Source organism: Carcharodon carcharias, chromosome 3 (genome assembly GCF_017639515.1).
Source record: "Carcharodon carcharias isolate sCarCar2 chromosome 3, sCarCar2.pri, whole genome shotgun sequence".
Classification (NCBI taxonomy): domain Eukaryota; kingdom Metazoa; phylum Chordata; class Chondrichthyes; order Lamniformes; family Lamnidae; genus Carcharodon; species Carcharodon carcharias.
In genome coordinates, this window is record NC_054469.1 from 86,239,854 (window position 1) to 86,311,942 (window position 72,089).

Below are 72,089 nucleotides of genomic sequence, written 5' to 3' on the forward strand. Positions count from 1 at the left end.
TCTCCATAAATGCTGCCAGAGCTGCTGAATATTTCCGGCATCTTCTGTTTTTACTAAGGTGAGAGATAGTGTTTCCAATGAGGTGAAGTACAAAAACAAATTAGATGTAATGCTATGCCATTTCTGGCAAAGGATGGCCTTGAAGATACTTGAATTTCTTGTTCCACTTTTGCTGTGTTATACCTCTGAAGGCTTATTGCTATCCCATTTTTATGTGAATTTACTCAAAAATGTGTTATTTATCTGTTTTCACGTGTCTAGCATGGCAGGAGGGATGAAAACAACACTAAATAAAAATATTAAACTAAAAAATTTTGGCTTGTTGCAAAGTATGTTTTTTTCCCCCACTGTTCCTTCCAAATCTACACAGAAAGTGATCAGCATTGTTTACTGTGCATTCAAGATGTTGATACACAAAGGGCAGAATTTTCCCGTTGGGTTGCGGGGGCAAGCCCCACACACAGATGCGTAAATGACGCATGGTGATGTCTGGCTAGCGTCCTGACCTCACCACACACCATCGTGATATTTCGCTGAGCGGGTGCGCAATGATGTCCGATGCACCCCCCCATCCACACACCCCCCACCCCCACCACCCCGCCCCCCCAACCCCCCACACCCACCCCCCACCCCCACCACCCCCCCCCCAGGCCACTTAAGCCCCTTTACTCACCAATCGATGACGATTTTTCGCTGCCCATGCAAGACATTTGTATAAACCTCATCCATGGGTGTGATAAGAAGGCTCACTGGGGTTGCGAATGTGCACAGTCAAGCATTTATTTTTGAAAGTTTTTCATACTTGCCTGTGGGTTCTGCAATATTTCAGAACACATCCCAGCTGCTTTTTCTGGACACTTAACCTTCAGGACCTGCAGGATTCAGGAAGCCTTCCCTTAGCCTGGGTTTGGGAGCTGATCTGTCCACTGGAGGCAGCTCCTCTGAGGAAGAAGGGAGGGCTAGAAGAGGGAGGAGGCCAGGAGTGCACATTCAGCCTCCAGGAGAGCCACCTTTGGGAGCACAGGCGCAGTCACAAGGGGCACAGGGCCAAGAGGTAGTCCAAGATGGAAGGGGCCGCAGAAGATGCCCCTATCCTGCTGCCAGGGTATACAGGCGGCGAAGCAGCTACCTCAATATGCCTGAGGTGCAGTGCCGAAGGAGGCTCCGTCTCTCAAGGGAGACAGTCAACTATATTTGTCAGATGATAGGGCCTGGGATCTCCGAAAACTGTGTGGGTGGACACCCCATATCAGTGGCTCTGAAGGTCACAGTTGCCCTCAACTCCTATGCCTCTGGCTCCTTGCAGGCTCGATGGGTAATCTTTGCGGTGTCTCCCAATCAGCTGTCCACACTTGTGTCAAGCAGGTTACAGACACTCTGTTCAGACATGCATTGATCTTCATCCACTTCCGCTGCAACCAGGCAAGTCAGGCACAGCGAGCTAGAGGCTTCACGGCCATTGCTGGCTTCCCCCGTGTCCAGAATGCAATAGACTGTACACATGTGGCCATCAAGGCGCCAGCAGGTGAGCCCGGTGCCTTCGTCAACAGGAAGGGCTTCCACTCCATGAACGTGCAGATAGTGTGTGATCACAGGATGCAGATTCTTCAAGTCTGTGCAAGATATCCAAGCAGCTCCCACAATGCCTATATCTTCAGACACTCCCAGGTGCCGGGTCTCTTCAGTGCTCCGGCCCAGCTTGATGGATGGCTGCTGGGTGACAAGGGCTATCCCCTCAGAAGGTGGCTCATGACGCCTCTCCGCCATCCAAGAACAGAAGCTGAGCAGCGGTACAATAGGAGCCACGCCTCCACAAGGGCTGTGGTGGAGAGAACCATCGGTCTTCTCAAGATGCGCTTCCGTCGCCTGGACTGCTCAGCGGTGCACTCCAGTACCCCCCCAGATCATTTTTTGGTGATAGTGGTTGCATGCTGCACTCTCCACAATCTTGCACTGGAAAGGGGCGACTCTGTGGACGAAGGTGTATACGCGGTTCCTACAGCTGTACATGATGAGTCCAGCAGTGAGTCCCAGGATGAGCACGCACAGGGGAATGCTGAGGGGATAGACGCTGACCCGGGTATAATCCAGGGAGGCAGGGACACCCGGGAGGCTTTAATCCAATGAACCTTCAGCTAGCACACCACAGATGGACCTCCAGGACAAGCCTGGGCTGTAGGCTCCACACTCGACACATAAGTGCAAAACCTGCCAGGTTAGGAACAGTCACTAAAGGCCTTGTTAATAAAGCTGAAAGTCCCACAAAACACTCCTAATATTTTTGGAAACCATATACATGCAGAAGAAAAGAGGCACCCTCAGCCATGGTCACGGACCTGAATTTAATATGTCAAGCAAACCAACTTATTCCAAAAAAAAGAGAATAGTGTTACAAATTCAAAACAAATAATAAGGATCTCATCTCGAGCCAGCACAAAAGCACCAGTGAAAAATCTGTCCTGTGCCTAAGGTGCCTTATGTTACGTTTCTGGATGCTACATCTTGGAGCTGCTTCATCTCTCACAGTGGCATCTGAGACAGCCTGCTGACTCTGCTGTCCTGTTGGCCTCGATGATTTTGGCGGTCGTCCTCTGGCCTGTAGAGCCAGTGCTGGCCCCGCCTGGGAGGGAGCTGCTAGTTCCACAGCGGGCATCTCCACAGTTGCCGCAGCCTCATCAGATGCTACAGTCATTGGGAGAGGGGCGGAGGAGCTTCCCCCCTCATCCGGAGTGCCCTGAGAGTTGCACGCAGAGAAGCTAGGCAGCTGCTGCGCCGACATGATGTCGATTCAGACCTCCCTGCTCACTGTCAATGGATGGGCACCAAGCTGGGAAAGTTGATGTCCAAATCATCTCCCACACTGGCACTGACTAGCTGAGGTCAATGCCAGTGTAAGGACTTACTGGTCAGAGTGCATCCCCAAGAAGCCCTGAGAGGTCTCCTGTAGTAAGGTCTCCACGAGAGTCGCCACTCTCTCCATGGAAGACGCTTGGTGCTTGAACATATGGCTCATTGCTTTGGCAATTGTCTGCGTAGACTGCTTCACCATGGAAACCAAGCCAAGCATAGCCTCATGTATCTCCCCCAGATGCTCCTGCACAACCGGCCGCATTTCCTGCCCCTGCTGTGTCACGGACAACTCCAAAGGCATATCATCAGGTACCAACTGAGCATGTGCCTGGTCCCCTGCAGTCCTCCGACTGCTGGCACCATCGGCGCTCTCCATCTCTGCCAGCTCCTCCAGCGACTGTGAAGAGCCCTCACCACCGTACCCCGGGACACTAGCCGCTGTTTGAATTACCACCAGGTGCTAATATCTGCGCTGGTGCCTGCCTGGTGTGATGCTGGTGAGTCATCAGGCCCCTCAGGTGTGAGAGGGGGCCTCTGCTGCTCCTCCTCCTGGACCTGCTCCAATGATGCTGAAAGGAAGAACAAGGGCAGTGGATCAGCTAATGTGGAGACAATGTCAAAGTGCATCCCTGTCCCCCAGATCATTATGAGCACATCATTCCATAACCAATGGTCAAGCTATGTTGCAAAATTAAATCAATTAACATACAGCAGTGCTGTGGCTGTTGGGAGAACAATGCTGACCTCACTGCTGGGCATAAATACCTGGTCATGGCACCCCAGCCTCACCGACACCAGTGGACCTTGGCGCATGGCGCCCCTCCAGATCCAGGGCCTCCTGCTCGAAGCGGCTAAGAATAGCAATCTGCCCCTGGCCACCGCCAATCCTCGCACACTCTGCCATGGTATGAGCATTCTTCTCCTGAAAATGAGAGAAGAGCATTGATTTGTGTAAATTGTACATGGATTCTCTTCGCGCACGGCCCACTCCAACCAGAGTGAGACATATCAGAGCTCCAGTGCCTCCTCACCCCGCTGCTGCCGAACACTCACACAAAGAAGCTAGCCTGCTCCACATCCCCCCCCTCGTTCCCCCTGCCCCTTTGGCCAAATGCTGCCTAAATCACATTAGACACCACACAGTATATCCTTCTATAGCAAGGAGGCGCAAGCACGTGGAGCACAGAGGGCAGCAAATGGTTCATTGTCTTGCCATCCTGAAGCTCCCCTCCCAGTATGTCACCACTCTGACTTGGACATGTCCTGGAGTTCCAGCACTGTGCCGAGGTGCAGCTCCTCCAGGTTGCCCCCAAACCAGTCATGTGGGACTCAGTGTAACACATGCTGCAGGGGCAGAACTCATCTCATCACCCTCTCAGGCTGACATTGTTATGGGCAATTTCTGCTGGCCACCCAGTAAAGGACAAATGCTGTCAATGGTTCAATGCAGTCACTACACTCAGACTTGGAGGGTGGGGGCAGCAGGAGGGGTAAACCGACCTACTTGGTTACATGGCCAATGCCGACATGGCAATGCCAAAGCGCAACAAGTCGTTGAAGCGCTTGGAACACTGGATTCAGGTGCGCTGCACCACATCGCGGGAGCTCACCACCTCCCCCACCTCCTCCCAGGCACGTTTCATCATGTGGAGGGGGCCCCCTCCACCCATCCTGGGGAACCAGCACCTCCCGCCGTGCTGCCACCTCCACGAGGAGGGCAGCAAGGCAGTCATCGGAAAAATGAGGGGCACACTGGCACCCGCCCTACCCTCCGGCCTGGCCTGTTCTGCTGTCCTACCCTCCAGCTTCGCCTGCTCCACTAGCCTACCCTCCAGACTGGCCTGCTCACCAGAAGCCCTCTGCTGAGCCCTTCCACTTGACATTGTGAGCAGCCTTTCAAAGGCTGCCAGCTCTTCATATAAATAGGCAGCCAGGTCGCCGTTTGACCTGGCAGGCAATGCATCCCTGCCGCTGCCCGCTCCCGCTATCCTCGTTGGCCCGCCTGTGTAAAATGGTGGTGCGGACATGGTCATGAGCGACGATCAGGTCCACACCGGCTTATGCCCACTCCTGCTGCCACCACCAACCACCAGCCCCCCCCCCCCCCCCCCCCCCCCCCCCCCACCCACGCCGACCAGAAAATTCAGCCCAAAATCTACCAGGTCCAGAAGTTAAAGAGAAATACAGAACTGAGTATTCTTTTTAAATCAGACACATGCCTTTTAGGCTGCTGCAGATAAAGGATTCTTTCCAACGATTCTAAGGTTAATACAGAATTCATGGGTGCTATAGGTTCTCTAAATAACATTGTGAATTACAGTTACAAGGAAGACAAAATATGTTCTTATGGATTCCTACAAAAAATGTTAGGAGCAGGATTCACAAACAGAACTTCAACTTTTTCTTCAAAAATAATAAAATAAACTGTTTTGAGAAGGAAAAACTATCATAAAAACATAACCCCAGAATGTGATTTTCCACTGAAGACAGAAATAGAACAAATTTCCTGCATAGTTTGAATAGATTGGATGGAGAAACTCAATCAATTACTTATTCCTACAGCCAAGAGTCTGGCAAATAGCTTCACTTAGAACACTAACTGTTCTTGGTGCATTAAGTCTGTCACACACCATTTTAAAATAATAATTCTTCATAAATACGCACAATTCCTACTCAAGATGATTTCTGGTATCCTTTCAATGTCAGGATAGCCACTTCATTAGTTCTCAAAAAGAACTGAAAATCTGGAAGCCTAGATATCTGATGGTTCTCCAGAGATTGCACTATTAGTCTGCTGGTGTCTTCATCTCTATCTTCCATCATAAATCTTAGAATCAATCACTGACAACTAAAAGCATTGGATCCCATTGAAGCAAATCAAAGCAGGGACTGTCTGAAAAACAAATATTGCTCAGAAAATATGAATTGTGATAATGAGGAAGAAATCTGTAGACTGTGGGAACATATCAATAGACTGGTCAGGTGGCAGAGAAGTGGTAAATAGTGTTCAATCTGGAAAAGGGTGAGGTGATGCATTTGGGGAAGGCAATGGTATACACAAAAAATAGTAGCATACTGAGAAGCGAACAGGGACAGAATGATTGTGAAGTGCGTGCCCACAAATTCCTGAAGTTAGCATAACATATGGATAAAGTGGAGTTAGGCTACAGTTACAGTACTGTGCACGGTCTGGTCACTGCAGTATAGCAGGGAGGTGATCGCACTAGAGAGGATACAGAGGAGAATTATGAGGATGTTCTCAGACCTGGAGAATTTTAGCTAACAGCTAACATTGGATCGGCTGGGGTTGTTTTCCTTCGAATAGGGCCAAGAAATAAGAAGGGTGCAATTACATTGCTTGGTGTAATATATAGACCACAAACTAGTGGGAAGGATATAGAGGAACAAATCTGCAAGGAAATTACAAATAGTTGTAAACATCAGAGAGTAGTTACAATGGGGGCTTTAATTACCTGTATATAGACTGGGATAGTGGTAGTGGCAGTGTGGGACGTGTGTTCCTAGATTGTGATCAGGAGAATTTCCTACAGCAGCATGTGTCCAGTCCAACAAGAAAGGAGGCACTGCCAGACCTGATTCTTGGGAATGAGGTGCGCCAAGTAAATCAAGTTGCAGTGGGGGAACATTTAGGAAACAGTGACCATTATATCATAAGGCTTAGGATGACAGTGGAAAAGGATATTGGTCAATTCAGAGTAAGAATAATCAACAAAGAAGGGACTTCAATGGGGCAAGGACTGAGCTGGGCTGGATAGACTGGAACCAAAGGTTGGTGGGAAAATGGTAGCTGAACAATGGGCTACTTTCAAAGAGGAGATGGTTTGGGCACAGTCAAGGTATATTCCCTCAAAAGGGAAGGGAAAGACAAACAAAGCCAGAGTTCCCTGGATGACAAAGGAGATAAAAATTAAGTTAAAGAAGAAGTGTGCTTATGAAAGGTGTCAAGTAGCAAATACAATTGAGAACCAAGTTGAATACAGAAGGTTCAGAAGGGATGTGAAAAAACAAATATGAGAAGCAAAGAGGAATTATGAAAAAAGACTGGCAGCTAGCATAAAAGCAAATCCTAAAGTATTCTATCAATACATCAATAGTAAAAGGATGGTAAAAGGAGGAAAAAAGCAAAATACTGCGGATGCTGGAAATCTGAAACAAAAACAAAAATACCTGGAAAAACTCAGCAGGTCTGAAAGCATCTCCGGAGGGGAACACAGTTAACATTTCAAGTCCGTATGACTCTTCATCAGAACTAAGAAATATAGAAATAAGGTGGAATATAAGCTGATTGAAGGGGGGTGGGGCAGGTAAAGCTGGATAGCGGTCCAGTGATAGGTGGAGGCACAGAAGAGATTGCCAAAGCTGTCATAGACAAAGGACAAAGGGGTGTTGTCAATGGTGATACTAGCTGAGGAATGTGCTAATGATGACATTAAGGGTAGAAAGCAGGCCGAGCAAGTGACAAATAGCCCTAGTGGGGGTGGGGTAGGGGGGAGGGATCAAAATAGGCTAAAAGGTAGAGATAAAACAATGGATGGAAATACAGTTAAAAATAATGGAAATAGGTGGGAAAAGAAAAATATATACATTATATATATGTATATATATATATATATATATATAAAATTATAAGTAATTGGAAAAAGGGGGATGGGAATGGGGTGGGGATGGAGGAGAGAGTTCATGATCTAAAGTTGCTGAACTCAATATTAAGTCCAGAAGGCTGTAAAGTGCCTAGTTGGAAGATGAGGTGCTGTTCCTTCAGTTTGTGTTGAGCTTCACTGGAACATTGCAGCAGACAAAGGATGGACATGTAGGCATGTGAGCAGGGCGGTGTGTTGAAATGGCAAGCGACAGGGAGGTCTGGGTCATAAAAACAAAAAAACTGCGGATGCTGGAAATCCAAAACAAAAACAAAAACAGAATTACCTGGAAAAACTCAGCAGGGCTGGCAGCATCGGCGGAGAAGAAAAGAGTTGACGTTTCGAGTCCTCATGACCCTTTGACAGAACTTGAGTTCAAGTCCAAGAAAGAGTTGAACTATAAGCTGGTTTAAGGTGTGTGTGTGGGGGCGGAGAGAGAGAGAGAGAGAGAGAGGTGGAGTGGGGGTGTGGTTGTAGGGACAAACAAGTAGTGATAGAAGCAGATCATCAAAAGGTGTCAACAACAATAGTACAAAAGAACACATAGGTGTTAAAGTTAAAGTTGGTGATATTATCTAAACGAATGTGCTAATTAAGAATGGATGACAGGGCACTCAAGGTATAGCGCTAGTGGGGGTGGGGAGAGCATAAAAGATGTAAAAAAAAAAAAAATTTTTTTTTATAATGGAAATAGGTGGGAAAAGGAAAATCTATATAATTTATTGGGAAAAAAAAGAAAAGGAAGGGGGAAACAGAAAGGGGGTGGGGATGGGGGAGGGACTCTCCGCCCCCCACACACACACCCACCAGCTTATACCCACACACCACCCACACACCAGCTTATATTTCAACTCTTTCTTGGACTCAAACTCAAGTTCTGTCGAAGGGTCATGAGGACTCGAAACGTCAACTCTTTTCTTCTCCGCCGATGCTGCCAGGTCTGGGTCATACTTGCGGACAGACCGAAGGTGTTCCATAAAACAATCACCCAGTCTGCATTTGGTCTCTCCAATTAGAGGAGACCTCATTGGGAGCAGCGAATGCAGTAGACTAAATTGAGGGAGGTGCAAGTGAAATGCTGCTTCACCTGAAAGGAGTGTTTGGGCCCTTGGACGGTGAGGAGGGAGGAAGTAAAAGGCCAGGTGTTGCACCTTCTGTGGTTGCATGGGAAGGTGCCGTGGGAGGGGGTTGACGTGTAGGGGGTGATGGAGGAGTGGACCAGTGTGTCCTGGAGGGAACAATCCCTGCGGAATGCCGCCAGGGGAGGTGAGGGGAAGATGTGGCATCATGCTGGAGTTGGTGGAGGATGATCCTTTGAATGCGGAGGCTAGTGGGGTGATAAGTGAGGACAAGGGGGACCCTATCATGGTCCGGGGGGTGGGGTTGGGGGGTGGGGGGAGGAAGGTGTGAGGGCGGATGGGCCGAACACAGAGGAGTAGGGCCAATTAGGGACCAAAAAGGGGATTTACACATAGAGGCAAGAGGCATGGCTGAGGTGTTAAATGAATACTTTGCATCTGTCTTTACCTATGAGGTAGATGCTGCCCAGGCCACGGTAACAAAGGAGGAAACTCAGTCACTAGTAGGATTTAAAGTTGATAATGAGGAGGTATTGGATAAGCCATTGGTACTTAAAGTTGTTAAGGCACCTGGACCAGATGAGATGCATCCAAGAATATTGAAAGAAGTGAGAGTGGAAATTGCAGAGGCACTGGCAATAATTTTTCAATGTTCCCTGGATTCAGGGGAGGTGCCAGAGGAGAATTGCAAACATTATACCCTTGCTCAAAAAACGTTGTAAAGATTTGCCCTGCAATTACAGACCAGTCAGTTTAACTTCAGTGGTGGGGAAACTTCTAGAAACAATTGTTCGCGATAGAATTAAAAGTCACATGGATAAATGTGGATTGGTTCAGCAGAGTCAGCATGGATTTGTTAAGGAAAAATCATGTCTAATTAACTTGCTGGAGTTTTTTGAAAAGGTAACAGAGATGGTTGATGAGGGCAAGGCCTTTGACGTGGTGTATATGGGTTTCCAAAAGGTGTTAGATACAATGCCACACCACAGACTTGTGAGAAAAATTGTAGGTCATGGAATAAAAGGGACAGTAGCAACCCTGGATGCAAAATTGGCTGAGGGATAGGAAACAGAGAGTAATGGTTAATGGGTATTTTTCGGGCTGAAAGGAGGTTTGTAGTGGAGTTCCCCAGGCATTTGTATTGAGACCCTTGCTTTTCCTGATATATATAAATGATCTAGATCGTGGTGTGCAGGGGGAAATTTCAAAATTTTCGAATGACACAAAACTTGGGAGAGTTGTAAACTGAGAGGAGGACCAGTGTAAATCTTCAAAAGGACATTGAAACATTGGTAAAGTGGGCAGGCAATTGGCAGATGAAGTTCAATGTGGAGAAGTGTGAGGTGATACACTTTAGTACAAAGAACAAGGAGACACAGTATAAAATAAAGGATACTATTCTAAAGTGTGTGCGGGAGTAGAGAGACCTGGGTGTATATATAGATAAGTCATTAAAGATGGCAGGACAGGTAGACAGAGATGTTTCTAAAGCCTCCAGTACTCTCGGCTTCATTAATAGGGCCATAGAGTATAAGAACAGGGAGGTTTTGATGAACTTATATAAGACACTGGTTAGACTTAGCTAGAGTATTATGTACAGTTCTGGGTGCCACACTATGGGAAGGATGTGAGCGCATTGGAGATAGCGCAGAGGAGGTTTATGAGAATGGTTCCGCGAATGACATTTCAATGCGAAAACATGGAAGATTTTTTTATTTTGGAAAAATTGAGTTCAAAGATGTGCTTTGAACAATGGAGTCTAAGATCAAAGGGGAAAGGATATTGAAGGAAATATGTTTAGTTGAGTTGCATTGGTTGTGTGAGGGAGATGTCCTGAGAAATGTCCTAACAACCTTTAGGGATGGAAAACTGCCATCCTCAACTGGTTTGGCCTACATGTGACTCCAGATCAGAAATAATGTGGTTGACTCTTAAATGCCCTCTGAAATGGCCTAGCAAGCCATTCAGTTATATCAAACTGCTAAAGTCAATAAAAAATAATTAAACTGGGTGGACCACCCGGCATTGACCTTGTTACCAGAAACGACAACAGCAAACCCAGCTCCATCGACCCTGCATAGTCCTCCTTACTAACATCTCGGAGCTTGTGTCAAAATTGGGAGAGCTGTCTCACAGACTAGTCAAGCAACAGCCTGGCATAGTCATTCTCATAGAATCATGCCTTACAGATAATGTCCCAGACACCAACAGCATCATCCCTGAGTATGCCCTGTCCCACCGGCAGAGCAGACCCACTAGATGTGATGGCACTGTGGTATATAGTCGGGAGGGAGTTGCCCTGGGAATCCTCAACATCGACTCCAGCCCCCATGAAGTGTCATGACCTCAGGTCAAACATGGGCAAGGAAACTTCCTGCTGATTACCATGTACTGCCCTCCCTCAGCTGATGAATCAGTGCTCCTCCATGTTGAACATCACTTGGAGGAAGTACTGAGAATGCCAAGGGCACAGAATGTACTCTGGGTGGGGGACTTCAATGTCCATAAGCAAGAATGGCTTGGTAGCTCCACCACAGTCTGGGCTGACCGAGTCCTAAATGCCAGACTGGATCAGCGGCAGGTGGTGAGGGAACAAACAAGAAGGAAAATCATACTTGGCCTCATCCTCACCAACCTTCTGCTGGTGCATCTGTCCATGATAGTATTGGTAAGATTGACCACCCCACAGTCCTGGTGGAGACAAAGTCCCACCTTCACATCAAGGATACCCTCCATCGTGTTGTGTGGCACGACCACTGTGCTAAATGGGATAGATTTCAAACAGATTTAGCAACTCAAGATTGGGCATCTATGAGGTGCTGTAGGCCATCAGCAGCAGGAGCAACCCAACCACAATCTGTAACCTCATGGCCCGGCATATCCCACTCTCCCAATATAACCAAACCAGATGATCAACCCTGGTTCAATGAAGAGTGCAGGAGGACATGCCAGGAGCAGCACCAGGCACATCTAAAAATGAAGTGTCAACCTGGTGAAGCTTTAACACAGGACTACAAGTGATAGACAGAGCTAATCGATTCCACATCCAATGGATCAGATCTAAGCTCTGAAGTCCTGCAGCATTCAGCCATGAATAGCGTTGGACAATTAAACAACTCACTGGAGGAGGAGGCTCCACAAATATCCACATCCTTAATGATGGAGGAGCCCAACACATCAGTGCAAAAGATAAGGCCGAAGCATTTGCAACAATCTTTAGCCAGAAATGCTAAGTGGGTGATCCATCTCGGCCTCCTCCAGAGGTCCCCAGCATCATAGATGCCAGTCTTCAGCCAATTCAATTCACTCCACATGATAGCAAGAAATGGCTGAAGGCACTGGATACTGCAAATGCTCAGGGTCCTGACAATATTCCGGCAATAGTACTGAAGACTTGTGCTCCAGAACTTGCTGCACCCCTAGCCAAGCTGTTCCAGTACAGCTATAACACTGGCATCTACCCGGCAATATGGAAAATTGCCCAGGTATGTCCTGTACACAAAAAGCAGGACAAATCCAACCCACCAATTACCACCCCATCAATCTACTCTTGATCATCAGTAAAGTAATGGAAGGTGTCATCAACAGAGCTAGCAAGCGGCACTTGCTTATCAATAACCTGCTCACTGATGCTCAGTTTGAATTCCAACAGTGTCACTCAGCTTCTGACCTCATTACAGCCTTGGTTTAAGCATGAACTAAAAAACTGAACTCCAGAGGAGAGGTGAAAGTGACTGCCCTTGACATCAAGGCAGCATTTGACCAAGTGTGGCATCAAGGAGCCCTAGCAAAACTGGAGTCAATGGGAATCAGGAGAAAACTCTCTGCTGGTTTGAGTCATATCTATCACAAAGGAAGATAGTTGTGGTTGTTGGAGGTCAATCATATCAATTCCAGGACACCATTGCAGGAGTTCCTCAGGGTAGTATCCTCAGCCCAGCCATCTTCAGCTGCTTCATCAATGACCTTCCTTCCATCATAAGGTCAGAAGTGGGGGATGTTCACTGATGATTGCACAATGTTCAGCACCATTCATGACTCCTCAGATACTAAAGCAGCCCATGTCCAAATGCAACAAGACCTGGACAATATCCAGGTTTGGGCTGACAAGTAGCAAATAAGATCCGCACCAGACAAGTGCCAGGGAATAACCAGCTTCAACAAGAGAGAATCTAACCATTACCCCTTGATGTTCAATGGCAATTACCATCGCTGAATCTCCCACTATCAATATCCTGGGGGTCACCATCGATCAGAGGCTGAACTGGACTAGCCACATAAATACTGTGGCTACAAGAGCAGGTCAGAGGCTAGGAAGCGAGTGGCAAGAAACTCATCTCCTGACTGTCCACCATCTACAAGGCACAAGTCAAGAGTGTGAGGTAATTCTCCTCACTTGCCTGGATGAGTACAGCCCCAACAACACTCGAGAAGCTGGACACCATCCAGGACAACACCGCCTGCTTGATTGGCACCCCATCCACAAATATTCTCTCCCTCCACCAGCAGTGTGTACCATCTACAAGATGTGTTGCAGAAACTCACTAAGGCTCCTTAGGCAGCAGCTTCCTAGACCACCATCAGCTAGAAGGACAGGGGCAGCAGGCACTTGGGAACACCACCACCTGGAAGTTCCCGTCCAAGCCACTTACCATTCTGACTTGGAAACATATCTCCGTTCCTTCACTATCATGGGGTCAAAATCCTGTAAGACCCTCCCTAACAGCACTGTGGGTGTACCTACACCTCATGGACTGCAGTGGTTCAAGAAGGCTGCTCACCATCACCTTCTTAGGGCAAATAGAGATGCACAATATATGCTGGACTAGCCAGCAATGCCCACATCCTGTGAAAGAATAAAAAAAGAGCAGCTCTGTTATGAATTTGAAGCAGCCAAACAGTTTCAAGCCAGAAAAGTCTTTGTTTTCAGAAAATAGTCTTTTTCTGAACTTCGTTTAGTTCCACACCAGAGTGGAAGAGACTGAGAAGCCGTGTGATATACTTTATCAAAGTAGCAGCAGTTTTTGCCTTGGGTAACATTATTGGATTTTTTTTGTTAAAAATTTATAAGCGAGCTGTTGCCAAGTAGTGTGTTTTGACCAAGTAGGTTTTTTTGGGTGAATGTTTCATAAGATTGTTTAACTGCGTAATTTTAATCTTGTGTGCTTAAGTTTTTTTTTCCTTCTTGTTAATAAATCTTTCCATTTTAAAATCCTAAAAGTGTGACTGAGATTCTATGCTTCTGGGATCAGTAGTTCTTTCCCTCATTTTCAAAATACAAAAAAAAGTTATGATCAGTAAGACAAGTTTCTCTCTGGGATTTGGCTTGCACAGCAATTAACATTGGCTATGGTCGTTACAACACCCCTCTATTTTTTGATCTTTTGATAAGCTCACCAGAGAGTCCAGAATGCTATTGGGTGTGATATTTGGACACTGGTGTAAGAGCGCAGACTGCAGATCAGGGCCTGAATTTTACCCTTGGTGGGCACGTGCTATTGGTGGGCCCACAACCAGATGGGGAAAAAACTGTCACCCACTATCAGCCCCGACTGCAATTTCATGCTGGCTGGCCAATTATGCCCGCCAGTGTGAAACGCATCATCTCAATGGTCTGAAAGGGCTGAGTGGGGAAGGGGACCTGTTGGCTGCTGGGTCCAATGGTGGCCTGGCAAGCAATTTAAAAACGACACAGGAAGCTCCTTGAAGGCTGCCTGGAAAGAACATATTTGCAGCGTTCTGAAGACCTAAGTAATGGCCTCAAGTGTGGCTGGAGACGCCAGCTGTGAGGGCAGGTCGGGTGGACACTTGGCAACCACTACCCCCACCACCACCAACACCCCCCCCCACCCCCCTAACCCCGGTTTTTGGACGAGTGTCTTGAGGTCCTCCAGGAGGAGGCAGCTGCCAGGAAGGACACCCTGTTCCCGGAGATGGAAGGAGGAGGCCACCGCACCTAACAAAAAGAGCTTGGGAGGAGGTGGCAGCGCTGGCCAGCAGCCACGATGTTGTGCAGCGCACATGGGTGCAGTGCCGCAAAAGGTTTAATGACCTGCTGTGCTCGGGAAGGGTGAGTACCGTGTTGGCATGGATCAGTGTGTTGAAGTGTTAAGGGCTGACCCTATCCATTGAGCTCAGGTGTGTCAGAGTCTGAGTGCCAACTGTCAATGGTGCCAGAGCTGGCCAAGGGGTGAGCCCTGGCTGCTAGGACTGAGTGCCTTGTGGTTCAAGGGCCACAACTCGGATGTACCCTGCAAGGTGCTCCTCAAGTGGGCTTGGCCAGGCTGCAATGGCGGTGCAGATAGAGAGTGGACTAATCGATCCTCCATTGTCCTTTCAGGAGAAGACGGACCCATAACAACATTGAAAGGATGTGGACAGGTGGGGTCCCCCAAACCTTCTGATCCTATCCAGATTCGAGCAGGATTCCTTGGACCTGGAGAAGCGCCATGCCCCTCTGTCAACTAGTAGTGGAGAGGCTGGGGTGTCAGACGAAGGTAAGAATGCAGTGCACAGAGGTCAGAGTTTAGGATGGTACAAACATTCTTGTGTAGTCTCATCATTGTTGGGAGCCTCAAAACGGGATTCCCCATTGATCATTGAAAGGCGATAGCACCATGATGCAGGTGTCAATTGTCTCACCAGGGTGCTTGACATGAACAGTGACAAGTGTGATGACTTAAACTAATGACATGTCGTTGTTCTCCCTTCAATTCGCCAGCAAGTACTCAATCGCAGGACCCCAAAGAGCCACCACTGATGCTGGAGGACTGCCAGGCTTCACATGCAGCTGCATCACACCCGCTCTCTGAACCAGGAACCAGCGCAGATTCCAGCACCTCCATGTGTGTTTGTTCTTCATCTAGAATATCTGAACACAGCGGTGAGGGCACTTCACACTCGCGTGAGGAGCAGCGAAAGCAGAGAGTACTCAGGGTGCCAGCCATCGGAGGACTGCTGGAAACTGTGACGATGCTGAGTTGAAGGCAAGTGGTGAGCCTCTGGAGTTGTCCATTAGGTGGCAGATGCTGGATGTCCAGCAGGACATGCGGGAGGATCTGGCGGAGATCCATGAGGGTATGCATGCCATGGTCTCTGTTGTGGAGGGGTCCATGCGGAGCATGAACATTGCGTTGACCCTCATGGCCGAGTGCACTACCTCCTCCATTGAGAGATTGGGGTCTCTCATGGATAGGCAGCTCCAGGAATAGAATCAGGGGTTCCTGGGGTTTCGCTCGGACCTGCAAGCCCTCACACAGGCAATGACCATAGGAGAATGGATGAGACATCCAGAATTGCAGCCAGGTGCCTGGTTCAATCAATGGCGAGCAGAGAGGCCCAAAGCGACCTCACATTGATGTACGAGCTGCTTGTCATCTCTGCGGGCTCCTCTCAGGGTGCTCTGGATAATGGCAGCAGCACCTCCGCCCCTCTGCCAGTGAGCATGGTATCTAATGAGGCTGCGATGACTGGGGAGATGTCAGCCTGGCATTAGCAGCTCCCTTCCAGGCAGGGCCAGCACGGGCCCCATTGGCCAGAGGACACCCGCCAAGATCATCAAGGCCGTCAAGACAGCAGAGTCAGCAGGCTGTCTCCAATGTCGCTGCCAACGAGGTGGGGACACCTAGACATAGCACTCATAAACTTAATTTTAAGGCACCATGAGCACAAGAGGGACTGGTCTCGGGGACCTTCTGTTCTGTAATGTTTTGTTTATGTTTACTGGTCTGGGAATGAAGACCACAGAAGGTTATGTTAATTTTTTTGGATTCTCAAAACGTGATAAATTTTGTTTTTGTCATAATGGCTTGAATATGCTTCAGCTTTTCTTTTTTTTGGTGCATGGTAGGCCAGTATGCAATGCTGGACATGAACGGCTCTAAACTTTATTGTACAGGCACTGACTGGATTTGGGTTCAAAGGAAAGGGTCATTTCAGGCATTGGGATGGAGGCGGCAGACCTGCCATGAGGTGGAAGCAGATCTTTGGCAGCTGAGCTGAAGGATCAATGGATCAAGGTGTCCCTGGTGTCCCTGCCTCCCTGAAGGATACAGAGGTCTGCCCCACACCCTCAATGTACTCCTCACCGTGCTCCTCTTCTGCCTCACCACTGGATTCATCTTCTGTGACCTATGGATCAGCCTCAAGATCCTTTTTCGCTGTGGGTCCCAACTTTCCATTGCCAGATTGTGGAGAGCACAGCTTGCAACCACTATCAGTGACAACTGCTTTGGGAGTTATTATAGTGCACCCCCTGAACGGCCCAAGCATTGGAAGACCTATGGTCCTCTCTATCATGGCCCTTTTGAGGCATGACTTCTATTATAATGCTGCTCTGCCTCTGTTCTTGAGCAGTGGAGAGGTGTCATAAGCCACTTTTTCAATGGCAGCCCTTGTCACCCAGCAGCCACCCATCCAGCTGGGCTAGAGCACTGAAGCCTTGGCACATGAGAATGTCTGAGCATATTAGCATCATGGGAGCTGCCAGGTTACCTTGCATAGACTTGCAGAATCTGCATCCTATGGTCACTCACTGGGCAGAAATTTCTGCCTGTTGGGCAGGCGGGCCCGACCCAATCTCTGGCGGGGGGGAGCCAATCCCTGCTGGAGAAGTGGGCCCCGGCGCCATTTTACGTGGGCGGGCCAATTAAGGCCCACCCAGCATGACGTCCGGCGGGAAGCGCTATGCGCTCCCTGTGCGGGCAGGGGGGCTTCCCCAAAAGCAAGAGCGCACTCTTTCACGCTTGCGCACAAAAGAGCGCATACCTCCCTGAGGCTAAGTGCTGCCTCAGGGAGATCGCTGATACCTTGAAAAATATGAAAAATAGAGAAAGAAAATCCCTAATATGTCCCCGTCATGTGACAATGTCACATGAGATGGGACCTGTTCATAATTTACATAATAACTTCATTAAACTTTTTAAAACCCTACATGAAACCTCATCCCGTTGGTGGATGAGGTTTCATGTTTTATCTATTAGCCGTGGGGGCTCCCGGCCTGCTTGCCAACATTAAGGTTGGACGGGCAGGTCCTTTAATTGTATAAATGACCCTGTCAATGGCGTCAATTGGCTATTGACAGGTCGGCAGGCCTGCAGCTGATTTTGCTGACCCCCTGCATTCCTGAAAATTTAAATGGACTGGGATGATGTCGGGGGTTCCGCCCAACATCATCCCGTGTCATTTTACATTTCAGTGAGCAGGCCTCGCCCCCTGCTCATTGATGGCAAAATTCTGCCTGATATCTGCACATTCATGGAGTGGAAGCCCTTCCTGTTGACGAAGGCACCGAGCTCAACTGCTGGTGCCTTGATTTGCCACATGTGTGCAGTCTATTGTACCCTGGATGCGGGGGAACCCAGCAATCGCTGCAAACCCTCTGGCTCACTCAGCATGGATGGCCTCGTCCATACGGAAATGAATAAATGTCATTCCCTACCTGAACAGAGCTTCTGTCACCAGCTTGACGCAGCTGATTGGGAGAATCCACACGGATCCCCATTGACCCCTGGAAAGAGTTGGAGGTGTAGAAGTTGAGGGCTACTGCGATCTTTAGAGCCATTGACATGGGGTTTCCACCCACACAGTTGAAGGTGATATCTGGCCAAATCATCTGACAAACAGAGGTCACAGTCTGCATGGAGAGGCGGAGCCTCATTTGGCATTGCACCTCAGGCATATCGAGATAGCTGCATCGCCGCCTGTAAACCCTGGCAGCAGGAAGGTGGCGTCTTCTGTGGCCCTTCCACCTTGGCCTTTCTGTTGGCCCTGTGCCCCTTGTGCCTGCTCCTCTCCTCCCACAGGTCGCTCCCCTGGAAGCTGCATTGGGCCACCTGGCCTCCTCTCCCTTCTGCCCCTCCCTTCCTCCTCAAAGGAGGTGCCTCCAGTGGAGACCAGCATCCCCATTCCCAGAGGTAACAAAAGACTGCCTGATACCTGGAAGGGACCAGATGGTCAAAATCCTCCAGGGGCCTTGGAGACACCAATGAGTCCTGAAATGAAGCCTAGAAATGCTAAGAATGAAGCTCAGAGCAGAGATAAACCTGTCAAGTTCAAATAAGCAGCCATCTATCTCCTTAATTCCTCATTAATCACACCAGCAACGCTGCTGCTCATTTTTAACCTGCCCTTAAATGAGGTTTTGCAAAATGTGGGCTGCCCGCCTGCTCACTTTGCCCATACAATTAGTGCAAACTTGCACAGGCAACGTAAAATCAAGTTCAGTTGGGCTGTTAATGACTTTAAGTGGCCTCTTAATTGATGGCAGGCGTGGTTCCAAGACCCGTGCATGCCCACCAACCTGACATCAGTACATTCGCCCGATGTCCTCTTGCACTATTTTATGCTCACTCGGGCCAGGCGTGCACCTGCCCATGAGACATAAAATTCTGCCCAAGGTCTCAGACATGTGCAATGACTTGACAATCAGCATGACATGAAATGGTTAGTGTAGCCAGAGGAATGAGACAGCATTGTTAAATCATCAAGGCACTGACACATACTGCATTGAGAAGCTGACTTTAATACGATCAGGATAGAATTAAATATCCTGATAATAGTTAAAATTGGTAAAATTAAAACAAAGGGGATAGAAGATTGGATTGGGTCAATTCAGGGCTTGGGAGTAATAATACTTACTAAAACTAACAATAAGTTGGATACAGATAAAGAGGGATCTGCAGGATCTTTTCAGTCCATGCATCATCTGTTAGTTGAAACATATGTACTTACAATATGCCAATAACGTAGAATTAGCTGCTTTTTGCAGAAGAATTATTCAGTGAGGTGATTTGTAGGTGGGGAATACTTACAGATAGAGATCAATTGAGGTTCACATTTCATTGAATTTTCTTTCAACCAGTTGCAACATTTGTTGAGAATAATGCTGAGAAGGTTATGTACAGATCACATCATTCAATGGGCTGACATCAATGTGATTATTGTAACATTGCAATGTTTTGTGATCAATGTGACTGGGATACAGATGACACAGGATGGAGGAGGATTAAGGATAGAATGTCATTGTAATAGTTTTGGTGATATAATAACACCTACATTCACATTGGGTAATGGAGTATGTGCTGGACCAGCAGGGCAGAAAATAGGAATTCCTTATTTCAGTAAGGATTTCAAATCCTTAAACTAGCCCAAGCTAAGTAAAAGATATCAGGGGATGGTGAAATGCTGCATAAACAGGAATTTATGTCATAGAAATACAACATCTGTATTGAAGGTCTATAATACAGTTGAGATTGGAGTTTGGGTCACAGAAAAAGGAGTAGAGCAGGGAGACCACACTGAGAGCCCTAAATTGGGGTAAGGACCAGTTAATGGGCTGATGGTTATTTGAGCACACAAACAGCTACACAACTATATTTCACCCTCAAGCCAGGGGATTGTAGGTAGGCCTTGGTGGTTAGGTTTTAGTTTAACTTGACCATTTTTTCACCGTATCCATTATAATAACTAATAAGGTGAAGGAAACCATTTTGATACTGATGCTCAGCTGATTCCCATAAAAACTGCAATTCTGCAAAGGGTAGGTAGTGAGGTTTAACTTTGTCATATGAAGTTTTCAGCCATGTTAAAAAATTAAAGGGGGAGGTATATTTTCTGTGGTTTAGAGTACTAGTTGCCTACTAAGTAATGTTTGGTAAATGTTGCTTTTGGTTTGTCTCTTATGGTAAGAATCTTAAAACTTGAAATTTTCTTGCGCAACTCCTTTAAATCAGTCACTGGGAATTCAATTACCTTTTTAAAAGTTATTGGTCTCAGGATCATAACAAATAAGTGCATGGTTACACCATTTGTAGCTACTGACTCATAATATATTGCGAGTTGAGGGTGAGGTGGGATATGAGAAGGTGGATTGGGTAGGAGTATACTTTCATCCTCAATGGTTTCAGCCACATCATTGGCAACAGCATCAGTTGCGGTCATACACATGATGGCGAGAACCATGTCATTAATTGGGGATGAGGACACGCAGCCATGCCTGCCCCCTGCTGGTTTACTGCTGCTGCTCCTGCTCCAATTATGGGCCTTGTCCTGCAAGACGGAAGAAAATGTGTCAATAAGTGTGTTGCTGCATGTTTGGACAATGTGCCTGCTACAGTTGAATAGTGGGCAGTGTGTGCAAACTTTGAGATGTGAGTGTGCAGCTTGCAGTCATGTGTGATGTATGAATGGTGATTGACAGAGATAATTGGAGGTGCGTGAAGCAGGCATGGTGAATGGATCAGTTTGAGAGGCTAGTGGTTTATTTCTAAGAAAATGGCACCTGAAGATGCAGTCACTGACCTTGGGCATGTGTGCAAGTTTATTAAACTGCATCTAGGTCCTTATGTCTACTGTTCTGACATTATCTGCACTTAAAACATTCTCAACATCTGTCTGGAGGACCTCCTGGTCCCTGAGGGAAAAGGAATCTTCTCCTCCTAAGCACCTCCTGGGCTAAAACTTCCAGTGCTGCATTGTAGAATCTTGGAGCACACTTTCTGACCACTCTTAAGTTCTACTCATTAACTCCTCTTTCACCACTTTCAGCCTCTGCTGTAGTCAGAATGCAGCTGGCCTTTAAGAGACACAGGTTTTTTTTGATGCCTGGCACACAAGAACGTCGGCCTGCTACTGAGGAATACAGCCACTCAACAGCACATCTAGCACTGGCTGCACACTACTATCATTATAATTATCAGGCAGCACAAAGTTTGTGTGCTCCTGCAATACTTTGCATAGACACAAGTTAATCACACATCACTGTCCCCATGCTTGCTTTGGGTATAATCAAATTTTTAACCGCACGCTTCCAAATCCTTTCAAGAGGTGGCCAAATTAGTGAGCAAGGGTTCTTGAGCCAGTATAATTTAGCTGGATTTTCAAAACGAGTTTGAAAAATTTGCACTGGGGAAACTTTTAAACAAAGCTACAGTTGTCCAGAAATTGCAACTCATGCAGAACACCATGAATAAATATTATTTCCTCAGCATTCAAATTGTTTTTTTTTGTACTGCAAATTGCTGGAAACATGAATGGATATTGGTGTAGTGAGGTCAACCTCATGAACATTGTGTCCAATAGTCCATCACCTTAACTAATGGAAATTAAGCTTAGAGAAAGAAACAATGCAAATGGCCAAGAAGAAAATAGGGCAAAATAGAGTTATATTAGATACAGAAAGTGAAATACATGAAAAAAAAGGTTGGGTTGAGACAGTGAGGGGAAAAAAAGACAGAAAGGAGAAAAGTAAGGAAAAAATTAAATGCAAAATTTAAAAACACTGTAGGAACAATTCACTACCTGCAGGAGCGATATGCCACAGTTTCATTGTAGTCTTTCGGGTCCTCCAAGGTTTAGTGTAAGAAAGACATATATTGATATAATGTATTTATGGAAACACAGGATAGAATTTATTGCCTTCCCACTTGGCATGTTTAGTGTCTGGGGGGGCATTTAATCAGGCAAGAGGGTGGCGGGTGGGGACTCCATTGCCTTCCTGTCTCCACCCCAATTAAATCCATGGCACGAAGGTCCATGGACAGACTTTCTGCCCCCTCACCAATTGAGGCTTTTTACTGGATGTGGCATCAAAGAGCCCTAGCAAAATTGAAGTCACTGGGAATCAGGGGGTAAACTCTCCACAGTTCAGAATTGTGCGCTGTCTTCTCCTGAAAAGGAGAGAAGAGCATTGATTAGTCCAGCCTGCACCTGAATTCCCATCGCATCTCTGCCAACCCAGCCACAGTGGGACATTGCAGGGCTCCAGTTCTTCATTACCCTGCAGCTGCTGCACTCTCACCCAAAGAAGCCAGGGCTGATCCCCCTTGTCCAAATGTTGCCTCCTTCACATGTGGCATCACAAGGTGTTACTTTGCTAAGCAAGAATGCACAAGCATGTGAAGAACAAAGACCAGCAGATGGATTGGTGCCCTGCCAACTGGAAGCTTCTCTCCCAGCATGTTAGCGCCCTGACTTTGACATGTGTTGCAGTTCCAGCACTATGCCTAGTTGTAGATCCTTGACTTTCAACCCCATTCAATACTCTGCATAGAATGCAGGTGCGGAACCCATCCTAGCTCAACCCTCTCAGGGTGGTCTAGGTATGGGCAATATCTGCTGGCCCACCCAGTGAGGAATAAGTACCATGAAGAATTCAATGTCATTACTGTACTCAGAGTTGTGGCGGGAGGTGGGGTCTGTATTAGTGTGCGAGCTGTGTTGGTGCGTGAGCTGTGTTGGTGCCTGAGCTGTGTTGCTGTGTGAGCTGTGTTGGTGTGTGAGCAGTGTTTTTGTGTGTTAGCTGTGTTGGTGTGTAAGCTGTGTTGGTGTGTGTGAGCTGTGTTGATGTGTGAGATGGTTGGTCGCTGGGGGGAAAGGCTGACAGCTGCATTAAGTGACCTGAGCTAACATGGTACTCACCCTTCCCGAGCGCAGGAGGTCGTTGAATCTTTTGTTGCACTGTGCCCATGTGTGCTGCACCACATCATGGGAGCTCACACTCTCGGTCACCTCCTCCCACGCATGTTTGGTCAGGTGGGGGCCTCCGCCTCCTGTCCTTAGGAAGCAGGTCCTCCCACCGCACTGCCACCTCCTCCAGGAGGGCAGCTCAGCACCCGATGGAGAACCAAGAGGCAGACTGCCCAGCTGCCCTAGCATCAGGCCTGGCCTGCCCCGATGGCCTACCCTCTGGACTTGCATAATGCACCTAACCCCTCTGATGTGCTCTTCTTCCGGCCATTGTGAGCAGCTTTGCAAAGGCTGCCATACCTTCATTTAAACAGGCCGCCGGGTCGCCATTGGACTCGGCGGTCTGTGCACACCTCCTGCTGCCCACCCGCTCCCGCTATCCTCGGAACTTGTGAAATATGCTGGGTGCGCCTTAATTGGCCCGCCCGTGTAAAATGGCGGCACAAACCCAATCGTGGGCAGCAATCGGGTCCGCGACCATACACATCCACTCCCCCACGGCCTGCCCGACATGGGGAAAATTCTCCCCATAGATTTTAAAAGACCCAGGTAAGGTGACACACTATATACTGAACCAGTTGAATTCAAAGTGAGTTTTCTCAACTTCAGTTCTTTGAAAACAGCAGCTTGAGGCATATTTGCTGAAGGCTTTTCACACTTGTTAGATCTTAAAAATGCCTACGTTACACACAGTCTTTACTCCTTTATACATATTTTCCCTTTTGAATGCAAATTCCCATTTTTTAACTATGTCTTTGGGCTTTATCTTTCTGATAATAAAAATCTCTCATAGCTCTAAGTTTTACCAGTAATCTCTGGGAAAAATAAACACACTGTTTCTAAACTTCACCTGGCTAGGCACATTTCACCCCTCCTTTGAAAAAAATCTAGTCTGGTTTATTTAAAAATGCAAATGTCCTTTTACACCTTAGATTCTAAGCTTCGCCCATGTTGACATCAAAGCCCACACACACACACACACACACACACACACGCCACTATTTTGCAATTAATTCCAATAACATTATGAGAATTATTATATATAATTATATATATAATATATACATTAATAGTATATATTAACCAAAACTATCACCTAACCCACACTATTCAATTTTCACAGGGATAAAACCAAAAAACTGCAGATGCTGGAAATCCAAAACAAAAACAGAAATACCTGGAAAAACTCAACAGGTCTGGCAGTATCAGCAGAGAAGAGCAAAATTGACGTTTCGAGTCCTCATGACCCTTCAACAGAACTAAGTAGAAATAGGAAAGGGGTGAAATATAATCTGGTTTAAGGGCGGGGGGGGTTGCAGGGAAGAAGGGGGGAGGGATTGTTGGGACCAGCAAGCAGTGATAGGAGGAGATAACCAAAAGATGTCACAGGCAAAAGAACAAAGAGATGTTGAAGGTGGTGATAATATCTAAAAGAATGTGCTAATTAAGAGTGGAGAGCAGGACAAGCAAGGTAGCTCTAGTGGGGGTGGGGTGAAATAAGCGATGGGTGGAATACATTTAAAAATAATGGAAAAAGGTGGGAAAAGAAAAATCTATGTAAATTATTGGAAAAAACAAAAGGGAGGGGGAAGAAACTGAAAGGGGGTGGGGATGGAGGAGGGAGTTCAAGATCTAAATTTGTTGATCTCAATATTCAGTCAACTTTGCTCTTCTCTGCCCATGCTGCCAGACCTGCTGAGTTTTGCCAGCTATTTCTGTTTTTGTATTCAATTTTCAATCCTGTGCTTTCTGATCTACATTGGCCCCCAGTTAAGCAATGCCTCAATTTTAAAATTCTCATCAATGTTTTCAAGCCCTCCTATGGTCTCATCACTGCCAATCTCTGCAATCTCCTCCAGCTCCACAACCCTCCAAGATATCTGCAGTCTTCCAAATCAGGCTTCGCTTGAGCATGCCTGATGTTAAGTGTTCCACCAGTTGTGGTCGTGCCTTCAGCTGCACAGGCCAGAAGCTCTGGAATTTCCTCCTTCTCTCCCTCTCTCCTTCTTTAAGATGCTCCTTCAATCCTACCTCTGTGACCACATTTTAGTTGTCTGCCTTAACATCTCCTTATGTGGCTTGATGTCATATTTTATTTTGTAATGCTCCTGTCAAGTCCCTAGGGATGATATAAATGCAAGTTGCTTTTGCAATGTAAGGAAAAATCAAGAGAGAGCCTGTGAAGGAGGACCAGACAGTTATAGACAGAGCACACAAGTCTGAAAGGTACTTCAGAATAAAGCTAGTGTTATTATTAGTATCTTATATCTGAATCCTACAGGATTCTAATATAATATAGTCATGATGATAGTAATTATTTGTTAAAAGAATCATTCAACTATTATAAGAATTGAAAATATACTTTTCTAAGGGTCAGACAGCAGAGTCAAAATAGAAGAAACTTTATGTAAATCATAAAAATTTCAACTAAATACTTTTTACACTAATTCATTAAAATTAACCCATGATAGAGCAATAGCTCAAACAAGACAGAGTGAAGCTTGTTAAAAAGCTAGAAAGGGTAATTAAATAACAGCCAGCAGATGGAGCAAACATAGACCAGCTGAAATATGGGCAAGGTTAGAGCAAACAAGGGAAACATCCCAACTGAACTCCAAAATACATGATAAAGAGAGAATACTTGAGAGAAGTAGAAAACCTGTGATAGATAAAGGAGAGTATTACCACATGCATGATATTATAACATTCTCAAGGTCAAAATGCTGCCACTCTCATTAAAGGGGATGCTTTTAAGTAGTACTAAGGGTTGGTTTTATACATGAGCACTGTTATCCTGGACAGCAAATCATACAATATATATTCAACTGTGCCTCTAAATTCCTGATTTCCGCTCTCATCTCATATGAAGATCAGTGGAAGTGTTGATTTATAAAATGTAAACACAAAAAACGTGGTCAGAAACATTTCACAGAACGAACAGAAAATATTAAGATTGTTTTCAGGCATGATAGAAAGTCAGGGGAAACTTGTTAAAATCTCCATTGCCTTTATAAATTGAGGCATTGACAGGTCTGTTTCAAATAAAGGAAAGAGCATCTTGGGTTGTTTTCTTTGAAGCAGAGAAAACTGAGGGGGGAACTGATCGAGGTGTACAAGATTATGAGGGGCATGGACAGGGTGGATAAGGGACCCTTAGTTGAAGGATCAGTCACAAGGGGGCATAAATTCAAGGTAAGAGGCAGGAGGTTTAGGGGGGATGTGAGGAAAAACTTTTTTACCCAGAGGGTGGTGACGGTCTGGAATGCACTGCCTGGGAGGGTGGTGGAGGTGGGTTGCCTCACATCCTTTAAAAGATGCCTGGGTGAGCACTTGGCACGTCATAATATTCAATGCTATGGGCCAAGCGCTTGTAAATGGGATTAGTTAGGTAGGTCAGGTGTTTCTCACGTGTCAGTGGAGACTCGATGGGCCGAAGGGCCTCTTCTGCACTTTGGTTCTGTGATTCTGTGAGCTTATCATGTCTTCAATATGCACCAAAGTACTTAACACCATAAATTAATTTCTTGAAGTGCAACTACAGCCAGGATACTCTTCTTTGACAAATGTGTTAAGATTCTTCATATCTGCTGGACGCTAGAATAGGCAGATGGAACTTAATTTAGCATCTTGTGAAAGTGAACACTGCCAACAATGCAGCACTCCCTTAGCTGAGATTATATAGCCAATTTCCCAGTATAATAGAAATGAAATGAGGCCACTAAAATTTTATGAATAAAATTTTATATGGGGCATGTCATAAAGCTTTAGATGTACAAGGATTCCCTGTCCTTAGTTAAAAACAGTGTAGCAACAATCACTCATAAGACTTCTTAGATTGTGCCACTGGTGCAGTATGCTGTACAAGCCCTTCAATTTATATTTTGGCTAGGTATAGCAAAAATAAAAAGAATATACTTCAAAGTGAAACTTTCTAAGTGTTTGTAGGTCAGGATAAGTTCCACATTAAACTCAGGCCTAGCGGAATGTTATACTTTACAAATTAGTTCTTAGATGAAATCTTATTGCACTGAAGCCAAACCAAAGCAATAATAGCTGTGGGTGAAGAAATTGAATGTAAAATGAAGTGTGGGGGAATTTACATACTGGAGCATGGGGATAGTTGCAGCTCGATGGAAATAGCCAAGTTTCAATTTATCTGAGTTTGACTAAGTTAAATGAAAGTCCATTCCTGGAAAAACACCTGATGGCTTCAATTAATCAGGCTCTGACTCAGGTAGAGAAGGCAACATTTTTTTTAGATGTAAATGCTAGATTATTGCAGATTACTCTGTTCAATGAATCTGATCTTCTCACAACTTTTATCCCATCCTTTAGGGATTTCCATTTGGAGTGACCTTAATTTGGTATCCCTGCAACTCAAGAATATTTTCAGAAGCCTATGTCAATGGACTGGAAGGCTTCCAAGATATTGTGTACCAGTTGGATGAAATTCTAATTGGGAAGAAACTTGATGGTCAATGATGGACATATAATTAATACCTGGAGAGGTGGGGGGATGGGGGGGGGGGGGGGGGGGGGGTGGAAAATTACATGAAGAAAAATGAGGTAAAATGAGAAGTGCAATGATCAAAGGAACACATTTCAGGGGCATCCAGCAGATTTTACAGGAGTTGATGTGTAGCCTAGCAAAAGCCAAACAATTTTTTACATGACTCCAATCATGAACATGAATAAAATTAGCTTCTTCCAGGTAAACAAGTTAGGTCATTTTTCTCAACAATTTGCTAAGAAAAATAAAGTTTTGAAGATTAATTTATGAAAAAAGCAAAGCATGGATATTTATGAAGAGCAACAAAGACCATTCCAAAAGATTTTTTAAAACAAATTTGGCTAGATACCTTGTCAACTCAGGTGAGAAAGAGAAATCTTTGTCTCTTGCCAATGCATCATTGCATGAGCCTAGTGACCATCTTAGAATAGAAGAAAAGCACTGGTAATGGTTAAAAGTAGTGTATATCGCGCAATAAATAATTGAGCATGGAGGAATACATGCAAAATAGAAACATTCTGGTATCAGCAGTTACTTTTCTTAAGCTTTATTATCAGTAGAGGCTGCAAGTATACGGAAACTTCTAATCTAAGACAGGTCATTTTGTAAAGCATCTGGGCCACAGTAAGTCATTTATAGGAGAAGAACTGAATTTAAGAAGGAAGGCTTCATAAACTGACGATGGAACATGGTTCACAGGAATGGTCAGAAAATGTAAAGCTATATAATCTAGTGTAAGAGTCTGGCACATATAGGATTAATGTGAGGCTGAAGTTAGTACCATCCACACAGTGATGAGAGAGAACACATGACCCGCACCTAGAGGTCAGTCTAATGTTGGACAAAACTGTGTGCACAAGCAAGCATGCAGACAGTTCCTAGCTTGAACCCTTTACATAGTACATAGCTCTTGTATTTAATAAATATGTACAGTTAATGTACTTAAGACTACGAAGACCTCACTAAGAGCTGCCAAAGGATATCCAACACTCTGCAACATGGTGGCCACAACAGAACGTAAGTGGTGGTACCATGAAAATTTGGTTCAGCCAACAAGAACACTTTACAGTCATAGATGATCTCCTGGTCTACAATGATCAGCTGGTCATCCCAGTTTCTCTTTGGCCAGAGATCCTTCAAAGAAATACACCAGGCCACCTAGGTCTTGCCAAGCGCAGGGCATGGGTTCAATCTGCTGTCTGGTGGCCAGGTATTTCCAGGGCAATTGAGGGTACCATAGCAAACTGTCAGGTGTGTGTGCTGCACAGGCAGGAACAAAGAAAGCCCCTCATCCCCACACAGTTCCCTACCAAGTCATGAAAAAGGCTGGACATCATCCTATTTTTCTTCAAAAGAAAATAGTTCCTTATAGTGGTGGATTACTTTTCTAGATGGGTTGAGGTGAAGTAACTATATATGACTATCACACAGGCAGTAATTAAAGCACAAAAGTGATGTACATGAAGCATGGCATACGGGACAGTATTGTGTCCGATAATGGTCCACAATTTTCAAATGAGTACTTTGTGCACTTCGAACAACCTCAAAATCAAGAGTTTACCTGACAGAGCCTACTGTTCCTCCGAAAATAGTGCAAATGAGGTATGTCTGCCCAAACCTATGAACTCAGAGAATGGGGTGGGGAATGAGGTAGTAATAATGATGTAAGATGTAAGTACATGGGATCAACTGGAATAGCTTGAAATACATTGGATAAATACTTGGGCAGGTGTAGTATAAGGGTCTGGTAAATATAGGATAAACATGGCACTGAATACAGTACCTCCAACACAGTGATGTAAGAGAACACATGACCTGCACCTAGGGCAGTCCAGTGCTGGACAGAGCTGTGTGTACAAGCAAGCATGGAGACAGCTCCTAGCTTGAATCCTTTACTATATATATTGTCATAGCCCTTGTAGTTAATAAATACACACAGTTAACCTACTTAAGACTATGAAGATTTCATTAAGACCTACCAAACAGTATCCAACACCCCACAACAGATAACACACCAGTACCATTCTGAAGATAGGTTACAATTTAATGGGTCATTTTAAATCAGCAAACTCTGAAATATTAAATAGCGCAGGTGCAAAACATCAAAGGAACAAAAATTGTGAATAATTAGTTAAGCAAAGAATGTAGTGTCCAGGCCATGATACTAGGGAAACTCTAATGCAAACGCCAAATACTATGGATTTGGAAATCTGAAATAATAAAAGAAATGCTGGAAATACTCAGCAGGTCAGACAACATCTGTGGAGAGCACAGTTAACGTTTCAGTTCAATAGCCTCTCATCAGTATTTACTCAATGGCTAAACACTTGCTCCTGAAGCCAATTCCCCTTTAACTGAAACAAAAGCAAAAAATGCTAGAAAACACCTGCCCCTTTAACTGTCCTTGCCCCGCTCACCGCCGGAACGGGATCTATAGACTGTTAGCACAGACTGATAGCATGTTTGTATTTTGGTGATATCTTATCATTTCCTGAAAACAAATAAACTGCGTGAAGCTGGGAAGAACATGCATGAGGTAATTAAAAATAAACAAAAAGAAACGCGGTTTAACATTTGATTTTAAATGTTTTCCCATTTTTATGAGGACTTTGAGAAGTTTGAGTTACCCGTAAACAATAATTCGTTAAAAAAATTTCCAAATAAAAATAGAAAATGCTGGAAAAAGCACAGCAGATCTGGCAGCATCTGTGGAGAGAGAAGCAGAGTTAACGTTTCGAGTCCGTTATGACTCTGCAGAAGCAAATTCCACTGTTATCAGGCACAGATTGACGGGGAAGGAGAGAGGGTTTCCCATGTTTACGCCAAAAGTGCAAGAACCTCCAGGTACAAAGGCAGTATTTTAGCGAAATAAAGACACTCTCTCGGTGCTGTCCCAGTTTGTAACAAACTCCCGAGAAACTTGCAAATCCATGAGAGCGATGACGTCAATGCTATAGGAGACTAGTGTAAATCGACACTGCTTTCAATCTCTATCCTTGTTTTAAGCCCTTATATGTACGTATGTTTGTAAGATAATGTGCATATAAGTAGACACAAGTAAATACCCTGCTTTCATCATATACTAAATTGACGTTACTCTTCGCCACAATGTGTAAAAAAGCATTTGAAATATGCCATTCTCCACCGACTGGTGGACTGGTACCGGGAAACATACAAAACCAGCACATGTTTAATAGTTCATTACAGCTGGAGCAATGTATTTCCGTATGTCAATACTGCGTGTTGCACTTGTTTTCAGTTGGACATTTTTTTTCCTTCTAGTCAGTAATCACTGTTTTGCTCTGTGCGCTTCCCCCCCCCCCCCCCTCCTGTGCGGGAACCTGAACGCAGCGAGGAAATCTATGCAGTAATACACTGCAGTCAAATATTAATCAGCGGTGACCCGGCGGGCGATAGGACCACACGGACATCTCAGAGTGTGCGGCAGGAGCGGCGCTCCGCTTTCAACTCTCAGGAGGGGAGGGGTGGGGGGGGGGAGCCTGGAGGGCGATACCATTCTCGGCCGGAGGGGGAGGAGCAGGCAGGAAAGTGCACCTCACCTCAAACCCTTTCTCCTTCCCCATCACCCTGCGCCTGGTGACAGTGGGATTTTCTTGCGCAGAGGAAAGTTAAGTATAACTCGGTCCAACCGGGTGCGCTTTGCGGAAAGGACGGGGCAGCAGTGTTTCCCTGGGCTCCCCTCCTGCTCCTGTTGACTGAGCCGGCGTGTATGTGCTGAGCAGGGTGGGTGGCAGCAGCCGGTGCAAAACAGGAGAGCGGAGGGAGAGCTGACTAGGAGGAGAGACAGAAACAGAGGAAGCCAGAGAGAGAGAGAGAGGAGAAGCTGGAGCAGGATTTTTATCATAGAGCCAGACCAGAGACTGAGTGAGAGACAGGGAGAGAGGAGAGAGCAGCGGTCTTTCGCCTCACTGGCAGCAATATTTCTATATTAATGATTCGCTCTGATATCAAGAAGACGGAAGAAGCTGTTGTCATTATTAGTTTTGCCTATATTTTAATTATTTGCAACCGGTTCTGAATGAACTGGACGATGTTTGGGCTCCTTCTACGCAGGATAACGGCGCTTTTCTGGATTTGCATCAGCAGCAGCGTGGGGCTGGCAGCATCCCGTAAGTAGACAACATCAGCAGCAGTTGTGCAAAGCTCAGGCAGGCAGGCACTGAGAGTCCCAGAGCCGAGGGGACAAGCAGATTCGGGCATGCTTTCAGACAGGGTCCTTTGCAGCTGCCAGGGCTTTGCCATCATTTCCCAAGCTCTGCGGTATCCTGCAATACGAATTGCTGAAACTGCAATCTTCCTCCCTTTCCCGAAGCAGCCTGCGTGCAAGGGTGCAATCGAGTCTATAGATCGATGCGGGCATCTATCTTGTGTTTTTTTAAATTATTTTTTATTTACAGTGCTTCACGTTCGCTCCAGTTGACCTGAATAGTGCAATGAATGGACATAAAATATCGTTCTGGCCCATTGCAGCACTTTTATTATTTAGGACAGTCTGCTTCAATGAGTAAGTGTGGATGGTACCATTATAACCAGATTATATATGTACTTGTTTTGCAGGTGATATACACACACAATATGTGTCACATATTCCGACTTAGAGGAACCTACTTGACTCAGGGTTTAATGAAGTAAAAACTGAAAAATATCTTTAAACTGAGCCCCTCGAAAAACTGATCTATCCTTTATATGGAAAATGAGTCACACTTTTTGCTATATTTTACAGTAGATATGATTTTCACCTACTTCTGCACATACATGACAGATTGCGAAAAGTAAATGCTATATGTTTTGAAGTAAAATGAAGTAAGATTCTGTAAAATGCTACTTCCTAATTTTAATATCGGTGTAAATTGCAGCTGCATCAACGGTGTGGTAATATGGCAACTTATAGCTTGATACTTCCAGCGACTCCGCTGACCGCATATTGTTGCCTGAATGAACGGTTGCTGGGATGCTCGGTTTAATATGTTTTCTGTATCATCTGTGACATGTTTGTGACATGTTAACTTAGCAAGCAGTTTTGATCAGTTAAGTGGAAGCCACTGTTGACTCCGGGAAGAAGACAAATATTCCGAGTGAGTTAAGTGGTTTCAAGGTTCCAGCATTTGTGGCAGGTCTGCGCTTTTACATTCCGAACAGTACGGCTGGAGAACCGAGATGAACCGAGCAAACCGATCCCCAAGCCTGCAGACTGCCTGGTCTCTGCCGGTTCGATTAGTAGCTTTAACTTTTAAGGATGCTGCAGTTGTAGTTGCTGACGGTGGTAGGAGGCGCTGGCCAGTTCCCTTCAGCCGAGTTGCCCTGTACCTGAAGGATATTTCTGAGAATGGCATCCAGCAAAGCGGGCAGAAGTAGTGTTTACTCACCTGAGGTCAGATAGAAGGAGCTTTCACATTCTCATGAATGCCGCCTGGCTTCCTGAATGTTGATAGAACATTGTCCAATCTAGCATTCAAAAAAAAAAGGATTTAAACAAAAGCTCCTTAAAATTAATGGTCCAGACAAGCAGTAAAGATGATACAGAAATTCCGTGGCCGAGTGTGCAAAAATAAGTGTTTTAAACATTTTTTTAATTTACAGGGTATTTAAATATTATAACAAGGTCGCATTGCCTTGATTATGTTCGTCACGAATAAATGCAAGATATTTTAGAGTAAGGTTTAAATAATCAGTTCATGGGTGGATGAAGATTTTAGACGCTCGGGGTGTGCTAAGTAAGTAACGTAGGAAGGGTCGGCTTTGTAATCCCCTATTGAAATTCTAACTGTCCTTAAGAAAATCATGTTAAACGTTGACTTGGATAATACAAAATAACGAAAGGGCAGTACAGAAAATAACTCCTTCAATTTTAAACCCCAATGTGCTGTAAACAATATTTATCTGGGAAGTTATTATGTCCGAGTTCTGTATGAATTACAAAAAAAAGTAACGCTCAGAAAATGTCCATAATTCCTATTTTTTTCGGAATCATGGGTGACATTTAGAGTTCTAATGGACGTGGAGCCAAAGGCAAAAAGCAAGAATTATTCTCGCAGTGCTCTCCATAGATCACTTTCAGCTTTGGCTAACTTGCATTCTCTTGCCTGGGTGGATAGATTGATTTTGAACATTTTCTTTTCATGCTAAGTTACTGTCACTATCAATATTCCCAGTGGTGTTCTCAACAAAGAGACTAGGGGATTCCCTTTTTTTACTCATTAGTCTTAGGGCATACCAAGTGCTAGTTTAATATAGGACCATGACAATCTTTGCCTCTAGATTTTATTCCTTTGACAGTTAGGGAATTAAACATTTTTTATGTTCTGTAGGGAAAGCGATAGGTGTACAAGGTGGGGTAATATATTGCTCAAGCTAACAGTAAAATCAATGAGCAGCCTAAATATAGCTAGATTTGTGAAAGTACAGTCTGGTTTAGAAAGATAAGTGCAGAACAACATGATAACCAAGCAGTCTATGGGAAATGGAAAGACGGGCTAGAGGCTGAAAATGAAGACTAGATTAGTAAAATGTAAGGTGTGTATAAGCTACTGAGTCATCTCTGACCTTATTAGATAATATAAGGTAATTTTAAGATATATTTTGGATGGTAATTTAACAGAATTTAAATCCAAAGCTGAGAGATAACTGTTGGAATATAACCTTCAGGAGAAGAAGTGGCAAAATTTGTCTTTACCATCTAGGAAAAGGACCTGAACGAAGAAAAAAATATTTAGGGAAGTTACAGGAAAGAGTCCTCATGTTCACATTTGTGCCCTGTAAGAACTTCACCTGACAATAAGTCCCAGATTCAAACAACCAGAATTTTACTTTTGCCTGGAGACAGGAATTGCCTTGATTTTATATCTTGTTAATCAAATTTTCACAAATTGCTACACTTTAATTTAATGTGATTATTAGATAAGCATCCGTGGGAGGAGCAGTAGAAGAATTACATGTTATTATGGAAACTGGACCTAAAGTGCTGTTCATTGGTCTGAGTTTGAATGGTGGGATGATATAGTGGAAGAATTGGGTAAGGGGAGCAATCTACCAAGTCTTTATGGAGAACTGATTTCTAAAAATATAACACTGAGTTCCTGAGTCTGAGTTCCTAATGACCTGTTGTAGAGCTACACAGCTGATGCTTTGAAGTTCTAGTGTGGGCGAGAGTTCAAAACCATACCCAGCAGGAGGTGAACTCCCTCTAACCAACATTATTTATTGTTGTTTCTGTATCAGAAATTTATACTGAGGCACAGGAGAGATGAATTTTCCTGCAAAGTGCACGTATTTTGCGGAAGTCCAGCAGGAACTCATGGGTATAAATGAACAGCTGGCTAAAAGCCAAGAAAAAAAAGGGAAAATATAGGTGCGCAAAAACATTCGAAGAAATAGAGGGTGGTTGGCTATATAAAAATATGCAAAAAAACTGAAGAGTTAGTTATGTGCCGTGCTGGGTATCCATCTATTTTGAAAGCTAAAATGACAGATGCATTGAATTTGAAGAGCCAAGATTATTGCAGTTACAATTCCAAGCACCCTATAATTTGGTATAATGATACAGTCTCAACTGCTGCAAAAAATCATTTTTCTTAATTTATGAAATGCATACGCTCAGCTCATTCAGAAACAAAGTACAGTTTTCGTTCATTAGGGGTGAAATTCAACTTCAAGAGAGAGGAGGATGCAAAATGGGAGGTGGTGGAGCTGCTACCCATTATTTATCCTGCACCTTCCTGCTTCTCCATTCCAGGAAAAGCACACAGTTGTATAATGGATGGGCGGAACCACCCATATTGTGCCCCCATCAAAGGTGAATTTCACCCCCATTGGGTTCTCTGCAATCCTAATGAGGACTAAAATTTAAGTAAGGTCTCTAATAGAGTACAAATCTCATTTAAAAGTTAAATTTAGATCATAAGAGCAATCTTCATCTTGCCTGCTATGACATGTTGCATTATTAAAGTTAGTTATGATATAAAACTACAACATAAATAAAACCTAAACTTATAACGTCATTGTCCTGAAAATAAAATCTGGTTCATGACCATGCTTTATGAATGACGAATAGAAGATAAACAATGTTGAGCAGAATTTAATGTTCATTATGAATTCTGAATGATGCCACAGATATCACATGGGCTAAAAGCAAAGATGGCGGAGGAAAGAAAGAAGAGGGTTAAACAATCCTCTAATATGACATATGATTTTATGGTCTACTACAATCATTGAGTCTATCCTTCAGTAAATCCCAGCCATCAATTGCTTATCCAGTATATATTGTGTTTCTGCGTTGTTTAACGGAGAGGGTATCATACTCCTGACCACAGGTGACATGAGGTTATGTGATATAAATAAGTTCTTAACAGAAAATGATTCCTGGTTTAGTGAGAAGATCTTATGATTGTTCTTTAATAACACAATATAGTAATATTGATTTATAATAATAATGATTTATGTTTTACTGTTTGGGTCTTTAATTTATTTGCACAATTTTCACACAACGATGGTTTGTTTTTGTTGGTTAAGATATTCCAAGTTAGTTCTGTTGTAATATGTGAATGAAAACTGAGGTAGGTGGAAAATACTTGGAGTGGACAAAAGATAGCTGGCAGGATTAAGCTTTTACCTCTAGAAGCAAGTATCTTGGATCCTTTTTACAATATTGTTATCTTGATACTTGTTAACATGAGTGCTTGTGTGAGGGATAAATTGAGAGTGTGTGCTTATGATACCCTTGTGAAGATTTACCATTCTCATAGTGTTATCAGTAAGAGATACAAAACAGAATGCTTCCTCTCAGAAAAAGAGAGTCAGAGGAAACCCAATTGGAACCACATTTACCCCACTCCTCGTGTCAAGCTCCGCACAGCATTGGCAGAAACTTGGAAAATGGGATTGCTTTGTCTTGACTGATGAAATCCAAGAAGAGGAAGTTAGGGGAGAGTGATAGCTTGTGGGCTGATTAATATTATTAATTTTTATTTCAGTAGTTTTATAAATAATATCTAAAGGTTCTCTGCTGTCCTTTTGGTAATTTAAGGCTGGCTGAGTTCCAGTTGAACTCCAATTTGGTACTAACATATTCTTCAACAGCAATATTTAAGCTAATGATTTGTGAATAACTGAAATTTGTGAAATTCTGCAATATGGATTTTGGGTTGGTGGTACTTTTATAATACACATTTTAAGAAATATGTTTACTCTTACTTGAAGAGATACGATAGCAGCTACAAATAGCATCTTTAAATGCCACTGTGAAACTTTCTAACCAATTTTTTGGTGCCAATGATGTCCTTTTAATTATTTATTATTAATGTTGCATTCTATTTTCCTTGTCATGAAGTTGAAGTGATTGTATTTTCTTGTTCTTCAAAATCATTACAGTTTAAGCCCTTGTTCTTTTACTGATGATACCTCTGAAAAAGTTTCAATTATTCTTTATAAATTGGTAGTCAGCATATTTTATTGTGTTGGATTTAATTGTATTTATATTCCAAAGCCACCTTAGCAGTATATTCTTCTTAAATGGTGAATAATTGACATTGTGCCCAAATTCCATTCATAATCAAGAAATAGTACACCTGGTACTCAGAATCATCTATGTGCTTTTAGAAAAGAGATATTCTAGTTTTTGAAACTATTTGTTGCATCTATTTACAAGTGTTGCAGTGAGATTTGACCAAAACATTACAGTGGCCAGGAGTTGTCTTCTCTATTGTATTTAATTTTGTTGGAGGATGATTATGATCCCGTGTTGTTTGCAGTTTGAATATCAGAAAGGTGGAATTTTTAATATAAACTTGTCTTTGATAAATATTTTTGGTAGCTCAACCAATAGAAACTGAAAGCAACATCCATAACAATTGAAAAAACATAACTTTGGTTGCAATATTCAAAGTAAAATGTATTTCTAGCTATGATGTAGGAATGTGCTCACTTTGTATTGCTTCTTAGTACTGATACTTGTAATATGGTTTAATTTGGGAAAGACCAAAACCCATATTGAAGTTTTGGAGTAGGAGTGAAGACTGTTTAGAGTTTTTTAGGGTACAAGAGAGACCATCAGTGAAAGGTGAGAAGGCAGGTCTTTTTTTTATCAGAAAGCGTACCACAATTATTGACCTTCAGATCCCCTGGAAAAATGAGAAATTATTTTGGTCTGTTGGTTACTTGGTATGTTTGGGTATAAAATTACTGGTGCAGAAAAAATGAGCTGAAATGAACTCAATAGCTGTGCAATATATAATGTTATTTTTTCTACGATTCTTTACTCACAGTATTTGTTATGGGCTCGAGTTTGTCTTAACTATTATTTATTATATTCTGGCACACAGTGCAACATCATCACCTACATCTTCAAATAAGGGTTATTACATTTCCAACAAAAGAAGCACCCTCTCTACTACATTATCTATTTCTTAGCTCTTTTAAAAAAAAATCAGATTACCTTGTGTAAAACAAATTTCCACTACTCTTTCAGTTTCTCTGACCCTTCCTTTCCCTTCTGTAATTTCTCTATCTCCGTTTCTGGGGATTGGTTGTCAGCCAAAGTCCCATATTAAACCCTCTGACTCAGGCGGGTAGCTTGATTACACTTGCTTCATCCTACTTCCTGGAAGAACTTGATTCCATTCTTGCGGTTTCTCCATTTTTATCACAAGGAGTTCTGAAAGTATTTCCTGCTCTTTTGCCCTCAGTTCTTCCCCTCTCTTCCACAACCACTGTAGGGTTCAACTTGTATCCACCTTCCACTCCACCAGCCTATTTAATGGAACATCCTGCACTATTTTCACTTCCTCTAGCATGATGTGACCACCAAACACGACTCCCCCTTCCCTCCCCTCCCCTTTCAGCATTCTGAAGGGTCTGCTCCCTCTGTGACACTATTACAATAGGATTTGAGTCTAGGAGTAAAGATGTCTTACTGCAATTATATAAAGCCTTGGTGAGACTGCACCTGGAGTATTGTGTGCAGCTTTGGTCTCCTTACCTAAGACAAGATATACTTGCCACAGAGGGAGTGTGACAAAGGTTCAGCAGACTAATTCCTGGGATGGAGGGAAGGATTAAATAGACTGGGCCTTCACTCTCTGGAGTTTGGAAGAGTGAGAGGTGATCTCATGCAACCATATAAAATTCTTGGCTTGACAGGGTAGATGCAGGAAGGATGTTTCCCCTGGCTGGCAGGGCCTAGAGCCACAGTCACAAATAAGGGCAGGCCATTTAGGACTGAGCTAAGGAGGAATTTCTTCACACAGGTATATCTTTGGAATTATCTGCCCCAGAGGGTTGTGGGGGCTCAGTTGTTATGTTCAAGACTGAGATTGATAGGTTTCTACATATTGAAAATATGAAAGGATACGGGGATAGTGCAGGCAAAGAGTGTTGAAGTAGAAGATCAGCCATGATCTTATTGAATGGCAGAGCACATTCAAAGGGCTGAATGGCCCACTCCTGTTCCTATTTCTTATGTTCTTATGTCCACTTTTCCATCATCCCCAACACTTGTTCCCCTTCTCCGGGCACCTTCCCATGCAAGCACGGAAGATATAAGACCTGCTCTTTCACCACTTTCCTTCCAATAGACCAGGGCTTCAAATACTGCTTTCAAGTAAAGCTGTGCTTTCTTTGTACTTTTCTAATTTTAACATACAGTATTTGCTGCTCATGATGCAGTTCACTCTATATCCAGGAGACTAAAGGCAGATTGAGTGATTGCTTTGCTGAACGTCTCCATTCAGTTCGCAAGTGTTACCATGAGCTTCTGCTTGCCTGCCATTTTAATCCTGTCCTTGGCCTCCTACACTGTTCCACTGAAACTCATAGAAAGCTTGAGGCACTTTACAACCTTCTGGACTTAGCAACAATTTCAATAGTTTCAAATCATAGTCTCTGCTACTATTTTCATGGACAGCCGATGCTAGTAATGATTTGGCTATTCGCTCATGCCTTCCATCCTGTCATACACTTTCCCTTTCTTCTCTTCCTCTGTTTCTCTGACCTTCCATGTCTCTGTACTTGGTTGGAATTTGTTACATCTTTAACATATTCAAAAGGTCACCAGCCGGAAACATTGTCGGGGCATGGGTGGGGGGGTGTGATGGAGTTTGTGGCAGGATATTAACACCCAAAGCGGGTGTGTATGTTGAGTCGAATGGCATGTAAAACTGTTGAAAATCTAAATCTTTGCCCAAACAAGCCTCCAACTCTCCTCCAAACTACCTATCTCTTGTATTAATGAAGACAGGCGAGGGATTACAGGCAAATAACCCACACCCAGGAATTTATTTGTCCTTTTATCAATTATAATGAGGCTACGTGCCACATATTTTAAATTTAACCATGTTTTCCAGGCCTCAGGAAACCTGGTTGCTAATGGGAGGCTATGTGTATCTCGTTGATAAGTGGTTTTTCAATTTTCTTCATTTACATAATATGGGCATTGCTGGCAAGCCGAATATTTATTTCCCATCCATGCTTGCCCTTGAGAAGGTGGTGGTGAGCCGGCCTCTTGAACTATTGCAGTCTGTGTGGTATAGGTACACTCACAGTGCTGTTCTGGAGGGAGCTCCAAGATTTTGACCCAGCAACAGTGAAGGAATGATGATATATTTGCAAGTCAAGTCAGTGTTTGACTTGGAAGAGGAATTGCAGGTGATGGAATTGTGGTTTTCCCATGCACCTGTTGCCCTTACCCTTTTAGCAGGTAGAGATTGTGGATTTGGAATGTGATGTCAAAGAAGCCTTAGCAAGTTGCTGCAGTGCCTCTTGTTGATGCTACACACTGCAGCCACCACTTGTCATGGAGGAAAGAAATGTTTGACATAGTGGAGTGGGCTACTTTGCCCTGAATAATGTCGAGCTTTTTGAGTGCTGTTGGAGCCACACTCATCCAGGAGGGTATTCCATCACACTCTTGACTTGTGCCTTGTACATACAGGACAGGCTTTGGGGAATCAAGAGGTGAGCTATCTGCTGTGGAATATACAGCCTCTGACCTGCTCTTGTAGCCATGATATTCATGTAGTTCACCCAGTTAAGTTTCTGGTCAATGATGAAACCCAGGATGTTGATAGTGGGGCATTTAGTGACTGAAATCCTGTTGAAAATCAAGGACGCTCTCTTATTGAAGGTAGCTATTACCTGACCCTTCATTAGTGCAAATGTTGCTTGCCACTTATCAGCCTAAGCCTGAATGCTTTGAAGGTTGTCCTGCATGTGGACATGGACTGCTTTATTGTCTGAGAAGTTGCATAAGGAACTGATCACTGTGAAATCATCAATGAACGTCCTCATTGTTGATGTTACGATGGAGGAAGGTCATTGATGAAGCAGGTGAAGAAGGTTGGGCCTAGGACACTACCCTGAAGATTTCCTGCACTGATGTCCTTGGGCTAAGATAATTGGTCTCCAGAACCACAACCATTTCCCTTGTGCTAGATCTGACCAGTGAAGAGTTTTCCCCCTGATTCCCATTTACTTCAATTTTACGAGGGCTCCTTTGAGCTAGACTCAGTCAAATCTTGATGCCAAGGACAGAAACACTCACCCACTTCTTAAATTCAACTCATCTGTCCTGGTTTGGAACAAAGCAGTAGTGATGTCTGGAGCCAAGTGGTCATGGCAGAATCTAAACTGAGCATTAGTGAACAGGTTATTGGGAGAAGGTGTCACTTGATAGCATTGTAAGTGATAGCTTCTATCACTTTGTGATTGGAAGTAGATTGATCAGGTGTTAATTGGCCAGATTGCCTTTGCCCTGCTTTTTGTCAACAGGACATACTTGGGAAATCTTTCACATTAGCAGATAGATACCAATGATGTAGCTGTACTTGGCTAGAGACACCACTAGTTCTGGAGCGCAAGTTTTCGGCAATGCAGTCAGGATGTTGTCAAGACCCATTGCATTTGCTGTATCTGTTGTGCTCAGCTGTCTCTTGATATCATGTGGATTGAATCTAACTTCTGAAGTCTGGGATCTGTGATGATGAAGACCTCAGGAAGAGGCAGAGATGGATCACCCACTCGGCACTTCCGGCTGAAGATGATGCCAGCTGGATCCAGTTTATCTTGTTTGGACTTCCCCACCTTCTAGTCTCCTCACTCCCTGACTCTTCTGATCTCCCCCATGAGGCCTTCTAAAGCCTCTGATCTCCTCCACCATCAACTCTTCCCTTTCTCCCTCCTCTCTGCTCTCTTGCTGTGGCTTGGTGCTGAAGGCCTCCCTGCCTGATTGAAGCCCAGTCTCTCAGTATGGCTGGCTGTAACCAGGAAATAGAGACACCAAATAGTAATTAGGTCCTGCCATTAAATTTTGCAGGTTATGAGCAAAACCAATTCTTCTGGGCTTTTTTTGATCTCAATACAGCATGTTGAAACAGTACCGCGCAAGTTTAGTTGTGTGATACAGATTTGTGTTTGGAATCTCCCACACTGAGTTTTCAACCTCAGCTCTAGCAGAGGAAAAGAATCATCAGCTTGCAGCTCCTGTTTATTTACAAGCTGCTGGTGTATAACAGCACTAGAGAGGCTTTGGAACAATTGCCCATAATCTTAGAGATAAAAACAAAAAAACTTTCTTGGCCACAGTTTCAACATAACCTTAGAAGTCATGCTAAGGGGATGAGCTAATGAGGAGAAAATAGAGGGAATTTTCCCTATGTATGTGTAAATGGACATTTATCTGCCATTTATAACCACAATTTATGAATTAGTTGTCTTGCAGCAGGTACTTATTTTAATAGTCAGATGCATCAGTCTTCATTAGCCTAGCTTTCTGGGGAGAGGCAGGTTAGTGAGATCAAAACTTCCATAGGCATGTCAGTGGAATTGCAAACGGGCATGCGTAACCTTATATCTTCACAATACCATTTAGTTCTATTGTAATGGATAATAACTTGACAATACTGAAATTATTTTGTGACATGTTTTGATAGTAAGTTTGATTTTGATGTTGTGGTGCTAATTGAGAGTGTGGGAGTAACGCAAGAAGTTGAAGCAACAACTCAAAAAGCCTGAGTTCGCCATTGGTAGTAAGTGTGAAACCACTGGCACCTTTCTGAACAATTCAAACTATTTCATAGAATTTTCTCATTCATTTACGCAATGTTTTCATAGAATTTTCTCATTCATTTATGCAATGTTTTCTATGGAAATAGTTTCTAGATAACACCTATCAATAGAAGAATGTGCCTAACAGATTAGATAACCTTGATATATTTTCCTCATTTTGGTAGAAATGTGATGAGTTCGGTGTAATAGTTTGGATAATTGGCTATTCACTTAGTATCCAGCTGGATTAATATGATGAACGTTTTCTCACATTTTTTGTAGTTGTAAAGGTCCTAAGTAATTTGAAATAAAACCAGAAAATGCTGGATCGAGCAGGATCTGTGGAGAAAGATACAGAGTTAACATTTTATCAGAAGTCTAAGTAACATAAATGTGGGTAGCAACAAACGTTATTGGGCATGAGTCCAGAGCTGCACTTAATTCTGATTATTATGATTCTCAAAAGCCACAAGATTGTTATGTCTGAGGAATGGCAGCATTGGAATAGTGCAGGAAATGGGAACTAGCTGTAGTCAAAGGACCATAGGCAATCTCTTACCAATAGAGAGAGACAATTGGTTATATTGCTTGAGAGGCACCACTCCATATCAAGCATGGGGGAAGGCAAATTGGCAAGCCTCCATGAGCTACCACAGTTGGGGATTGAACCTGTGCCATTGGCACCATTCTGCAGCCATCTAAGCTAACCAAGTGGAAGCCTATTTTCTGACATTAATTTATTCTTTCATGGGATGTGGGTATCACAGGCAAGGCTAGTGCTTGTTGCCCATCCTAATTGCCCTTGAACTGAGTGGCTTGCTAGGCCATTTAAGTCAACCGCATTGCTCTGGAGTCACATGTGGGCCAGACCAGGTAAGGATGGCAGACTTCCTTTCATCATGAGCCAACTGAGTATTTACAACAATCAATGATAGTTTCATGGTCACCATTACTCAGACTGGCTTTCCAGATTAATTAATTGAATTTAAATTCCATCAACTGCCTCAGTGGGATTTGAGCCCATCTCCCCAGAGTATTAGCCTGGGCCTCTGGATTACTAGCCCAGTTACATTACCGCTATGCCACCATGTTCCTAGTTGCTTTTGTTACTGAGAATTTTTTGATTTTATACAGAATTTCACCTAACTTAGCAACCAAAGCCTTTTGGGGAGAGAGTTCCAGCTTTTCGCTTCCCCTTGCATAAAAAAGTGTTTCCTAATTTCACTCTTAAATGTCCTAGTTCAAATTTGAAGGTTATACCATTTGTTCTGGGTTTCTCCAAACTGATTAGCTCATACTTGTCCAGCTGGTATGCATTTCTAATAGGAGATCCAAGAAGTGGTTGGCAAGAAAACATTTTAGCTGCCGGTTTTTGTACATTGATACTACACGCTTGAATGTCTTCAGCTTTTTTTTGCATTATAATTAGTCAGCATCAGAAGTTGGTCTTAAGAATCAAAGCACAATATGACTTGCTAAGGCAACTTGTTTCCATGGGTGAACCTATTCACTGTTTGCAAGAATGAAGCAGTGGGCAGCCAAATATATTACTACCCATAAGGAACAAATTATCATTGCTGAAACATCTCACAGCACTAATATTTGGGTATCAATGTTATGGCATCAAACATTACATATTTTAATTATTCAAGTGAAGCGCTTATTCCATAAGACAAGATGTGCAATTTAGTCCTTTGCATTCCTTATACATTTTTCTGAAGCAGATGGTTAATGCTGCCTTGCAATAGGTTTTATGTTGAAACTCTATGTAGAACTATATTTGATAAACAGTTGATATTATTTGATAAAAGAAACGGCTAATACTAGAACTTTGAAATAAAATTAGTAAGTGCTAAACTCATATTTCTTCTCTTGAGATGCAGATGGATCTGTGGTCAATTTCCACCATTTTCTGTGTTTGTTTTAAAACAATGTACAATTCCTTATATATTTTACTATCTAATAATGTGAGCATAGTTAATAATACACCTGAGAGGAAATATTAGAAAAGATTGACAATTCTTCTCTAAGACAGACAAATATTTGGAGAAAATAAAACTGAAGAGGCTTGTATTCTAATCAAACTAATTTCCACCTGGATCAGCTTTGGGTCATTGTGTTTTACTCAAGGAGCAAACATTAAATTGTTCTTGCCCCTGGATAAATATTTCTTTCTTCCACTCACCGCTGCTGTTAATCCTGGTGCTAAAAAGCTTACATTCGATGACGATGTCTATTCAGGGCTACAAGTTTCTGCTGGGGTCTTCATGTGACTGAACAGACCAATTCTCCACACACAATTCCTTGGGGACATGGGGCTGGATATCCCACAAGATAGTCCTGCTTACTAATATCTGGGACTTGTGCCAAAATTGGAAGAACTGTCCCACAGACTAGTCAGACAACACCCTGACATAGTTATACTCACTGAATCATACCTTACAGCCAATGTCTCAGACTGATGCAGGAGTCTGTCCCACTGGCAGGACAGATCCAGCAAAAGTGGCGGGTGGCACAATGGTATACCGTTGGGTGGAAGTGGCCCTGAGAGTCTTCAACATTGACTTTGGACCCAATGAAGTCTCATGGCATCAGGTCAAATATGGCCAAGGAAACCTCCTGCTGATTATCACCTAATGCCCTCAGCTGATGAATCAGTGCTCCTCCATGTCGAACGTCAAATGGAAAAAGCACTGAGGGTGGCAAGGACTCAGAATGTAGTCTGGGTGGGGGACTTCAATGCCCATCACTAAGAGTGACTCGGTAACACCACTACTTAGCTAGCTGGCCAGGTCCTGAAGGACATAGCTGTTTGACTAGGCCTGTAACAAGTGTTGGGAGAATCAACAAGAAAGAAAAACCTATGTGACCTCTCCCTCACCACTCTGTATGTTGCAGATGCATCTGTTCACGACAGTATTGGTAGGAGTGACTAGAGATGAAGAGAGATGAAGTCCCATGTTCACACTGAGGATATACTCTCTATCATGTTGTGTGCACTGCTAACTGCTAAATGAGATGGATCCAGAACAGATTGAGCAGCTCAAAGCTGGGCATCTATAAGGCATTGTGGGCTACCAGCAGCAGCAGAATTGTATTCAACCAAGATCTGCAACCTTATAGGCCAGCATATTCCTCACTTTACCATGGCCATCAAACCAGGGGACTAACCCTGGTTCAATGTTCCATGCCAGGACCATCACCAGGAATACTTAAAAATGAAGAGCCAACCTGGTGAGGCTATAACACAGGATTACATGCATTCTAAACAGCAGAAGAATAGACAGTGCAAAGCAATCCCTTTTGACAATCAATGGCACAAATGAAAAAACCTAAGTATGTTAATTAAGCACCTTGCCTCTCCGCTGCAGGGCACTCAGTCACCGTAATATATACCACTGTAAAGGTGGCAGCAGGCAAGTTTGGAACAGGTTGGGGTCATGTTCTTGTATTTCACTTATTAACTGCCAGGTACCTCTCATGCCCACCATGAGGCAGGAAAGGGGTTTTATATTACATCCATTGTTTTTGAAGTATTGTACTTTGAGCATCTTGTTGTGTCTTGGCATGTATTATTTCAGAAGCAACTAAATTGGTCTACATTCTTTTAGTTTTTAAGTGATAATATCATGTTAATCGAATATCATGTCATTTTTTACTTATGGAAGGGATTAGGAAATGTGGTGGGCACCTCATGTGTTCTCCAGTGGACAGCGCAAAACATTGAATATAATTGTTAAATATTGCTTGCTGTCCCTTACATATAGGACTTTAATGCACCCCCCCCCCCCCCCCCACCGCCACAGAGCGAGTTCGGAGTTGAGGAGGGGGGGACTCTGTGTGATTAGGTGGGAGGGTGCAGGTTGGAGATCCTGCTGCTCTCCTCCTCCCACTGATCAAGTCTGGGTGGAAATGCTTGCAGCTGGCCTTCCCTCCCAGATGCCAATTGAGGCCCTTTGGTGACTACTTAAGGACCACTTTAGGGCCCCAACCCACCAGCACAGGTGTTTAACCAGTGTTGGGCATGGGGCCGGCCATCCTCAGAGGCTGCCCATCAAACCCTGTCATGTTTGGACGGTGTGATTACAAAATCTGCTGGGTTTGCAAGTGGCATACTGGGGATCCCATGTTCACAAGCACACTGTGCTCAATTGAGGAACCCAGCATCAAGAAGGATGAGCCCTGCAGCAAGCGACCCCTGTGCCTTTGCTTCTAACCCCCTCCCTCCTCATCAGCGACCCCTCCCCACAACCCCCATCTTGCCCATGGTAACTTCTACAGGAATCCATTGGTGATCCCTAATGAAGGCCCCATTGTAGTGCCAGCAGTGGCCACTGCCTCTGATGGCATTGCCGATACTGGAAAGCTACCAGCCTCTGATTGTCCAGCAGCTCTTGCTGGCAGGATTTCTGCCCTAGTGGGTCCTTAATTGGACTGGAGGCCCAATGCTGCCTGGGTGAGTGGCTGATTGGAATGCAATAGCATTCGGCCTCCTGGAGAAAAGTGACATGGGGCTCCCACTGGTTCTCCAACTGGTGGGTGAGACCCCTATCATCCACATTAAATCTCAGCCATAATATACAAGAACACAAATTTTAGTTCATTGGAACACTGGAAACCGCGGTCTAGCTGTTAACACAAAATAGAAATATTGGAGAAAAATTATAAACCTTGGTCAGAAACGATGGGCAGAATCACCCAGTCCCATTGGCGGCAGGCGTACTGGCAGGCCTGAGCGGACAATAACAAAATTCGGTTTCACATCGTTGTGAAATCAGTTTTTGATCGCCTACTCCACCCAAGAATGGCGGGTCGTGTTTCCCGCACATTGGGAACCTAATTTCAATATTTTAGCTATTTTATGCTATTTCTACTTAGTTCTGTCGAAGGGTCATGAGGACTTGAAACGTCAACTCTTTTCTTCTCCGCCAATGCTGCCAGACCTGCTGAGTTTTTCCAGGTAATTCTGTTTTTGTTTTCAATATTTTAGTGTCTCATTATAAGCCCTGCTCACTGGAATCATTCCCCCCACCGCTGGATAATCCAGGCATAATCATGCCGACGTGTTTCACAACTGTACATAAGCAATGTGCACCTGGCGAGCTGCACTGTGTTTGGGACTGCGGGTTTGTTTACCTACCTTGCTTCAGGCAGCACCAGGCTTCACAGGCAGTACCACATCAATTTTAGGGGGGCTCACAGGCAGGTCTCTATCATGGCTGGGGTGGCTTTTCAATGGTTGCAGGGCTGGCTTTTCAATGGTTGCAGGGCTAGGACTTGCTTAGGAAAGGGGGTGAAGTGGCCTCAGGCAAGGGAAGAGGCTGCAGGATGAGGGCTATACTGGGGAAGGGGCTATCTCAAGGTGTGAGTGGGGGCACATGTTGATCTGTGTAAGTGGCCTCAAGATTGTGAGGGCTGAGGAGTCAGTCTCCAGAGGGGATGAGGCCAGGTGGAAATGTGAGCATGTGTGTGAGAGATTAAGTGGTGATGTCATTTGAATCGGCAGTGAGTGAGGTACCAGCGAATGTGTAATGACCTTGTGAGTGTGTGAGTTTAGAGTGATGAGATGGTTGCCTTACCCTGGCAGCATAGATGAGATCATTCATCTTCTTTCTGCACTGGATGACCGACCTCTTCTGAGTACCATTGGTACTGTTCACCATTGCTGTTGCCAAACAGGCCAGTGTAGTGAGATTGCTTGGCCTCCTGCGGCCAGAGTGGGGGTGGAGAACATCATGGCAGGCCTCCAAAAGGAATTCCAGTGCTGGGTCACTGAATTCTCCTTGGGTTTCACTGGTGTAGGCCTGAGTTGCAAGCATTGAGAGCTGTGTGCACGACTGTGGTTTAGAATTAGCACCCGGAGTGAGGAAATGGTGTGGCAGGCGATTCAGAAGCTGCTCACCAGTGGGACAGCGTATTTCCTGTGGCTGCATAATTAATGAGGCAGGAAGGAGACGATACAGCTCAAAAACCCGCCATTGTGTCCAGTGGGTAAAACATCATTTCACGGCTGCACCTGCATTTAGTGCAAATCTGGGACAATTCCGCCATATATTTTGAAGTCACGATGGCTGTTGTTAATCAAGCCTGTGTCACACAGGAATTCACCTGTTTACTTTCGATAATCAGCTTGGCTTTTATATGAAAGATAAATTTCCAATATTTTTCATTTTTATTTTTATAGTTAGCCTATTTGTCCATCTAAATTTTGAAGATCAAAATAAGACACCAGCCTTTCCATTTCAGCTGACGCGGTACAGAATCATTTAATCTCTAAATTCACTCAATTTCTCACATTTTGCTGCTGTTTTTCCTAATTAGAACAATTAAAAGGCCCTCCAATTTTTCATAAAAATGTCTGTCCATTGAGCTGTCGTAGAATTGCTTAATGGTCAGCATTTGCAGATGTAAATAGGAACAAATATCACAACTCTCCAATGGTGTAGTGGTATTGTCACTGGACTAGTAATCCAAAGACCCAGGGTAAATGCTCTGGGGACCTGGGTCCAAATCTTTTCGCAGCAGATGATAGGGCAGAATATTGCGTGCAGTGGTGGGCTTGACATGCAGACACATAAAATGACGTGAGATGATGTTGGGTGTGTATCGCATGTCATTTTGATATTGTGCGCACCCGTCAAACTGTCAAAAGCCTATTAAGGCCATTGAGAAAGTAATTGACCTCATTAACAACGCTGCCTGTCCAACCTTAAGGTTGGCAGGCAGGCCGAAGAGCCCAAGCGGACATTGTGTTTTCCAAGAAACCTCATCCCACCCATGAGCATAAAATAGAAATATTAGAGAAAAATTCTAAACCTTGGTCAGACACAATGGGCATAATTTTATAAAATTAATAAATAAATTTTGTAAACTTTACAAACATGTCCCAGCTCATGTGATATTGCCTTGGTTTACACATGGACAAAAGAGCTGAACTCCTGAGGTGAGGTAAGAGTGAGTGCCCTTGACATCGAGGTGGCATTTGACTGAGTGTGGCATCGAGGAGCCCTAGCAAAACTGGAGTCACTGGGAAGCAGGGAAATCTCTCCGCTGGTTGGAGTCATACCTAGCACAAAGGAAGATAGTTGTAGTTGTTGGAGATCAATCAGCTCGTCTCCAGGACATCACTGCAGGTGTTCCTCAGGGTAGTGTCCACAGCCCAAACATCTCCAGCTGCTTCATCAATGACCTTATTTCCATCATAAGGTCAGAGGTGGGGATGTTCGCGGACGATTACACAATGTTCAGCCCCATTCGCGACTCTTCAGATACTGAAGTAGTCCATGTCCAAATGCAGCAAGACCTGGACAATACCCAGGCTTGGGCTGACAAGTGGCAAGTAACATTCATGCCACACAAGTGTCAGGCAATGACCATCCCCAACAAGAGAGAATCTAACCATCGCCCCTTGACATTCAATGGCATTGCCATCACTGAATCCCCCACTATCAACATCCTAGGGGTTAGCATTGACTAGAAACTGAACTGGACTAGCCATATAAATACTGTGGCTATAAGAGCAGGTCAGAAGCTGGGAATCGTACGACGAGTAACTCACCTCCTGACTCCTAAAAGCCTCTCCACCATCTACAAGGCACAAGTCAGGAGTGTGATGGAGTACTCCCCACTTGCCTGGATGAATGCAGCTGCCATAGCACCCAAGAAGCTTAACACCATCCAGGACAAATCAGCTTGCTTGATTGGCAACCCATCCACAAACATTCACTCCTTCCACCACTGACGTACAGTGGTAGCAGTGTGTACCATCTACAAGATGTATGCAGAATTTCACCGTGGTTCCTTCAACAGCACCTTCCAAATCCACGAGCACTACCATCTAGAAAGACAAGGGCAGCAGATTGTTGGGAAGACCACCACCTGGAATTTCCCCTCCAAGTCACTCACGATCCTGACTTGGAAATATTTCGCTGTTCCTTCACTGTCGCTGGATCAAAATCCTGGAATCCCTTTCCTAACAGCACTGTGGGTGTACCTACACTACATGGACTGCAGCAGTTCAAGAAGGCAGCTCACCACCACCTTCTCAAGAGCAACTAAGGATGGGCAATAAATGCTGGCCCAGCCAGCGAAGCCCATATCCCGTGAATGAATAAAAAAAAAATACTGTAAAGTTAGTGGCCCTGATTCTTGAAAGGTTTTCACTGCCTACAGTACCAATGGGTTTTTTTAAGTCACTCTGCTACTTGGTTGATACACCAGTAGAAAAACAACCTTGACTGAATTCAGTTTAGTATTTTGCTTCAGACTGGCACAATTATAACCATATTTCATACCTGGACATCAATTATTAATGTATCTTAGACAAATAACCATAAAATCATTGAATATTTGTTCTGTAGTCACACAGAATGGTTCGGAACACTACTCGTGTCGTCCTTCCTCCCTCCCTAACACTTTGTGTTTAATCACTTGACTCTTCGGCCAGAATTTTCCCGTCGGCGATTTGGGGGTGGGGCCCACTCGCTGAGAGGAAAGTTATGCAGGATGACATTGGGAGGACCCCCCGATGTCATCCTGGTCTATTTAAATATTGACGAGGACGGGTGGACAGCAAAATCAGCTGTCCACGTGCTGACTTGTCAATGGCCAATTAAGGCCATTGACAGGCTAATTAAGATCATTAAAGACCTGCCCATCCAACCTAAAGGCTGGTGGGCAGGCCAGGAGCCCCAGCGGGCTCCTGATAATACATGAAACCTCATCTACTGGCGGGATGAGGTTGCATGTCCGTTTTTAAAAAGTTTAATAAAGTTTATGTCCTTTTTATTAACATGTCCCACCTCGTGTGACATTGTCACATGAGAGGGACATGTTAATAATTTTTATATTTTTCTATTTTTACACTGTCAGTGATCTCCCTGAGACACCACTTGCTCTCAGGGAGCTGTGCGCTCTTTCACAAAAGAGCGCACTTTGACAGATGGGGAATCCCTCCCCCCCCTCCACCCCATGCGCTTCCTGTCGGGCAGACCTCTGGGTGGACTTTAATTGGCCCGCCCACTCAAAATGGCGGCGTGCCCTGTTTCAGCGGCGGAGTTCGGCTGCCCATCCACCGCCGAGCCGGTGGAGCCCATCTGCCCATCAAGGTAAGAATTCTGGCCTTCTTCTCCTTGAGTTCTCTGCCCAAAGGTAGGTCTGCCCACAGAGCTATGACCTATACCATGAGCAGGGCCAGAATGCAGCTCCCGAATCCACACCAGCCAGAATCAGGATCAATACCCATGCTGTTGGCACCAATCCAATTCACACCAGCTGTCCAGCCAACTGCACACTCCCCAACCCCCTGCCCAAGGAGTCCAGATTGCTGTGGCAATATACACTCATATCGGCATGTTGTACCCTCAAACTGTGGATAGTGATGATAGAAGCTCTGATTTCTTTCCATCACATGGCTGACCAGGCATCCCTCCTGCTACTGATGTATGTAGGAAGAATTTACAAATTGATACCTATTTGGCTGCATAATGAAGCACCTTCCATGGCCATCAACTCCTGGATTGGACTTGAACCTGGAGCTTTTGGCTCAGAGGCAGTGATACTACCCGTTACGCCACAGCAGCCCCCAATCCCTTATCTATATATGCCAAAAGAAATTCTATTTGTTACTGTCTCCTAGCCACAGATATTTCTCTTTATTATCTCTATTTATATTTTCTGTTGCTAAATCAATTTTCGATCCAATTAGTTAATGGAACCTTAATCTTCTTTGTAAACCTTGTATGTGGAACCTTATCAAACACCTTCTGAAATTCCAAATAGATTATGTCCACTGGATTATCCTCATCAGCCAGTTTATTTACTTTGGCGAAAATGCCTTGGCTACGGTCCAACTGCCTATACAATTGATTGCAATATGTTATGCTTTATGAATGATTGGAGTGACTTGTGAGTTTTAATTGAATTTCTTGTTAACATGGATAAAAATTTGATAAATTTAGTTAACGGTTTCTAGACAAGTATTGAAAGTATTATATGACTATTTACACTGTTATAAGATGTTCTTAACCATGTTCAAGTACACAAATGAAAACAGGCTATTCAGCTCTTCAAGTTCGTTCTGCCATTCTATTTGATCATGGTTGATCCTAAATTACTTCTGTACTGCCTCTTTGACGTGAAATCCATCTAACAGCTAACAACAATAGTCGCAGTGTTAGTTACATTTTCCATCTCCTTTTTTTTTATTTCCTCTTCCTAATTATTGAAGTTTTTCATTTTACTTTTTGATATTGTGTTAATTGTCTCCCAATGGTTTTTTTTCAACCTAAGTTCTACCATGTTTTGGATATTTTTTGATGTGTCCTATTATAATTTAGCTCACGTAATTTTTTTCACTTAGTTTATTGACTCATTTTGGTTCACTCTTACCTGATCAAATTGTTATTAATCTCTTTGTTTTGCTCTCATTTTTATTTTAAACTGTGATTACTTTAGCCCTTCTGTCAGCTCATTGCATCCCCCTTTATAGATGAATAACTTCAAACTGTAACTTTGATTGTTCTTTTAAATACTCTGCCACTTATAATTTGAAGGGCCAGCATTTAGCCCATTAAGTTACTGGTCAGAATTTTATGGCCCTGTCGCGGCGTGGACGTGGCCTTAAGATGTTGCGAGCCGCTCAAAACGCTACTGACTTTGGCGGGAACGTAAAATCCCGCCGGTTGGAGGGGCTGTAAAATTCCGCCCAGTACACTTGTTCATAAACTTCCCCTGCTACGACCTTCCCAAAAGGTTGCAACTGATCTGTGGCTTAAAGACCCATTCTAAATGTTTTTTAAGACGTAGCAACCATAATGGCACCATTGTCTCCGATTTTTCGTGGTCTGTTCAAATTTACGGTTGGCAGATGGGCGAATTGGCGAGGCAGACTTTGCATTTTTCGTGAAAACTCATCTAAGGGCAGGATGAGGTTTCTGTTATTAAATAAAACAAAGCTAAAAATCTACGGACAGTACTTTTGCCATCTATATGTTTAGGTGCTTGATTGTGATTCTTGGACTTTTTTTTCCTGATTTTCAAAACTTTATTTCATGGTTTTCGAGTCTGCAGCTCCCTGAGGCAGCTCTCTGCCTTCAGGGAGCTTTCTCTCGGCGCTGGCCCAAGCCTGCAGAAACATCATCTCCTGCCCTCCTCCCGCGCCACCCAGCATGTGCTGAGCTTTTCAGCACGTGTTTCACGCTGGCTGGCCATTAATTGGCCAGCTAGTGTGAAACCATCGCCGGGGGCTGATCGCCATCAGCGGTGCATTTCCTGACCGCTCCTAGACCCACCAATCACGCCTGCCCACCAAGCTGAAAACTCAGGCCTTTAAATAAACACTATTAGCATACCCTAAAATGCTTCTATGAATTTTATCCAGCGTATAATTCTGAGCTCATCTTAAGCTTCTGATTTTGAAATGTTGCAACAACATTTATCCTCAGCTGCAACACTTGCATTTATGGAACACCTCAAAGTTTTAACTTGTTTATTTCTACAAGAAAATTATTCACCTTATATGAATACCATCTTATCCATGTTCTGATATACATTTAACAGTTTGAGTTCACTCACAATATGTATCCACTTCTGTTCTGTTTGCATGGGTAAAATAATTGAATCTGGAATTTGTATAAGATTTTCAGTTGTTAATGTGAAAAGTGTGTTCGATACAGTGGGACTGATTTTCTTCCTCGGTTGTAAACCAGTTCTAATTTGGTTAGAAATGCTTTAACATGCACCTGAATCTCAAGTGCATAACAGACAATTTTATGGGCTATGGTCATTTGCATAATGACTCACCACTCCAGTTGCAATCTCAAGTGAGTCGAGGGATGACACCTCCAGTCAGAAAGGGAAATTGTGGATAAGGCAAATCTAAAGGGATGAGAACAATTAATGAAGAGTGCCATAGACAAGGGAGGGGAGCAAAAAAAGAGATAGCTTCTGGAGAGCACCAAAAAGCAACTCAACACAGCAGTAGCACTTTCCAAGGCCTAAAGGGTCTGGGGTTAAAAAGTGGCAAGCTAGGATGAATGGAACGATGCAGACATGAGTTTGCAGACAAGTGACAACGCAGTTCAGTACCTAGTACCTTGCTATTTAAGTCGAGGTGCTGCTATGTGAAGTGCTTCAAGGAGGTTTGCCCTCTGTATCACACATCAGTACAATTCCACAGGCTAATGCTGTAACAAGAATTTCAGACTGTAGCTGACCATTAGTGCTCTTGTATATGCATCCCTAAGATGCCTGGTTGGTGCAACAAATAACACAGCTTGACATTTGCCCCTGCGTTGGTCTCAACCCTGAGGAGGCAGGTTGTCATGGCTATTCCTAAATAGATTTGCCATGGCCTGCAGAATAATTAGTGGTAACTTAGCAAATTTAGCCAAATAGTCAATACTGTCTCCTGATCAACCTGGCATGCCTTCTTTCATGCAGTACCATGCAATGTTTACTGTGATTCAATTCTGAAGAATGCTTGGCATTTACATCTCATTGTGATGCCACTGACTCAATATCCTTTAGGAGGAGGAATCCTTACCAACGTAAATAACTGCCATAGTGAGCCATGCTGCCTCTGTTTGTAATGTGAGCATTTGGGTACCAGTGAGATAAGGCAGAGTACTTCTTTGGAGCCTGACTTGCTGGTATCCCTCCAAGAGTGCTTCTCTTCCTCTCAGCTTGGGTGAAGGTTATTGGCAAACTCTATGGGTAAAAAAATAATTTTCACAACTTGTACAAAGACTCATGAAAGCCTTTAGCTGGAATTTTGCACCCCCCTTTGGCATTGTGCATCATGGTGGGCGTGGGTGGACAATATGGCAGGAAGGCCAAAAATTGGTTTCACGCTGTCAGTTTGCAATCGCCCACCCCACCCATCAGTGGTGGGCTGCCGTTCCCGCTGCCACATGTCGGGATCATCATCTTAATACATCTGCATCTAATTATAAACCCTGCTCGCTGGAATCATTCTCCCATGTCAAATTTATCGCCCATGTCAGAAGGAAGGCACATCAACCCAGAATACGTCCTGACAAGTGTGACGTGCAGAAGTCAGGACTTACTGTTAGGACCTTGCTCTTCCTATCCGTGGAACAGAAGATGCTGGAGTCCCACAGCTATTGGACCCTAGAGGAACACATGCATAGCATGCTGGGTGGATTCTGATGGACATGGCTCCGCCGTGGAGTAGTTCGCGGAAGGTGGAAGGTCACCATTGATGTCTGGTGTCTGCTTTGGGACATCAGTGTCTTGGCCATGGTCTGCTCTGGATGATCATCGAGAGGGTGGAGAGGAAGGTTTAGGTTGGTCTGGGAGAGGAGGGTGTGCTGGGGAGGGGGACGGATGGGGTTGGGAGGTGGAGAGCGATGGTGTCGGTGGGGCGGGGGTGGCTGAGGTTGGGAGGGGAGGAATGATGATGTTGGGGAGGGTGAAGTTGCGAGGGGAAAGGAAGTAGAGGGGAGGAGGGTGTAATGGGGAGAAGGCTGCAACTGAGGAGATAGGTGCAAGGGAAGGAATCTGGAGGGAGGAAGGAGTTCGGGAGGGGGAAGGAGGGAGTTCGGAGGGAGGAAGCAGTCTAGGGGAAAGAGGGAAATAGTGTGGAGGAAGGAGAAAGGAGGGTGAATTTTCAGGTGAACATGCAAGGGAAGGGTCTCGAGAGTAGATGACTGCCACCTGGGCAATGAAGTGAGGGTGGGCATGATAGGTGGGAGTGGTGAGAATGAGAGAGGGCAGAGTGAGCCAGTAGGGTGGGAAGGTGAGGGTGTGACAATAGTGGTAGAAGGGATGGTGAGGGTGGTTCATGGGGAAGCGGAGGCAGACACGGACCCTGGAGGTGGGAATGGGGAGATTGGGGAAGTCAATGTGGATGGGAGTGGGATTCTCAGGAAGATAGAAAATGTGCACGTTCACCTGGGCATCCCAGAAAGAAAAGGGTTTTGGCTGTTTGGTGATGGTGGGGAGGTGAAAGGTGATTTCAGAGGTGTCAACAGTGATGGGAGGGGAAACAGGATGGGAGGGGATGCGTGATGAGGACTCGCAAAGCCTGCAAATTAAGCTGAAAGACACCATTACAAATTATTCAGTGAAAATGAATAACTTTTCAAATTATAAAGTGACAAAATGTGTTCACCTATGCAACCAGATGATCAGAAATCCTTAACTTTTCTAGGCCTACCACTTTAGGTGCTGCCCTGACATCCGCAGCAGGGGTGGAGACAGCCTGTGCAATGGTTGGCCCTGCTACCTCTGATGACTTTGGCGTGGGTCCTCTGGAGACCCGAGGCCTTGATGTCCCCAGCTTGCTTTGGGTGTCCTCCTCTGGGCCAGCTGCTCCGTCCGTGGTGGCAGAGGATGAGGTTAAGGGGCTCACAGGCAAAGGGGACTTGGAGGGAGAGGACAGCCTCTGAGATTCCTGAGCAGATGACCCAGGGGTGTCCAGCTGCTGCTCCTCCTCCCTTCAGGTGGCTGAAGGCCTTGGCCTGACTTCTTGAGGAGAAGCAGCACCTAGAGGGATGTTGAGGTGCGCTGTTTCCTTCTCGTGTTGCCACTGCAGGAACTCACTGATGGCTACCGCGATGGAGTGCAGGTCTGCGCCAACCCCAGCGTTTTGCTGGATCAGCGTCTCTTCTGACTTGTGTGCCACTCTGTTGAGGACTTGCAACAGCTCTGTGTAATGTTCCCCCGCCTTCTGCTGACACTCCACAATGAGTTGGAAGGCCGAATCCAGAGGCTCATCAGCTGACTCGGTCCTCACAGAGTGCCGAGGAGCTCAGCTAAACCTGTCTCCTCCTGCTGCGGACACGTGCCGTGCAGTGACCACTAGATTGTGAACCCAAGCCAGCTCTAAATCTAGGTCCCAATGAGGTTTGTGTCTCTGTGTTGGTGGAGAGTGTGGGTAAATGCTGCGATGGGTCTTCCAGGCTGCTTATTTCCAGCTCTTGAGGTGTGAGATCCCTGTGGATATGTGATGGGTTTGTGAGTGTGTGAGTTGAGAGTGATGAGAAGAATTACTTTCCCTGGTGGAATGGATGAGACAGTCATCCTCTTCCTGAAATGGATGGCTGTCCTCTTTTGCAGGGTGTTAGTGCTGACCACCGCTGCCACCATGCTAGATTGCTGACTTTGCTTGCCGGCCTTCACCCAGGTTGCAGCATCCAATAGGTGCTTTAGGGAGGTGTCGCTAAATCTGGGGGCAACACATTTCCTCCCTTTGGCAGCCATCAGTTCGCAGCAGCTTCATATCCCTTGAAGAGTGCTAGCCCTTTGCAGGGGTGGCCTTTAAATATGGCACCCAATTTACTGAAGGCCTGAGGCAATGGCAGGCAGGGCAAATTAGAGGAGGGCCCACTGGCGACCTGGCAGGTTTCCCAGGAATGCATAGTTAATGAGGCCGGAATGGGACAATATGGCGTGAAGACCCAGCATTGTGGCCAGTGGATAAAATGACCTTTTTCCAGCCCGCTGCTGCTCTTCGTGCAAATCTGGGACAATTTTGCCCTATATGTCAACCAGTTTTTAAAAATTAGCAGGCCGTTTAATACAATCTGAAACATTCACCCTAAAACCTGTGGACCTTATAAAGGCTTTTCTGCCTGAGGCCTTCCTCCCACTTGATTTCACTGTATGTGCTTGGAACTTGGGACAGGATTTTGCCCTTGACGGGGGTGCTCATCTGGGGCGGGTGGAGGCAGTCGGGAAGTCGACTGCCACCCGCGATCGGCTCCGCACTGCGATTTCATGCGGGCAGGCCAATTAAGTCTCGCCCTGTGTGATCGCGAGTGGCAGTGCTGAGCTGCCTCCTGGGGGAGGAGGGAGTGTGGACCTGGCATGCAGTTCACGTATGCATGAGAAAGAAAGCTTCAACTCCCAGAGGCATGGAGCTGTCTTAGAGAGATTGAAGCGCTGTGTAAATAAACATGAGGAGAAAAAACATTTAATAAAACTTGTCCCCTCATGTGACTCTGTCACCTGAGCTGGGACATGTTTTTAATTCAAAAATTAAGTTTATAATTTAATGTTTATCTGCTTTAGGAAACCTCATCCCGCTCATGGATGAGGTTTCCTAAAAAATTTAAAGGCTGCTTGGCCTTTCGCCTGCCCGCCAACCGTAAGGCTAGACGGGCAGCGTAAATTTGAATTTAATTAGTTTGTTAATGGCCTTATTGGCCAATATTAATTATTGCCGAATGGAATATCGGGAGATTGCGCGATGACGTTGGGCTGCACACCCGACATCGTTGCACGTCATTTTACGTTTAGGCGTGTCAGGCGCACCCAGACACAAAGTGTAATATTCTGCCCTTGGTGTCAACATGCCACAGACTGGAAATTGGCGTTAATGCCCTTTATCCCCTTTTTAAAAAAGGCATAGGAAGCTTCTGATTATTCAGCATTAGCGCTCCGTTTTGCCCAACTCATTCTTTTCGCACCCCCACCAATCCCCCAGCCCCACATCTTAACCACCACCTTTCCAAAAGCGGAATGATCATCACAACTGGTATAAACTGGGTGAGACTGAGAGCTGCTCCATTTCTAGACCACTGCTACACCATTCTTGAATTCAAACAGGGCAATAAAGAGGCCAAAACTTTCTCCAGTATATTCCAAAGCTTTTCACAGTCTGACTTCAAAAAATAACAATAACATTTGGAAAATGCACCATTTGATCATACTAACTAATTTTATACACAGGCCATGGAATTGATCCTGATTGTTGTCATGATCCTTGTAGAGGCCTTGCTTCCAAGGTTTCATTGCTCTCTGTGATCTTCCATTATATGGGGGAATAGTTATTCTGCAAAAAAAGCCAAATCTTGCCATCCTCCCATCAACTAATCTAAAACTTATAAGCATGTCATTTATCAGGACACGGTATGGTGCCAAGGTTACTATGGTTCATATTCTGCTTTCAGGGCAGGGACTAGCATGACAACATGGCATGAAGACCCATCATTGTGGCCAGTGGATAAAACGTCCTTTTGCAGTGGCAACTATGTCATATGTGTTATAATTTCTAAAATATAAATACCAAACAACTATTGGTAACTCTATAGTCAGCATTGTTATTGCTCTTTCATTACATCACATTACCTACAATAAACTATAAGTGGCAGATTGTTTTTAAATCAATGATCTATCCGTGTATACTTGTATCTCGTCAATAATCTAGACTGATCTGAAATAAACTGAAAATTCATGCTTATTTAATGCAGTTTTGGTACTGTCAAATAGCGTGAGTAAACAAGCATATCACTCCATGAAGAATTAAAGGTACCAGCAGGTACAGCAGCATGTTTCTAGACCAGGAAGAGTATTTTTACTCATGTGTTTTCCTGCCAGCACAAAGTACTGTTGCCATTATGCCTCACTTTGTGTTAATTACATCAAACTTGTGAAGACTGTTGGAATTACAGTGGGTTTCTGTTGATGAGGGAATGCCTAAGGATCGTAAGCATATTAAAAATAGCCAGATTGCATGTCTCCATTTATAGGGAACAGAATAACTGCCTGAATTAATATTTATCCAAATATCGAAGTATTATTTTACTGGATCTTTAACAAAATGTTTTTAATTGATGATTTTAATCAAGCATAAATTTAAAAATTGTTTTAATGTTTTAAACAATAGCCTGAAGATACCAGACACATTCCAAGTCATGTTGATCTAAAATGTTTTCTTTACTTCACTTGGTTATCACCAAGAGACACATTCAGTGCACAGCTTTCTAATTTAGTTATGTAGTAAGGTTGCCACCTGGCTGTGTTTCTCAAATTGAAAGCTGCAACATTTCAAGATTGTTACCTATTTAACCCAGAATAGATTTTGCAGTTAATTTACATTATAAGGTTGTTCTGAAGATACATTCAGTTAGCAAAGAGCAATTTCCCAGAAGCATACAAGTTATCCTAGCTGTCAATTAGGTTCATCGCCAGATGTTGCAGCTAACTGAACTGCATTCAACAACAAGTTGCATTTATGTGACATCTTCAACAGAGAAAAACACCTCAGTACACTTACTTAAAAAAAGAATGCCAAGCCACAGAAAAAGATATTAAGTGAGGTGACCAAATGCTTGATCAGAGGTAGATATGAAGGAGGATCTTGAAGGTTAGAGGGTTGCAGAGAGGGATGGATTTAAGAAGAGAAATACAGAGCATGACATTCATGGATAAAGTCATGTTTAACAATGATAAGAAGGGGAGAGAGGACAAACTGGATAGTAAGAGGTACCGTACAAAGGACAAGAGTTGAAGGAATGTAGAGTTGTCTGAAGATAATAGGGCTAGAGGAGGTTACAGAATTAAGGGGGACAAAGGCCATGAATGGATTTGAACATGAGGATGATCATTTTGAAAAGGAGGCATTGGAAAATTAGGAACCAATGTAGGTCAGCAGTGATGGGGAAGCAGAATTTAAATGGATAGTATATTGTCAGTAGACTCCTGGATAGTTAAGTCTGGAAGAGACTTAAGTATAGATGAGAGTTTCATCAGCTGATGGGCTAAAGGGCATAAGTGAGCCTTTTGACATAAGTGGAAGCAGAGGCCTTTGTGATGGAGAAGATATGGGTCAGAAGTTCAGCTAAGAATCAGGCATGATACCAAGGTTGCACATCAGCTGGTTCAAACTGAATTAACCAGGGAGAATGATGGAATCAGAAATAAGAGTACAGTGGCAGGGGCTGAAGATAATGGCTTCAGTGCTTCCAATATTTAACTGGAGGAAATAAAAATTTGGTCAAGATGGAAATAGCCTAACAACAGAGTGGCACGTGGAATGGGCAAGGCGGGGGTTGGGGGTGGTGAGGGATTTAACAAGATAGTAGTGGAAAAAGGAGTCTGGGCAGGTTAAGGAGGGTGGGGTATCTTTGTTGTGCAGGTTGAGCGGTGAGTGGTTTCAGCAGAGGGAACTGAGGCTTTATAGCACTTTATGCTGATCAGTGAGATTTGGTGGTGCCTGGCTAAATTAGTTATGTGCCAGATATGTGGGTCTGCACCATTTGGACTTCAAGGAACTGCAGAAGTGTCCTGGCAAATGGAGGGCCAAAGCCTTGGGAACTTGAAAGTGCAATTGCAAATAACTTTGGGGAGATTTTTTTCCAGGGCGATACAAAATAAAGTGGGTTTGGAAGCAGGTAAGAGGGTGTCGGTGGTGGGGATGCAAGAAAGTGCTGTGTGTGATTAAGACCATGAATGTAGAGATTCCAGGTGAGATGCCGAGGTCGATGGGATGGCCATGAACATGAGAAGGTGAGTATATATTGAGGGAGAGGTTTAAAGAGGACCAGAAATTATTTGAATCTAAGGAAAGAGGGAAAGGTGAGTTTAGTTGGAGATTGAAATCACTTTGGTTAAGGGAGGCAAAAGAGGGAAGTTCTTAGGGAGGAACCTGATATGGCTGGGGGAGAAAGGTAGAGAATAAGGACTTTCAGGAGAAGCATTAGAGTGGAATTGATCTGCTTCTAACAAATCAGATCAGTTTGAGACAATAGGGATCATCAAACTTCAGGGAATCAAAGGATATAGGGAGCAGGCAGGAAAGTAGAGTTGAAACCCAAGATCAGCCATGACTGTATTGAACAGTGGAGCAGGCGCAAAACTCCTGCTCCTATTTCTAGAGTTCTTGAACATTGAAGTAGTTTAATGTTGGAATGTACATGATGACATGTGAGAGATTATGATATTCAGTATGCAAAACAAGAGGTTTCTTCAATCACAATATTTCCTTTTTGGAATTTCTCTTTCCTTTTCTCCCTGAATTTCTTTATTTTCTGAACAAGGCTCCCTCACTCTCCCTCAATGGACTGAATTCTCTCTTCACCACAATTTGAAAACACTTGCATTGGAATAATAGATGAGTTGCACAATCAAGGAGTGATGGTGCGGCTAGAGCAGAAATCAGGTGCAATCGGCCAATAATCTGTTTGTAAATTACATCAAGTTTATGATAACATGCGATTTGTTTCATATGTAACATATAAAAGTTTAATAGCAGCTTATACCCAGACATAATTGATTAATGATAGTACAAAACGTGGAATGAGAGGGCATTAGACTCATTAGACTCCTTATTCTGTCAAACCTAAAAATTAGTCCTGTCTTCGATTTTGCTTCACTTAGTGATTGAAATTGTTGTTTGTAATACTGTACAGTCTTTTGCTTTTATTTTGAAATTGTTTTCTCAAAATTATGCACATTGTCCAGGACTTTCCCTGGTAGGAAATGGCACAGGAGTGTTTTTTTTTGCAGATATTTCAGATGAAGGGTAGATTCTGTTTGCAGCTGATATATTTGTTTCTTCATGGGCAAAATTTTATGTCTCACAGGTGGGTGCGTGCCTGACTCAATCGGGCATAAATCAGGTGAGAAGGGCTAGCTTCCAAAGTCATTGCGCACTCACGTGATATTTCACTTGGTTGGCACGTGTAAAAATCGGAAGTGTGCCCACCAACAGTTAAGAGGGCAATAAAGCCCATTAACAGTGCAACCTTAAGGTTGGCAGATGGGCAAATTGGCCTGGTGGCCTTTACATTTTTCATCAAGCCTCATCCAAGGGCGGGCTGAGATTTCTGTAATGAAATAAAATAAAAATAAATTCCTGTGGACAGCATTTTTATCAGCTATATTTTCAGGTGATTGATTATGATGCATGAACATTTTTCTTTAGCTTTTAAACCTTTATTTTAGCTTTTTCAGGTCTCCAGCTCCCTGAGGCAGCTGTCTGCCTTCAGGGAGCTTTCTCACAGTGCTCACTTGCTGCCACGGAAATGTCATCGCCTGCCCTCTTCCCGCCCCTAACCCAGCAACGCTGAGCGTTAATTGGCCAGCCAGCGGGAACTCGCAGTTGGGGGCCTATTGCGGCGGTCCATTTCCTGACCACTTCCAGGCCCACCGCACGCCAAAGGTAAAATTCAGGCCCATGTATATTGTGTAATATTTTAACACTAATTAACCCTTTGTGTTCATCACAAATCCCACTGAAAGAAATTGCAATCCTTTATTTTCCAAGAACAACTTTTACCAAGTTTTCCTCGCCTTCTCCAAATTAGGTAAAATTCCAAAATATCTAAGCCTGAGTTGCATAAGTTCAGTATTTCTTAAACACTAGTCAATCTGTTGTGGCGCATTGAATCCCATTATTTGTCTTAGCTGTATGCCTCACCTCACCTTTTCCCTTTTTATCTTTCCTTCCCTTTTTTCAAACTCTCTCTTCATCCTTCACCCTTCTTGGTATCACCCATATCTTACCTCTGAGACCATAGCTTACTATTATTGCTCTTCAAACTCTCGCCCAAGTCCATTTTGTCTTCTGTGCTGAAAGATCTTGGCTGTTTCCATCCTTTTTACCCTGTGGTTTACTCTTGTGGTACAACCTTTGTTGACAGTTCCCCTTGTGTCCTATCTCCCTTTCCCACCACCATTTCCCACCTACTTCAACTCCTCACCCAGGCAGTACTATGGAGGATGCAGTGAAAAAGGCACAGTGCAGCGAGATAGACATCACTTTTCTTCTGCTTAACACTGGCTGCCACTAAATCTTGGATAATAAGGTCGATCTTTTACAGTGCTTTCCTCCATCTTGTCAGATGCTGTTTATTTCTTGCTTCACTGGTTTAATAACTTTGAATTCTGAATTCCTGTAGGTTTGCGGTTTTGTTGTGCACTGCGATTGAGGGATTTAGGATATGGGTGGACTTAAGGGAGGGAGATTCTGCCTGACAAACTTATTGGAGTTATTTAAAAAATATGACTGATCTTTAGGGAATTTCTACTGGTTTGATAAATTTGGATCTCAGAAAAGCTTTTGACATGTGCCATACAAAAAAAAATCATAAAATAGGAAGGAATAGAATAGGAGGCGAGGTTCCAAAGTAAATTGAAATTAGGTAGTGTACTAAACCAGAGCAAAGGGTGGTTGTGAATGTGTTGACATGATGCACATGGGATTAGTGCTTGGGTTATTGCTGTTCAAGTGATTTGAAGCCGGAGGCTGAACCAGCACTCTAAGTTTATAGATGACACTAAATTAGAATGGGATTTCAAATAATGGGAACAAACAAACTAAATACAAAAGGATTAGACACATTTAGAAGTTGGACAGAGGAATAGCATTTTCCATGAAGATATACAAGATGATGATATAGGGAAGAGAAACAAATAATGGGAATATTAATTGCCTTTGGGACACAATAGAGGACAGAGATATGAAGGTGGTATTTTATAGCTTATTTAAACAGCAGCAACTTGCATAGATATGCATGCCTTAATATAGTAAAATATTCCAAGGTGTCTCACAGGAGTGTTTAACCAATGGTGTATTGTGCCGCAGCAGTTAGGATTAGATCTTGGGAAGCACAGATTAAGGAAAAAAGTGGAAGGACTTGATAATGAGTCTTTCTGAAACCTTGGCATGGCTGTCCCATGAGTGCTGTCTATAATTCTGAGAACCATACCACAGCAAAGATACTTAAGCAATGTCTGAGCTATGAAGATTAAAAAGTCTGAGAATGTTTACTAAGGGACAGAGAGGCTCAGGGGTGAAACATAAGCCCCTATTTTAAACAGAAATAGGAATCTGGGGAGGAGGGGTGGTGGGGACGATGGTGGAGAAGTCCAGGTGAGTACCAAACACCCTTCCTTGATTTAGGCAGCATGAAGCCCGGGCAGTTTTAGCTCTTGAGTCTTGTTTACAAGCCTCTGGTCAGTTGCCCATCTGAAACGCAAGGAAAGTGGCAGGTGGCCAGAGGGTAGGAATGGATTGTTGGATGGCAGGAGGTTGCCAGCCAGAACCAGTAGACCGTGGCAGGGAAGGCCTATTTTTTCCAGAGAAGCACTCCTACTTTACCTGGCCCCAGAAGTAGAATAAAAATTAAACTTTTAAAAGACTTACCTTCCTGGTCTCTTCTGCCCCCAGATTCTCTTTCCAGTGTCTTCATCTGGCGGAAAAGCCATAAGGCCACTTTCTTGCTAAGACACAATTAAAATTGCAATTGCAGCCACATGATGTCATCAGAACCCAATCTGCATATTAGCTTTACAAAAGATTTGACATTGTCACAGATTTACAGGAAATGAGCTATTGTGTAGCCCATATTATTTTTGCTTTGAAAATTACCTATAAAGATTCAGGGTGAATATGTTATTCTAATGTGTGGGTGTATGTCCCTTTTAAGGCTATAAATTCCAGACCATGGACAGAGGCAGAGGTCTCACAATCATCTGTTGGGCATGACAGTTTTGGGCATAAGTTATTTATTTGAAAATCACCTCAGTCTAGAAGTAGTGAAAATAATCAAAATTAATATTAAAAAAAGCAAAGTAGGAGCTCTTCAATATTTAATAGGGGAAATATTGATACAGGTATTTTGAATCCAGAGAAATATATTTTGCAGTTAGTTACTCATTTTCTTAATTTTTAAATGCCTTTATTACTTTCAAACTTTATTCTAGCAGTAAGCGCACAGGTTAATTTGCCAATCAGTGGAAAGACATTTGCCTAGAATGAGTTGAATTTCATATAAATAGCCAATACCCAATTATAACATCCAAGACAGGATTGTGGCATCAGACATATAAAGCAAGGATGATGGTAGATGCATGTGAATTTATTTTGTCTATTATATAGAATGTTTGTAGGCTATGGAGTGAGACATATGGCAGCGTATGAAGTGGGAACACCAAGACTTCGGTCTGCGAAGTGGAGACCACCTTCTTTCCAGCCCTGACAGTCAACTGTCACCAGACATCCAGCCCAGATATTCAGCTGTCCCTGTTAAGTTTCAGGACTAATTTATTATTCTTCTGCTAGCATGTAGGTGTATGACACTTCAAGGCTACAATTTCTAGTTACTGTTCAGCAAAGACAAAGTTCATACCAAGGGCAGTTCACAGGATGTGGACATCTGGCTTTGCTATTTGTATTCCAGGGCAGTTCCTTTGTTTCTTTATACTTCATTTCTGAAGCATCAACTAGAAAATTGAGTGCTCCAGAAGGAAATGGACATTTATATAACATAGATTGTTTTAATACTGATTTCGCATTCTTGTGAGATCTGTATATATATTTATGCTGTGAAGATTCACTTTGGCAATCGTGTGAAGCTGAGAAGCCACTAAATATACCAATACCAACAGGGGCCAAATGTAGTTTGTGCAGCTTTTGAATGTATTTTTCAGTTTAGTTGAACAATTGTACAAATACAAACCCAGTTTGCTTTTCTCAGTATATTTCTTATGTACCATAAATTACTCAGTCACTACTAAATCTAATAGGAAATTCAGGAGAAACTTCTGTACTCAGAGTATAGTAAGAATGTGGAACTCATTACCACAAGGAGTAGTTGATGCAACCAGCATAGATGTATTTAAGGGGACGCTGGATAAACAATTGAGGGAGAAAGAATGGAAAGACAAGTTGATTACTCAGTCAATTGTCTATTCTAACAACTCATTTATCATATTAATGTTAATAAGTGCTACATTTCAAATAAAAATATTAAGTTTATTCATTTCTAACCCCACAAATAATCAAAACTCAAATATTCAAATTGATATTGCATGTAAAAAAATAGAATCGAAAGTGGAACTCAACTTGTCCTCGGCAGCTTGAATAGATTACTAAGTGATGGATGATTAACGTATTTAAAAACAGCGTAATAACTCTGCAATGTTTGTTGCAAATTAGTTACATAAGAAATGTGTGTACTGGCAGTTGCTCCTGCAAAATATGTAAGACTACTTTTTGATTGAAATATGTTTTTGACTTTAGAACTGTTGAGTAAGAAATTGCACACAATACCTGCTCTTACCCACGAGTCGTCACACAAAATGACAGTGTTTAATTAGAAACATTCTTGGCACAGCTATAACAAAATATGCAATGTGCACTTAAGAAATGAAATGAGGCATAATGTGCTTCCTTATGACTCCACATGACTCCAGGTATATCCATGCAGTGAAGTATGATCGGACTGTTTTGCTATTTAACTCAGTGGTTTGAAATTTGAGCAACTATCTCATAGATAATAGTTCATTAAGGCAAGTGGAATATAAATCAACTTTCAGATATGGACTAACCTGGTAAATCAAGTGGTGAATTATGGTCACTAAGCACAAACCGTCAATAGTTAATACTGTACTTGTTATTCACTTATATTTGCTATGAAATAGTGGACAGTCTTCTGGCTCTCAGCTGAAGAGGATGTGGTGCATGTTGAGGGAGATAGACATTGACAAGGACACCAGGGAGAACTCCTTGCTTTTCTTCAATTAGGGCCATGAGTTCATTTACATCCACCCGAGAGGGCAGACAGGATCTCAGTTAGGTGAAGCAATTGAGTTAATATAGGAGGGCATTTGCAAGATTCTGCAAGTGCAAAGAATTATGATAAATGGAGTTCAATAAATAAGCACCTAAAATGCTATTCATGTGTATTCAGTGGTTGACATTGAACCAGCTGTGTGAGAGACTAAAAGAGATCTGGAGTATATTTACAACACAGAAACCAGTCATCCGGGCCCACAGATCCATGCCACTGTTAATGTTCCACATAAGCCTCCTCCCTCCATCTCACACCATCAACCTGTCTTTCTATTCTTTTCTCCCTCATATGTTTATCAAAAGTCTCCTTAAATACACCTGTGCTGGTTTCTTCAATTACTCTTTGTGGTAAGAGTTCCACATTCTAACTATACCCTGGGTAAAGAAGTTTTTCCTGAATTTCCTATTAGATTTATTAGCGACTAGATTATATTTATGGCCCCTATAGTCTCCCCTGGAAGTGGAAATATCTTCTTTACATATCCACCTATCAAATCCTTTCATAATCTTGAAAGACTTCTATTGGGTCACCTCTCAGTCTTCTCTGGTCCAGAGAAAAGAACACCAGGCTTTCCAATCTTTCTTGTTAGATATAACCTTTCAGTTCTAGTATTATTCTAGTAAATCTTTCTTCTCCAGTGTGCCCATATCCTTTTCATTATATGGAGATCATAACTGGTCACAGTACTCCACATGTGGTCTAACCATGGTTGCTTTTGAGTTCTATCCTTCATAAATGAACTCCTGTTAATTTGTTTGTGTTTTTTGTGGCCTGATTAATTTGTGTTATGACTTTAAAGTAAGTAGACTCAACATTCATTGATCTAAGCTTTCTGACTGAGGTACCTCTCTGCCAGGGTGGAAATTCCACCCAGCACAGTGATGTCCTTGACCTTGAAGAAATTTTATGGCTCTTGGGCCATTTGCAAACTGGAGATGGGGCCAGAAGCTTGCTATAAGTAGGCCCTAGAGCAAGAAGGAGTTCTCTCAACTGCTTGAAAAATTGGCATTTTTTCCTCATTCATCGATTGTTTGATCTTGTAGTCTGTAAATGTCCACACTCTGAGTGATTGTGCAGGCCTGAGGATCCTCCCTTCTTTGAATGCTGGACACCAGGGCCTAATGTATGGCTTTGTAATCTTTGCTTTGAAACAAGGCAAATAACATGGCATTCCGTTTGGAAGTGTGCTTTTTATGCTGTTGGGCTTGCTGTCCAGAAGAGAATGAAAACAGGGACACTGCAGAGCATGACCTCAAGCATCTCTTTGACGCATGTACCCCAGGTTTGACAAAAAGCCAATAGGAGGAGACAGAAAGCCGAGATCATTGTGTCCTTTGATTGCGAAGCAACAATTAGCAAATCAAGCAGGATGCTAAACAAAAAAAAACAAAGAAAGATCTCTGATACTGGAAAGTGGACACATAAACTGAAAAGACTGTCATGCTAAAGCTGTCTAGTGGGGCTAGATTTCATGAGCAGAATCTTCCGGCTGGCGTGTGGGTGGCGAAGTCCACATGCCAGCGCTTAAAATGTTGCGCACTGACATTGCGCGATTGTCCCAACGTCAGCGCAAGGCATCGTGCTATTTCAGTCGGCAGGTGCACTAGGCAGCGGGACGTGCGCCCGCCGTTAATTAAAGGCCTTGTTAAGGCCATTAACTCTTCAATGGACCAGGATTTTGAGGGGCCTGTGCGAACTTCGGCTCGACACACGGGCCCAACGGGCAGGCAAGTAAGTGATTTTTTTACAAACCTCATCCAGTGGCGGGATGAGGTTTGATAGCAGTTTTAAAAATGTTTAATAAAGATTTGTTTATTTCATTAACATGTCCCATCTTGTGTGACATATACACATGAGGGGGACATGTTAATGATTTTTAAACTTTTATATTTTTAGAGTTTCACAGAGTTTCAGCGATCTCCCTGAGGCAGGGAGATGTGCGCTCTTTCGTGCGCATGCGCAAAAGAGCGCACTCTCGTAGCTCAGAGAATCCGCCCCCCCATCCGCACTGGAAGCACTGGCGACACGCTGGACGGGCCTTAATTGGCCCGCCCACTTAAAATGGCGGCGGGGCCCAACAAGGGAAAAATTCTGCCCCATGTTCCCGCCAACAGGTTTGAAGGCAAGCGGGGGTTCATAAAATCCAGTGTGTAGCCTCCCCGCCACCTATCTGCCCGCCCCCAACTTCTCTGAAATTTTATGAGGGCCCTAGGAGACGTCAGCTAGCCTGCACACCCTTGTGCCTATTAAAGCCCTCAAGTGGCCAATCAAAGACTTCTCCTGCCCCTGCTGCTGTTTTAACGACAGTGGAGGAGGCCCACACCAAGCAGGTAGCCTAGCAGCTTTAGCTGCACAAGTGGTGTCGGATACATTTGGTGGGGGGGGGAGTAACCATCTTTGTGGGTCCCCTGTGTTCATCGGAGGTACCGCACCCACCCAGCCCCCAAGATTAGACTTCCCCCTTTACCTTCCCCCTCTGGTATCTGAAACCTAAACCCAGCCCCCATCCTCCTCACCACCTCCCCCCACCCCTTCCCCCGAACCAGGGCCTGCCAGCCTGACCCCGGCAAAATCCCCCCAGTTACCTTGGAGTCCACCTCCAGCATTGATATCCACTGGGTGCTGCCAGTAATTCCAAAACTGTCCACTACTCCTGCCAGGCGCTGCTGAGACTACAGAGCTGCTGGCCATCTGATTGGCTGACAGATCTCTGAGACACGGTTTTCTGTTCCTAGGCGGTAGAAATCCTGCCTCCAACATATTAACAGTCAGTTGGCTGCTAAATGACAGCGGGGCAGTTGTTCTTCCTCTGGATGGGGGCCCCACTGACTTTTTAGCTAGGGTGGGGGGCCCAGCACTCCGTAAAATCAAGCCCTCGCCTCATCAGGCTGAACCTTAATATTGCTTCCAGTTCTGCACCTTCGAGGCACATCCAAATCCTGAAGTGCAGAGAAATGTCATGAGGCTGAAACCTATGTCAGATACTGATCTATAGCAATTAGAAATTCATGCTATTCTGCCTCGAAAGAAGGTGGAGAAGATTGAAATTTAAATAAATAGCTAAGTAGAACAGAAAAACTTACGCCAAATACTATCATGTTAAACTATGGCTATTCAACAACAGGACATAGATACAATTGGTAAAAGATAATTTGATGGCTGATGTCATGAAGCACTTCTTGACGCAGAGTTATTCCTAGTCTGGTCTTCCAGTTAGAGTATTGGAGCCGTTCAAGAGATAGTTTGATGCTATGAGGGGAGGATTATAGCTTTTAGTGATAGGATAAGCAGATGGCCAAATAGAATCTAAGTAACTTGCTGAGTAGTAACTAAGTCAACCATCTAATGATAACACATTTGTAGCAGCAGAAAGGCCTGATGTCAGCTATTGTACCATAACTATTTGTACCTGAAGGCAAAAGGCAGCTCTCAGTGTCTTGTTTTCCCACACTGCCACTTGCTTAACTCATCTGAATATTCAAGTAGGGATTCATTTCAGACTCCTTCAACAATAGAGGGATTACTGGATAGTTTATTTTCCACTACAACCTGTTGCATTTCCATGGCAACTTTCTTTTGATTCTGGGCGAATTTTTCAGAATGTCTTTTAATGGTACTTGGAAGCACTTAGCTCTGCACTGAATGACTTCTCTTTATTTACTCTCCTACACTGAATCCTTGCACTTGATCCTCCAAGACTACAACATCTAGTTGTATCTGAGTGTAGTCATAGAAAATAAAGCAAAAAATGTCTAAACAATGCTTGAATATATATTAAATATCTGATTAGAACATGCTTTTCAGCTTATCATGCCCATTTCCCAAACAGACAATTTGGTACATTATACTCAATCTCTGAAGGAAGGCAACTAACTGTACCTAATCTCCGCCCATTATTTTAAAAAGGGCATTAATGTTTTATAAAAGAGTTAATATGAAGTGTCTGTATTCAAATCTTACAAAGAACTTTCACCCCGTAATGTATCGAACCAGTTTGATTTAGAAGGGGCATCGTTCTCACAGAGTAAAACGCTAACTCAATCAAAGCTGATGGGAGATGCCATTTTCAGGAGTTGTGCTTGATCTTCAAAGGAAAGCATAGTCAATAATCCAAGAACTCTCAATCTTGACTCTGGTTCACCAC